This window comes from Pleurodeles waltl, chromosome 8 (assembly GCF_031143425.1).
Source record: "Pleurodeles waltl isolate 20211129_DDA chromosome 8, aPleWal1.hap1.20221129, whole genome shotgun sequence".
Lineage (NCBI taxonomy): Eukaryota > Metazoa > Chordata > Amphibia > Caudata > Salamandridae > Pleurodeles > Pleurodeles waltl.
The window spans coordinates 347230946-347303034 of record NC_090447.1 but is presented as its reverse complement, the minus strand read 5'-3'; the positions used below and the strand labels follow the sequence as shown (position 1 = coordinate 347303034).

The following is a 72089-nucleotide window of genomic DNA, read 5'->3' as shown; positions in this document are numbered from 1 at the left end:
AATTCTGCACTCCCTGTATATATATATATACATACATATGTGTGTCTATATATTTATCTACCCTTGACATGTTCATAGTACATTGCATAGTTTCTATGTAAGTGCTTGATTAGATGCTTATGAGTCTCTGTTTTTATTTTATCTATCACAATAGGTAAATATTATCTTACCTATTTATCTACAAGCATTTCACTATTGAAATATTGAGGAAACATAAAATAGTGTTATAAAAGTACATAAATAAATTAGCTTCAAATACTGGAACTCTTGAAAGCCTGTATTCATACAATACAACTTTAAATCTCAATATATTACATTCCTTACACATGTATTCCCTTGATTATGTAATCATTTAACCATATATTTATTACTCTAATTCTAATGTACAAGAGGGAAAGAAAATACTTTCTCAAAAGCTCTGACTGACCATCACCCTATACCTCTTTCAATCTAACCTCTATCTCCACTCTCTGAATCATCCCAAACCCATTGTACTACTGCGATTTCCAAAATAACCCTTCCCAACTCTTCTCTCCTCTACCCTTCCTGGTTCACCCACAAACCTCAGTTTACGACTATGAACTCCTAAACAATACTATTAAATTCTCCTTCATTTATCTCTCCTTTGAATCATCCCAAACCCCATTCAACTACTATGATCTCTCTAATACCTTTCTACAGACTCTCACATCCTCCACCTCTCCTTTACTCATCCAAAACCTCATCTTACTACTATGATCTCCCAATTAACACTTCTGGATTCTTCCAGCCTCTATCCCTCCATTATTCTTTTCAAATCAACTAAAAGACTCACATGTCCTCTGCTCAAATTAACTCATGCCTCCCTGTACTAATACCAATACCGTACTCATACTTTCCTATACTATGCCGCCACTAATCCTTTTGGTGTCCTATGTAGCTTGCAACTTGCTATAAAGCAATTTGACGCCTCATCAGGGGTTGTAAGCACTGTATAAATACAATTACAATTCCAAAATGTTGATACAGCTTGAAATTTGATGGTGTCCCTTGTATCACAAAAGACATCAGAATGTGACAATATGTCTTATTTGATTTAGAGCACTAATAGTTTAAATGTAGAAAGTTGCACTGACACGTTTATGAATGTGCTGTATTATAATGCAGAGTTCGACTTAGGTGGTATTTGAATAAAATTGAATATTAGTAGGATGAAAGTGGTATCAAAATGTTATTTAGACTCTAGACTAACCGAATATATTGAAACAATAATTTCTAATGACTGAGGCAGAAAAGCACACCCACCAAACTCCTGTGATCGGGTTACTGCCTATGCGGCCGCCCTCCTGCAGCCCTATTTTGGGTTTCCAGCTGGGCCAGCGTGCAGAAACAGAGCTTCCATAACAGCCCATAACATTGACGCCGGCTCATAATCGATGCAATGTTGTGGTGAGTCGGGTGCAACAGCATCCATCGTGCTTTTCACTGCCCGATAAGCAGACAGTGAAAAGCACGACAGGGCTGTCCAGGGGGGGTCCCTGCTTGCAGCACTGCCCTGGCAGATTAGGACCGCTGGCACTGCCAGGTCATAAGCCGGCTATAAAGTGGCGGTGCCGTCAGTTCGACCCTGGGGTGTTTGCCATGGTCAAAATGTGGAGGCCAGACCGTTCATCGACGGTGGTCCAACCACGACCACAAGTCGGTTGGTTCTAGGACCGCCAGACTCATAATGAGGGCCTGAGCTTGAAATTCATGCAAAAATTAGAAAAATGCACTTAATGAAATGTGTTAACAAAGCTTTCTCATTTAAAATTAAATGTATTACTCATACTGTTGAAGCATTATTAATGTTGATTTTATAAGGCTGCATATTAGATGATCTTTATCAAAACTTATTAATTAATTTAATGTCATGGTTTTGTCTAAGTGAAGCCTGTAGATTTTGCATTCTGTGATCGGGTTAGAAATGCTGATTCATTTTCAAATGTGAATTTTCTTGTAGGTTATGTTCCCATGAGAAGCTTAGATTTTTTTGTAATAAATCCCATTGTTTAAACATAGAAAAGTTGTATTGAATCAACCTTGAAGCCAGGACAGTGTGGAACATGGCCTGAAATCGTATACAATTGTTTCAAACTTGCGTTTAGACTCATGGTTGGAAGTTGTTCTCATGGGGAGCCTGGGAAATGAAAAACGTGTTACAATTTGGAGTCGTGTGATTGTATATCATTGGATGATGCCCCTTCAAAGTGATATGAACTTTGGTGAATCAGAATGTTTAGTGAGTTTTTGATATGACTGTGCCCATTTGGACTTTGGGCAGAAGCAGCAGCAGTTGCACATGTCGATGCCAGCAGTGGCAGATGCAGATTCAATCCCCAGATGCTATGAGATGCTGCTTAGGTTCCTGACTCTGATTGCTGAAGGAGAGTCCCTGAATGCTGCGTCCCTTGGAGAGGTATCTCCCTCTCTACTTTACCCCTTTTGAAACGTCCCTTTGAGTTTTAGAAATGTTTGTCCCCCTTCAGAAGACTCTTGACAGAGAATCTGATATGCTGACGCTATACCTTTTTGCCAATCGTTTGCGTATTTTAATTAGTTACCTACATTCCAAGATTATCTTTTTCCAAATTATTTTTGTCCTTTTTGTATTTTGCCCACATGTGCTTTGCCCCATACATGCATTTCCCTGATTTGGAAAGTACAAGCTGTCCAGCCTAATTTGATAACTCTATTAAATTGAAATTACTGATGCTTGCTAACTCTGATCAACATCGGATTTCTGTATTTTAGATATTTATTTTAATGCTGTGTATTATTCTTCTTGAATGTTTAGTTTTGTTAATGTTACTTCGACTAAACTTCTTTCGTTGTCTAGAGAAATCCCTGGTGATAATGTTTATCTATAACTTAGTTTTGAGAATAGCTTATGTGACTTTGATTTTGAGTTTGAGTTTTTAATAAATATCTTAATCTTATTTTTGATTAGTTTTCCTAGTGTGGCCAAATGGGTCACCTACCTCACGCCCATCACTTTAACTCCTTCATGGGCTTGCCTTTCATAAATCACTTGTTGTAATTGGTAATTGCTTTATGATTGTCCCGCCTTGCAGACCACCCCTCTTACATGGATTATAGCACGAGTGTCGATATACTTCAGCGTGGGAGAACTATTTCTTTTGTCTCTCCCCTTAGTGCTGCATGGCGCTCACAGGGCAAACAGGCACAACAGCGTCAATTCAATCGCCAGTATTAGATCGCTGGTCATATTGTTCAGGTACCTAATCAGTCTCATTTCTTTTGGCTCTCCCCTTAAAACACTTGAAATTCATGAATGTATTACTAAAACAGAAATCCTCAAAGCAAAAGCGGAATCCAAGCACAGCGGGAGAGCCAATACTACAATATTCACTGCACTCAGGAAACTCGTCCTATAATGCTTTGCATGGATTTTTTTTTTTATGCATTTCTATGTTTGCTCAGAACTCAGCCTGTGACGGTCCTAGAACAATGGGATCACCACCAAAACGTTCAGCATGACACACTCATCTCTCTGTCCCCAACACTAGGTTAGTGGGGACCCCAAAATAATAACCCCTTCCACCATTCTTTGTCTGTTTGACCTTTCTCATGGCTAGACCTTTTGTTTTACAGCTGAGAGTAGGCTGTCCTTTAAGGCCCTGCCTTGTAATTTCATTGCTATAGGTCTGTTAGCCCTGGATATGTGTAATGTACTATGCCCTCTAGGGGCTAAATATAAGGTTGCACTGCATTACTTTCTGCAATTTGTTTGTGTGGATATGCCCTCGAGGGGATAACTAAACAGCTACAAGACATGTTTCTTACAAATGCTGTTTTCATTGTGGGGTCCTCTAGGGGCTTTTCTAAGCATTACAGTCAGATCCGATGTAGGAAGGTGGCCTGGTGTGTGTTGAGCACCTAGGCCAGGCCCAAGGATCCTCTATTAGTAAAGTATAGGCAGTGTCTAGGAAGCCAGGGCTCTCTAGAGGTAGCTGTGACTGAGGAGCCAAGATTTATCTTATGCAATACCACTATAGTCACACAGCACATACACACATGATAGAACCACACAGTGTTACAAAAATAAGAGTACTTTATTATAGTAACACAAATACTAGAATACTGAATAGCCAATCTCCCAACTGGAGGGTAAGCAAAAAAACTATTGTTTACACATTAGCAATCAGTACACAGCATAGAAAGCAATAGGCATTGGTAAAAGCTACAGCAAATAGTGAGGGCCAAACCGTATACTAAAAAAGTGGAATGTGAAAGGCAGTCTCCCACCCAAGGAAGTAGAAGGGAGCTGGAGGAACTAGGAACCCCAAGAGGTGAGTACCAGAGTGACCCCCCCCCCCCCCCCCAGAGACCAGAGGTAAGTACTTGGTTTTCCCCAAAACCAACATGAGGACTTTGGAAAAGGATTGTGCAAGCCTCAACCAAGACTGGACGAACCTAAAGGTGGATCCTGACAGAAGAGGACCTGCAAAGGAAGGAAACCAAGTCCAGTTTGAGTTGGAGTGTCCGGTTATGGCAGAAGCCACCACCAACCTTTCTGTGGATGCAAGACCAGGTCGATGGTGGATGAAGGTGTGCAGCACAAGAGCTGAAGAGGAGTCCCAGGAGTAATGCAAGTTATGTCCCACATCTGTGGTCGAGATGCAGTCGGTAAGTGATGCTGGCAAACCACCAACAAGCCTTGGCAAATGCAAGAGTCGGAGAAGAAGGTTTTGCAAGGCGGAAGAGGTCCAGGGGACTCAATCCAAGGAGGGGATCTGGGATGGACATCAGCAGCTGGGAGAGTCACAAGAAGAGGAAGCAGCCCCCACAGGCAACCCACTTGCAGCAGGCACAGGAGTCGCAGTGAGGCCCACTCAGCACACCTAAAGAGGAGTCCTACATTGCTGAGACAGCAGGCCGGAGACTGTGCTTTGCAGGAAGGAGTGCTACATGGCACCTGAAGAGCCCTTGGAGGAGGAACAAATAAGCCTTGGTAGCTGCAAGAGTCACAGTGCACAAGGGTACTGTCCTGAAAGGAGAAGCAAGGGCTTACTATCTCAAAGTTGGACAGCTGGTAGAGGGAACCACTCCAGACACCCACCTGTGATGCAGGATCCATGCAGCTCCAGAGAAGAGAAGATCCACGCAGCCGGTTGTTGTTGCAGTTTGTCCCTGCTAATATAGGGGCGTGACTCCTTCACTCCAAGGGAGATTCCTTCTTACTTCTCGTGCAGGCTAAAGGCTCATCACCCTCAGCGGATGTACAGCCGGGGAAATGTTGCAGTTGCTGGAAGGAGCCGGAAAAAGAATGTTGCTGAATGGTGGGAGGGGTTATTATTTAGGGGTCCCCACTAACCTAGTGTGGGGACTTAAAGATGATGTAGACAGAAAGGACACGTTGCTGTGAATGTTTTGGGCGGTGGTCCCATTTGTCCTAGGACCACCACAGGCAGAGTTATGAGCAAAAATGTTTTGTAATAGTAATTCCCTGCAAAGCATTATGGGACAAGTTTCCATGCCCCAAATATTTTAATATGCTGATGTAGGAAAGTACCCTCTTTTTAGAATGGGTGCCCCTCACTTTTTGTCTGCTCTCAATGTGTTTTCACTGTGTTCACTGGGATCCTGCTAACTAAGACCCCAGTGACTGTTCTCTCTCCCTTTAAATTCGGCTGCTTAGGACTTTGCACGCCCCATAATTGGCATACTGGTGCCCCCAGATAAGTCCTAAGTATATGGTACTTAGATACGAGGGCATTGGGGCACTAGGGGGTCCCCATGTGCTGCAGCATGTATTATGCCACCCATAGGAGCCCATGCAAAATGTGTCTGAAGGCCTGCCATTGGAGCCTGCATGAAAAGGTGCATGCACCCTTTCACTACAGGTCACTGTAAGTCACCCCATGGTAAGCCCTCCTAGCCCAGAGGGCAGGGTGTAGGTACCTGTGTGTGAGGGCACCCCTGCATGAGAAGAGGTCCCCTATAAACTCCAGCTCCATTACGCTGGACTTAAGTGTGGGGAAGCCATTTTACTGGTGTACGGGACACAAGTCACTCACTACCTGTGTCCAGCTACATAATGGTAACTCCAAACCTGGGCATGTTTGGTATCAAACATGTCAGAATCATACCCCAATACTGTTGCCAGTAATGGTTGTATGATTCATGCCCTCTGGAGGCTCCTTAGAGGACCCCCAGCATTGAGTCTACTAGTCTTCTGAGGCTTTCCAGGCAGCCCATGCTGCTAGCACTCCTCAGACAGGATTCTGTCCACCTGCTGCTTGACCAGCTCAGGCAGAATAAAGGATTTCTTGTGGGAGAGGGAGATAACACCCCCTCCCTTGGAAATAGATGTTACATGTCTTGGGAGGTGGAGCCTGCAAGGGGATGTCTTTGGAGTACTTTCCCTTCCCCCGCTTGCCCCCTCCAGAAGGATGGGATGCTATCAGGTGGCACACTGTCAGTGCACCTCAAGACAACTTCTTTACCTCTGCATCTATGATATGGTGCTTGCGCAGAGGCAAAGGGATTCACCGATTTGCATGGGACCACGCCCCTATGCAAACGAGGTAACACCCTCTGCTGATAGCACTGGCACTATATGTGCACCAACACTATCAGTATTACAGAAGGGGCAGCATAGCCGTCTTCATCAGCTTCTGTATTACCAAAGTGCCCCAGGGCACACAAAGTAAGTGTACATTCCATCCACCGCAATCTAAATCCCATAGGACATAGTAGGATTTAGATTTTGGCAAACAGGATAGCCATCACTGTTGTGACGGAGTAACTCGTCCACCAATGTCTACTTCAGACCCTGAGTTTTGGTGCTGTGGGTAAAGATATTAGTGGCAAGCTAGAAGTACTTTCAAGGAAAATAACGGATAATTTGCTGCCGGACTTCCCAGGTCTGCCTGGTGTTAGTACAGCAACCACACGGGACTTCCACCCTTCCAAAGCTGCACATGTCCCCTCTAACCACACGACTCCTCATGCAGCCTAAGGGGAGCATCTGCTAGTGTTGGGTTTGTCACAGAGGCTCAGATGACAGTAGTGGGACACAAACACGCTAGTTGTTTCCTCTGGTCAGTGACATCCTGCTCTCTGTGCTCCTTTTTGCAGACTCCGAATTCCAGCCATAACACCAGAGGGCTGCAACTTGCACTCTTAACATGCAGTATGTGGTCATCAACGGTATCATTTCAGATGTTGCAGTGATGTCATCAACGATGTTAAAATCTCATGAATGGTGTATTATGTGAGGTAATTAGTGCATGGCGAGGGTGTGAGTTATAGTTACTGCAGGGCACAAGTTAAAGTGACTTGGGATAACTATAATTGGTAAATTTCAATTTCAATTTCAATGGTTTTGTTAATTTAAAATAGTATGTTTTAACTGACATTTTCACCTAACCTCCCTTTAACCTTTGCTTTTTTAATGAATTTTTTTTTTTTTTTTTTAATATATATAAAGTAATATCTTTCTAATTCCTAACAATAATGTCACTTTACCCTTTGACTTTGTCAGTGAATGTTTAATACAAAAAGAAAAAAAGTAAGGTCTCAAAGGCCTACCCTCCGTCGCACAGACTTTAGCTGTGCTCAGGATGGGGTTGGGCGCAGGCCTGGCCTATGCTAAAACACGTTTCTCTAGGCAATAGGTGGTACGCTTTGCCACAGCAACTGCTGTCTTGAAGTCAAGGCATCACGCATGGGGTGACCCTGCTTCATAAATGCATTGCATTAGGTGCACTGTTTTGGGGGATTTTGTTTGGCCTGATTTTTGCTAGTTCAAATCTTTTTTTTTTGCACTGGGCCATCTTTCTCCTTAAATTTGAGGTCCAAGCATGCTTGAAGTTTGTGAATGAATGTACATGATAGATGCATGTCATATGTTGGGCTTTGTCACACTTTGAAACATGGTTGGAGATAAAGGCCGTAGTTATGTCCACTGAGAACAAGGGCAACAGATCTGTGTCTTACCCCAAGTTAAGTAAATAAAAGTGCTCACCCCTATTGCTTTCCCTCTCTCCCCACCTATACAGATACGCAAAATATGCCCCACCACTAGTTATCTTTACTGCCCTCCTAGTCTAGTCAACAACATTGGCACAAATTCCTGTCTTCTAAACTCTAAAGCAAATAACCTTTTTCAAAGAGCCATTGTAGGAAGTTGGCTCTGTATGCACTATTTCAAAGTTAGGAATAGTATGCACAGAGTCCAAGGGTTTCCCTTAGAGGTAAGATAGTGGCAAAAAGAGATAATACTAATGCTCTATTTTGTGGTAGTGTGGTTGAGCAGTAGGCTTATCAAAGGAGTAGTATTAAGCATTTGTTGTACATACACAAGCAATAAATGAGGAACACACACTCAAAGACAATTCCAGGCCAATAGGTTTTTGTATAGAAAAATATATTTTCTTAGTTTATTTTAAGAACCACAGGTTCAAATTCTACATGTAATACTTCAAATGAAAGGTATTGCAGGTAGGTACTTTAGGAACTTTGAATAATCACAATAGCATATATACTTTTCACATAAATCACATATAGCTATTTTAAAACTAGACACAGTGCATTTTCACAGTTCCTGGGGGGAGTAAGAGTTTGTTAGTTCTTGCAGGTAAGTAAACCACCTACGGGGTTCAAGTTTGGGTCCAAAGTAGCCCACCGTTGGGGGTTCAGAGCAACCCCAAAGTTACCACACCAGCAGCTCAGGGCTGGTCAGGTGCAGAGGTCAAAGTGGTACCCAAAACACAAAGGCTTCAATGGAGAAGGGGGTGCCCCGGTTCCAGTCTGCCAGCAGGTAAGCACCCGCGTCTTCGGAGGGCAGACCAGGGGGGTTTTGTAGGGCACCAGGGGGGGGGACACAAGTCAGCACAGAAAGTACACCCTCAGCAGCACAGGGGCGGCCGGGTGCAGTGTGCAAACACGCGTCGGGTTTCCAATAGAAATCAATGGGAGACCAAGGGGTCTCTTCAGTGATGCAGGCAGGCAAGGGGGGGCTCCTCAGGGTAGCCACCACCTGGGCAAGGGAGAGGGCCTCCTGGGGGGTCACTCCTGCACTGGAGTTCCGATCCTTCAGGTCCTGGGGTCTGTGGGTGCAGGGTCTTTACCAGGCATCGGGATCTGGGAGTCAGGCAGTCGCGGTCAGGGGGAGCCTCGGGATTCCCTCTGCAGGCGTCGCTGTGGGGGCTTGGGGGGCAACTCTGGCTACTCACTGTCTCGTAGTCACCGGGGAGTCCTCCCTGAAGTGTTGTTTCTCCACAAGTCGAGTCGGGGTCGCCGGGTGCAGAGTAGCAAGTCTCACGCTTCCGGCGGAAAACGCAGTTGTTTTAAAGTTGCTCCTTTGAAACAAAGTTGCAGTCTTGGATGAACAGAGCCGCTGTCCTCAGGAGTTTCTTGGTCCTTCTAGAGCAGGGCCGTCCTCTGAGGATTCAGAGGTCACTGGTCCCTGGGGAGAGCGTCGCTGGAGCAGTGTCTTTAGAAGGGAGGGAGACAGGCCGGTAGGGCTGGGGCCAAAGCAGTTGGTGTCTCCGTTTTCTCTGCAGAGTTTTTCAGCTAGCAGTCCTCTTCTTCTTAGGTTGCAGGAATCTGAGTTCCTAGGTTCTGGGGAGACCCTAAATACTGAATTTAGGGGTGTGTTTAGGTCTGGGAGGGCAGTAGCCAATGGCTACTGTCCTTTAGGGTGGCTACACCCTCTTTGTGCCTCCTCCCTGAGGGGAGGGGGGCACATCCCTATTCCTATTGGGGAAATCCTCCATCTGCAAGATGGAGAATTTCTAAAAGTCAGAGTCACCTCAGCTCAGGACACCTTAGGGGCTGTCCTGACTGGCCAGTGACTCCTCCTTGTTTTTCTCATTATCTCTCCTGGACTTGCCGCCAAAAGTGGGGGCTGTGTCCAGGGGGCGGGCATCTCCACTAGCTGGAGTGCCCTGGGGCATTGTAACACAAAGCCTGAGCCTTTGGTGCTCACTGCTAGGTGTTACAGTTCCTGCAAGGGGGGGAGGTGTGAAGCACCTCCACCCAGAGCAGTATTTTGTTTCTGTCCTCAGAGAGCACAAAGGCCCTCACCACATGGGGTCAGAAACTTGTCTCTCAGCAGCAGGCTGGCACAGACCAGTCAGTCCTGCACTGAACAATTGGGTAAAATACAGGGGGCTCTCTAAGATGCCCTCTGTGTGCATTTTTCTCCCCACCAGCACACACAAGCTGGCAAGCAGTGTGTCTGTGCTGAGTGAGGGGTCTCTATGGTGGCATAAGACATGCTGCAGCCCCTAGAGACCTTCCCTGGCATCAGGGCCCTTGGTACCAGTTACAAGGGACTTACCTGGGTGCCAGGGTTGTGCCAATTGTGGAAACAATGGTACATTTTAGGTGAAAGAACACTGGTGCTGGGGCCTGGTTAGCAAGGTCCCAGCACACTTCTCAGTCAAGTCAGTATCAGGTAAAAAGTGGGGGGTAACTGCAACAGGGAGCTATTTCCTTACAGACATTACCAAATATTTCACTATGGTCATGGCCTCCTGACACTTTCTAGCACAGCTCTCTTCTTAAAAGTCCCACACATCTGGCATGCTGCACAGTGTCGTTCTCGAGATGGTTCTGGAGCAAGTCCTGCAGGACTCACTGAAATGAAAGTGAAACAGCACTGGCTTAAATACTCAGGGTCATATTTATACTTTTTTAGCGCCGCATAAAATTTTGTAAGTTTGCGCCGTTTTTGCGTCAAAAAGCGGCGCAAATTTGGTGCTAAAAAAGTATAAATATGGGCCTCAGTTCCAGATGTGAGGCAGTATGGGCCAAAGAGAACATTACACAAGTGTTTTTATATATCTGGTAACAACACTGAGAGGAGCAGGATTATAACCGCCTACTCATGGAGAATAAAGTTATCACCTTCACTATATTACCAACACTTCCTTGCTTTCCAGACTTTTGTCAGGAGACCAGTTTTCCTTTTCTAGGGTACTGTTGGTGCTAGGTATGCCCTCACAGAGATCCTATCTGACCAGTCAGAAACCAGAGCTGTTGCTGTATTTTAATGGAGTACTTTCAACAGTGGCGTAAAATAAAATGATGGAGCCCCCGCAGAATGTAATGAGCGTCCTCCATATCTAACAGATTAATTGGCCCTAGGCTGAATGGGCCCCCTTAAATATTGAGGCCTCCTGTAAGTTGCACTGCATTACACCCCTGGATCTGAACCTAATTTAGTATCTGCCAAAAACTCTTGTCTATACTAACCTAAGACAAGCAGGTGGCCAAGTAGCGATGCCATTTCCATTCAGACTGAGTGTCTCAGTGCCCACCCCACTTTGAAAACCTGGTGGTTCAGGCCTCTGCAGCTAATCAAAGCCCTATTTGCTGTCTGGCAAAGTTAAAATAGCTGGGACAACAGCAGACATGACACATTTGTTCTCACTCCTGGTCTTTAACTTATAAGAAAGTTAAGACTCCTCCAAGAGGATGTGATCTTAAAAGCACTGAAGTGGCAGAGGTGGCGTCAATCAAGTCAAGCCTGACAGCATAGGCTTTAAGCAACTTGGTGTATAAGAATCTTATAAACATAGGGGCATATTTATGAGCCGCATGAGCGCAACCTCTTTTATTTTATTTTTTGTTTAATGGTCCAACAGCGCAGACTCATCTATGAGGCCATGCAAAGCCACTTTTCATGGCCTCATAGAGCTGGAGAAAGGCAGCGCAAGTCACTGCATTGCCTTACTCTGTGCCAGGAAGGCATTCAATGGACATTGCGTGGGTTTTCCCAAACAACCCCCATGGGTTTTGATGCATTCCCAGATTTACAAGGACTTGAACACCTGGGAATGCATCAAAACCTTATGCTTCCCTAGGGGAGATGTAACAATGATAAATATTTTTATTTCTCCTAGTTTTTTCCTCTTTATAGGGAGCTGGGTTCTAGTTCTAGCACCGCCAGTCTTACCCCTAAGGTGGACGAGCTGAAGCGGACACTTTTTAAACTTCTCCATCTTGTTTGGAAGGAATTAGGCCACTTGGGTTAGGGTTACACCCACTTCCCAGTGGAAGTGGTCATAGAAAGTGTATAAGTCACCCTAAAGGGGGAGGGGCAAGCCCATTGGCTACTCCCTGGCACTCCCTGTACCACGCCCAGATTGAGTATTTAGGAGGTACCCCCAGAGCCATAGAACTCAGATCCTGACTACCAACGAAATAAAGGACAAAGAAGAGTCGCCCCTGTAGAAGAGGACAAGTAGAGAGCAGCTGATGTGGAACCAGCCCCTCTGGCCTGCCTGCTGACCTCGACACTGCCTAAAAGAGGACTTGTTCTGCAGCTGAGCCTCCAAGAAACCCAGGACTGCCTGCCTTCTACAAAAAGACTACGGTGAGCAGCAGGAATGCTCTGCAACAAAGTTTCAAGCAAGGACTCTGCAGCGCCTGGAACAGCAAGGACCCAACACCCAAAGTGACCTCTGCATGCGACGACCCGAGGTGAAGACAACCAACGTGCCAGCACAGTTCCCCAGCTGTCTAGAGTCAGAGTTCACTCATGTTTCACTCCTCTTGGACTTCCCCAAGTTGCCTGCAGCCTCTCCACGCAGGCCCCACTCTCCTGCAGCCTTGTGGAGAGAGGAAACTAGATTTCTCCAGCACCTACTGCACCCGTCGCCCGACCCCCATTTGAGGTAGGTCACTGGTGCCAGTGGTGTCCCCTGGCTCCCCTGAGCTTGAGTCCACACCGTGCATCCGTCGCCCCTGAGAAAAGGACCAAAGGTGTACCTATGTCCCCAAGTACCCCAAGTCTACTACCTACCTGTTTGTTGCCACCGACTGGCTTCCTTAGCGAGAGCCTGCAGCCTGCTTGTGACAAGGTCCAACTACCATAAAGAACCATTAGGCACAAGATGCCCAGTACCTGGCCGCCCGGTGTGACCTCTTGCTGTGGTTCTGATCAATGTCCAGTACTTACCTTTGCTTCCTGAGCTCAACCTGTGCTTGCAGAACATTGTTTTTCCTCCACACCATAATAGAGAACTCTCAGAAATTACCACTTGGTGCAATTTTCAAACGGCAAAGTATTTATGCTTAAAGGTCTACTTACCTGATTACGAAGTTCGTGGGCTTGAAACATAAAAATATATATTTTTCTAAATTGGTCTCACATTTAGGCTTTGAGCATCTGTCATTTATTGACTCCAAGTAGAACAAATGCTTAGCACTACCCTCTGATAAGCCTAACTGCTCACACACAATACCACAAAATACAGTACTAGTTTTATCTATTTTTGCCTCTGCAAAACCAACTGTGGATCCACTGGACTCTGCGGGCTTTTTTTTTTTTTTTTTAGCGCACCATATAGAGACAGCTTCCTACACTGTGTGTGCTGAATTATACAGCACACATAGAAAGAGGAAACATCTCCATGATTGTTTCTGTGCAGGACTGTGCCACTTCTTGCACAAAAACAATTCTGCATGCAAAAGATGCACCCTTGAGACAAGGTCCTGGTTCGGTGGAAGGTCCCGGGCCTACTCATTTAATTTTGCTGGTCATCATCAAGGTCCAATTCATCGTGGAGTCCCACAAAAAAAAAGAAAATCCAAGGCAGCAAAGCATTCAACTTCACCACACCAGTCCGATTCATTGAACAGAGCACATAAACCACACCACAAGTATTGGCACAGCTCACCCCACAATCCAGTGGAGCCTGTGTCTACTCTGCACCCCCCGGACCCGAACTGAATCTGGCCAACTCAAAATGTATGTGCATCTCATACCTAGGTGTCCAAAACCCCTCAGCCTCTCCTTTAAGTCCCACATTTTCAGGAGGTACCCAGATTAGGTTTTTGCCAGCGGATTCTCTGCCAGTGCCATGTGGGCCCTCTGAATCCATACCAACTCCTGTAATTAATCCACAACCTTCGCTGGGGTTCAGTACCCTTGGCACCATTACCAGCACTGCCAACACCCTTCAACTGTGCCAAACTCATCACAATTCCTCAATCTGATACAAAGCCAGATTGGCATCGAACAAGTGCTCACCAGACCAAGACTTTTTGGGGCAGAGATTGTGCCTTTCTTTCCTGACAGGCCATGTGAAGAATATGACTGAGAGGATCTGAGGATCCATTTGGCTACCCCGCCTTGAAATGGCCGAAGATAACTGGTAAGAGAAGCTGCTGATGACAGTGGTCTGGACACTTCAGATACTAGTCTGGTCTCTCCTAGTGTGACTACTGAGGAAGCAGCCGCATTTGCTATGGTGGTATGAAGGACAGCTGAGGTACCAGACCGTATGTTGCCCTCAGTGGAGATCAAGACCAATGTCTTGACGGAGATGCTTTACCTGGGGTGTCCCACAAACCCCTTTAACCCTTCACTTATGACGTGCTCAGGGTCAAGCCCTTCACAGCTGCACCTGTGCACAGGATGATCACCCATGGCTGCCACCACATCCCAGAGGATCAAACTTTCCTAAGCCAACACCCGAACCGTAACAGCCTGGCAGTGAGGCCTCATCATCCAAAGCTCTTCCTGACGCATTCCCTACCACTCCACTGGATAGGGAATCCAAGAGGCTGGATACTTTTGATAAGAGGATTTCCTCTTCCGCCAAATGTGCACTGCTGTCAGTAAACACTGAGTTACTCTTGAGCAAAAAAAGTGACACAGTGCAGGGCTTCAACTTAGTCTTTGGACAAGGCAGGGAAACAATGCCACAAGTCTCACCACTGTTCCCACACCTCCTCTGCAGGGCCTGTGCCCCTCTGAGTTGGAGCAACCCCTGCACATCTCAGATTTACGCTCAACTGCTGCCCATGGTCTTGGAGGAGGTCAGAGTCATCCTGACCAAGGCTACTGCAGAATGCAGGGATGAAGCACGGCTCATAATACTATGTGGACTGGATACGTCAGACTCGCTGGGCAGAGCAATTGCTTCTTTAGCACACCTATCTGACATTCAGTGGCTTCTCTGGGGATGACCATGCATCACTTACTGACAACCTTCAATGGCACTAGCCTATTCGGCGACAAGGGAGATTCAGAGTTTGAGTGCTCTTTGAGTTGAGCCACGGCTTTGTTGTTGATTCACCACAGCCCCACACCAGCAACTCTTCCTCTTGCTCCTTCCGTGGATATGGTAGTGGCTTTCCACCCATCACAGTCAGAAAAAAACTCCAAGCCTTTTGTAGCTATGGACATGGCTCCCAGAAGATTTGTGGGAGCCAAGGCCAGAGATCTGCCCCCAATCCCAGCATCTTTGGTATGCCCTCACAACATGGGCATCAATTGGAAGCATGAGTAGGCACCACCAGCCCCAATGACCAACCATACCCTCGGACAGGTCGGTGCTTCAAATTGTTCAGCAGAGTTACACCCTACCATTTACAGAAACCCCATTCCCCTGCCACGGACCTCAGATAAGCCCATCATGGACCATCTCGCCCTGCTGTGTCAAGAAGTGCAGAATCTTTTGGCCAATGAAGCCATTGATTGTGCCAAACTGAACTAGGTAGTGGGCTGCTATGCCTGCTACTTCCTGGTGCCAAAAAGCAAAAAAAACAAAAAAGGCCTCCACCCTATAGTAACTCTGCACCTCCCTCAACTATTTCCTGAAAAAGGAAAAAAAAATGAAATGCTCATGTGGCTCAGGTCCTGTATTCCATGGGGACTAGATGGTTGTGTTGGAATTGCAGGACAGCTATTTTCCCCATTCCTGTTTCAATTTGTTACAAATGTTTCAAGAAGTTCAAGGTAGGCCACAACCACTTTGTTCACTGTGCTCCCCTTTGGCCTTACCAACACTCCTCAGGTATTCATGAAAATGATGGTGGCTGCAGCCCACCTGCAGGTCAGGGGTTCCAGTCTTCCCCTACCTTGATGACTGGCTGGTGAACTCGCTCCAGGCAGGCTGTGTCACGTAAGGTCTCTGGGGACCCCGCCCCCCTTCCCAATCATGAATAGCTCCGAGAGGGTGTACGGATCATGTCTACCTACCAGCAGATTCTTCTCCCAGTTTATGTTGTTGTCAAACCAACTCAACATGCTGGGGCTGGATGGCCACATAATATAAGAACAGTTCTGGGTGTCCCAGCTGCCCTCCACCCAGATGAGTTTCACAATATCCTGTTTCACTCTGCTCCACTTACCAGCCCACAACAGTGTATTCAGCTTCGCAGATGTCAGCTTCACAGATGTGCCAGGAGGGGCCAGGTACCCTCAACAATCTGGAGCTAGGACTTTACACAACAGCTTTGAAAGAGGTCTATATGAGGGCAAGCTTTTGTGAGGAGATATGTTCCCTAATAATTGCACTACCAGGCCAGGGGAGATCATACTAAAATGATAATGTAGACATAATCCAGCCACAAGTCTCCATAATTGAAGTCACGAAAAATTAGGTAACTTAGGTCTTCTGCATTACCTTTCTAAAGCCACCCAGCACTTGTACGTTTTCTGGATAGCTGCTTTTAAGATCAAGCCTGCAACACTTGCTTGCAAGATGTATGGTTTACATTAATAGGCTAGGGCCTACCTGTTGCTTACAATGAAAATGTCACTTACCCAGTGTACATCTGTTCGTGGCATCAGTCGCTGGAGATTCACATGTTCTGCATAGCTCGCCATCTGGTGTTGGGTCGGAGTGTTACAAGTTGTTTTTCTTCGAAGAAGTCTTTCGAGTCACGGGACCGAGTGACTCCTCCTTCTGTCTCCATTGCGCATGGGCGTCGACTCCATCTTCGATTGTTTTCCCCGCAGAGGGTGAGGTAGGAGTTGTGTTGTAGTAATAGTGCCCATGCAATGGAGTGACTAAGTATGTACCTATTTAAGGTTAAAATAATATATATACAAATGTACAAAGTTGAAGCTAACTTCCAAACTGCTACAGGCTCCCGGGGAGGTGGGTGGGCACATGTGAATCTCCAGCAACTGATGCCACGAACAGATGTACACTGGGTAAGTGACATTTTCAGTTCGATGGCATCTGTCGCTGTAGATACACATGTTCTGCATAGACTAGTAAGCAGTTATCTCCCCAAAAGCGGTGGCTCAGCCTGTAGGAATGGAAGTGGTTTGAAATAATGTTCTTAACACGGCTTGACCTACTGTGGCTTGCTGTGCGGATAACACGTCTACACAGTAGTGCTTGGTGAACGTGTGTGGCGTAGACCATGTGGCTGCCTTACATATTTCTTGCATTGGGATGTTTCCTAGAAAGGCCATGGTAGCACCTTTTTTTCTGGTTGAGTGTGCCCTTGGTGTAATGGGCAGTTGTCGTTTTGCTTTAAGGTAGCAGATTTGGATGCATTTAACTATCCATCTGGCTATACCTGGTTTTGATATTGGGTTTCCTGCATGAGGTTTTTGGAATGCAATAAATAGTTGTTTAGTCTTTCTGATGTTTTTCGTTCTGTCAATGTAGTACATTAATGCTCTTTTGACATCTAATGTATGTAGTGCCCTCTCAGCTACGGAATCTGGCTGTGGGAAGAACACTGGTAGTTCCACTGTTTGATTTAGGTGGAACGGTGAAATAACCTTTGGTAAAAATTTAGGATTAGTCCTTAGGACGACTTTATTTTTGTGTAGTTGTATAAAAGGTTCTTGTATTGTAAACGCCTGAATTTCGCTTACTCTTCTTAGAGATGTAATGGCGATGAGAAATGCAACCTTCCAGGTTAGGAACTGTATTTCGCAAGAGTGCATGGGTTCAAAAGGTGGACCCATGAGTCTTGTTAAGACAACATTTAAGTTCCATGAAGGAACAGGTGGTGGTATAAATCTTTTAAGGCCTTCCATGAATGCTTTAATGACTGGTATCCTATATAGGGAAGTTGAATAGGTAGTCTGCAGATATTGCCGCAAGGTGTATTTTAATGGAAGAGAAGGCTAGGTTAGATTTTTGTAAGTGAAGCAAGTAACCCACTACGTTCTTTGGAGTTGCGTGTAAAGGTTGGATCTGATTATGATGGCAGTAGCAGACAAACCTCTTCCATTTACTTGCATAGCAGTGCCTAGTGGACGGCCTTCTGGCTTGCTTTATGACGTCCATACATTCTTGGGTAAGTTGCAAGTGTCCGAATTCTAGGATTTCAGGAGCCAGATTGCTAGATTCAGCGATGCTGGATCTGGATGACTGATCTGTTGGTTGTGTTGTGTTAACAGATCCGGCCTGTTGGGCAATTTGATGTGGGGTACTACTGATAGGTCTAGCAGTGTTGTGTACCAGGGTTGCCTTGCCCAAGTTGGTGCTATTAAAATGAGTTTGAGTTTGTTTTGACTCAATTTGTTTACCAGATAAGGAAGGAGAGGGAGAGGAGGAAAAGTGTAGGCAAATATCCCTGACCAGCTCATCCATAGGGCATTGCCTTGGGACTGCCTGTGTGGGTATCTGGATGCGAAGTTTTGGCATTTTGCGTTCTCTCTTGTTGCAAACAAGTCTATTTGAGGTGTTCCCCAGAGTCTGAAGTAAGTGTTTAGAATTTGGGGGTGAATTTCCCATTCGTGGACCTGTTGGTGATCTCGAGAGAGATTGTCTGCAAGTTGATTCTGGACCCCTGGAATAAACTGCGCTATTAGGCGAATGTGGTTGTGAATTGCCCATCGCCATATCTTCTGTGCTAGAAGGCTCAACTGCGTTGAGTGTGTCCCCCCCTGTTTGTTTAGATAATACATTGTTGTCATGTTGTCTGTTTTGACAAGAATGTATTTGTGAGTTATAATTGGTTGGAAAGCCCTTAATGCTTGAAAAACTGCTAGCATTTCTAGGTGATTTATATGCAGTTTTGTTTGATGTACGTTCCATTGTCCTTGTATGCTGTGTTGATCGAGGTGTGCTCCCCACCCTGTCATGGAAGCATCTGTTATTACGCATTGTGGAACTGGGTCTTGGAATGGCCGCCCTTTGTTTAAATTTATACTGTTCCACCATAGAAGCGAGAGGTAAATTTGGCGGTCTATTAACACCAGATCTAGAAGGTGACCCTGTGCTTGTGACCATTGTGATGCTAGGCACTGTTGTAAGGGCCTCATGTGTAGTCTTGCGTTCGGGACAATGGCTATGCATGAAGACATCATGCCTAGGAGTTGTAATATCATCTTTGCTTGTATTGTTTGTGCTGGATACATGCGTTGTATGATCTTGTTGAAATTTTGAATTCTTTGTGGACTTGGAGTGGCTACTCCTTTTGTTGTGTCTATTATGGCTCCCAGGTATTGTTGTACTTTGCACGGCAAAATGTTGGATTTTGCAAAGTTGACGGTGAAACCTAGTTTGTAGAGGGTTTGTATGATTTGATTTGTGTGTTGTAAGCACTTTGTTAGTGAATTGGTTTTGATTAGCCAGTCGTCTAGATACGGGAATACATGTATTTGCTGCCTTCTGATGTGTGCAGCCACTACTGCTAGACATTTTGTAAAGACTCTTGGTGCGGTTGTTAAACCAAAAGGCAATACTTTGAATTGGTAATGTATTCCTTTGAATACGAACCGTAGGTATTTCCTGTGCGACGGATGTATTGGTATATGGAAATACGCGTCTTTGAGGTCTAAGGTTGTCATGTAGTCCTGTAGTTTTAGCAATGGTAACACTTCTTGTAGCGTGACCATGTGAAAGTGGTCTGATTTGATGTAGGTGTTTAGTATTCTGAGGTCTAGGATTGGTCTCAGTGTTTTGTCCTTTTTTGGTATTAAGAAGTACAGTGAATAGACTCCTGTGTTTGTGTGTGTTTGGTACTAATTCGATTGCATTCTTTTGCAATAGTGCTTGAACTTCTATTTCCAGAAGTTCGGAATGTTGTTTTGATAAATTCTGTGCTTTTGGTGGTATGTTTGGAGGGAATTGTAGGAATTCTATGCAATAACCATGTTGGATAATTGCTAAGACCCAAGTGTCTGTAGTTATTTCCTCCCATGCTATGTAATAATGACCTATTCTTCCCCCCACTAGTGTTGTGTGGAGGGGGTGAGTGACATCTGAGTCACTGCTTGGTTGTAGGGGTTTTGGGGTTTTGAAATTTTCCTCTATTCCTAGGGAATTGCCCTCCTCTGTATTGGCCCCAAAAGCCTCCCCTGTACTGTCCCTGGTAGCTGGACGGTGTTGCCTGCGAGGTGCTGGCTTGTGTGGCCTGACCCCGAAACCCCCCTCTAAAGGGTGTCTTGCGGAAGGTGCTGTAGGTTCCTCTGCTCTGCGGGGAGTAGAGTGCGCCCATGGCTTTAGCAGTGTCAGTGTCTTTTTTAAGTTTTTCGATTGCCGTGTCCACTTCTGGTCCGAACAGTTGTTTTTCGTTGAATGGCATATTGAGCACTGCCTGCTGTATCTCTGGTTTGAACCCAGACGTTCTTAGCCATGCGTGCCTTCTAATGGTCACAGATGTATTAATTGTTCTTGCAGCTGTCTGCTGCGTCCATAGAAGATCGTATCTGGTTATTTGATATGTTCTGTCCTTCCTCAACCACCTGCTTTGCCCTCTTTTGTAGCTCCTTGGGAAGATGCTCGATGAGGTGTTGCATCTCATCCCAATGGGCTCTGTCATAGCGCGCAAGTAGTGCTTGAGAGTTAGCGATGCGCCACTGGTTTGCAGCTTGTACTGCGACTCTTTTCCCAGCTGCATCGAACTTGCGGCTCTCTTTATCTGGGGGTGGTGCATCCCCAGATGTGTGGGAGTTGGCTCTTTTCCGAGCTGCTCCTACTACGACGGAATCTGGTGGCAGCTGTGTGGTGATGAAAACAGGGTCTGTAGGAGGTGCCTTATACTTCTTTTCCACCCTTGGCGTTATTGCCCTACTTTTGGCCGCGTCCTTGAATATTTCCTTTGCGTGCCGAAGCATACCTGGCAGCATAGGCAGGCTTTGGTAGGAGCTGTGGGTGTTGAATAAAAAGTCATCCTCGACTTGTTCTGAGTGGAGGTTTACGTTGTGGAATTGTGCTGCTCTAGCCACCACTTGAGAGTATGCTGAGCTGTCTTCTGGTGGTGAGGGCTTTGTTGGATATGCCTCCGGACTGTTGTCCGACACTGGGGCGTCATATAAGTCCCAAGCGTCTTGATCCTGGTCACCTTGGCTCATGGTGGTGTGAGCCGGGGAATGTGACGGAGTTTGCGCTGGTGAGACGTTAATTACAGGTGGAGGAGAGGGTGGCGGAGTCACCTTTTTCACCATTTTTGTTTGTGGCGCCTGGTCTGTTTGAAACTCCAGTCTCCTTTTTCTCCTAATAGGGGGAAGGGTGCTTATTCTTCCCGTTCCCTGCTGTATGAAAATACGTTTTTGCGTATGGTCCACTTCGGTGGATTGCAGCTCTTCCTCAAACCTATGCTTTCGCATCTGAGAGGACAGTGATTGTTCCTCTGTATAAGAGCCTGGACCTGGGTCGGTTACGGGTTGTTTCGGCACCGAAACCCTGCCTGTATCTCTTTTCGGCTCCGAGGTGGCTTTTTTCTTTTTTGGAGTCGAAACCTCTCGGCGTCGATCTTCGTCGGTGCCGCTGTCTCGGCGTCGAGCCGCTTCTACACCGCTATCTCGGTGTCGTTGCTTTTCTCCAGCACTTTCTCGATCCCGAGAAGGCTGCGTGCCGGTGTCTCGACCGGAGTCGGACGATCTCGGCACCGTTTTGGCCTTTTTCGGTGCTGATGGTCGGTCACCGAATTTATGGGTGGAGCCATGGCCTGGTGGCAGTGGCGTCCCCTGGGCCTTGTCACTTTTCTTCTGTGTTGTTTTCGATGTCTTACTCACGGTTCTTTGATCGTCGAAATCCTCGGAGTCCGATTCGTGGATCGAAAAGGTTTCTTCTTCCTCTTGTTCCTCGAACTCTCGGTGCGCTGTCGGCGTGGACGCCATCCGAAGTCTCCTGGCTCGACGGTCACGGAGTGTCTTTCGGGACCGGAACGCACGACAGGCCTCGCAAGTCTCTTCACTGTGCTCAGGCGACAGGCACAGGTTACAGACCAAATGTTGGTCTGTATACGGGTATTTGTTGTGGCATTTGGGACAAAAACGGAACGGGGTCCGTTCCATCGACGTTGTTCGACACGCGGTCGGGCCGACCAGGCCCCGACGGGGGATCGAAAACTACCCCGAAGGGCACCGGAGCGCGTCGATCTTCGATGCGGTGTTGACTCTAACTACGCCGATCCCGAACGCAACAATACCGACGAAAATCTTCCGATATTAACTAACTTTCCGTTCCGAAACTCGGAGCGACAGGAACACGTCCGAACCCGATGGCGGAAAGAAAACAATCGAAGATGGAGTCGACGTCCATGCGCAATGGAGACAGAAGGAGGAGTCACTCGGTCCCGTGACTCGAAAGACTTCTTCGAAGAAAAACAACTTGTAACACTCCGACCCAACACCAGATGGCGAGCTATGCAGAACATGTGTATCTACAGCGACAGATGCCATCGAACTTCGTTAGTTTCATTGTCACTCTATGCTCACTCTTAACTGGCCAATACAATGCCAAGCGTCACTTCCTTTCCTTTCTGTGAAGCATGAACAAAGCAGATTGATTTAACTCAGTTAGTGCCAGTCCACTGCCACCTTTGTGACAGAGGTATTTCTTCTCAGACTTCTGCTTTTCCCTTTGCACCCACCCCTTGGCCCTGTCTAGTGCTTCATCCCCACACCTCCCTCATTTTGCTTTCCCCATGTCCCTCTGTCCATTACTGCTGCTCTCTCATGTTGCTTTTCCTCCCATTGCTATTTCTCATCCTTTTCCCCGGCACCTCCACCATGTAACTTTGCACTTGCCGTTGTCTGTTGCTGCGCCCTTCCTCCTCCCACTGCATCTCCCTCGTGTTGCTTGTCCACCCTACCCCCCTTAAAAAATATATATATATCACAGGAGCACGAGCTGCTGTGCACATGGTGTTAAAGCGATAGGACGTGTAAACTGATCGTGTCAGCACTTTTTCTTCTACACTTTAAGCCAGGTAAAAAAAAAAAACATTGACAAAGCCAATAAATGTAGCATTGGTGAGTTTGTTAATGCCGGTTCCTCTACCAAACTTAACAATCATGTGATCACACTGCAGATGCCAGCTCAATTTGTTATATTCGAGTTCTGGTGTACTAACACTTTCATCACAGGCAATGTGGTGAATGATGCTGGTGAACTTGAGAATCTACTTTGGGAAATGCCTTTTAACCTGTAACCCTGTGGGTAGACTGTGAACCTGCATCTCTCCATATAAAAGGGCTGTTTAGTCTCCAAAATAATCATGTCTGAATGATACCTGCTGCATATTAATGTTACCAACAAACAGGTGAATGCTGTAGTTTATTAAACGCCACTGGTATGCTGCACAAAAAGGTGGTTCCCTTTGCGATGTACTATGGAGGAGCACAGCAGGCACCCAGATTTGAAAAATGTGTATCAGATGAGTGGCCAGCTGTAGCAGACGGTGGCCATCTTGGCAAGGAGTTGGAGCAGAGATCTCTATTAGTCTGTCTTTGGAATCCAGCTTGTACAAATAAGAAAATTGTCGCCTTATCACTCCCCACAGGCACCATAAGACGAGTAATAAGGCACACTTTTCAGCACAAACATTTTAAATATGCAGCTCAATGGTGAACATCTAGATTTAAATTCCTGGGACATTACTCGTTCTGGGAGGTAGAGCAATTGAGACACCACAGAGGACTGAGTAAAACATGTGCCCTAAACTTCAAATTTGATGCGCTACGTGAGATGGTACAATTATTGAAAAGGAGTTTGCACGCAGCACCAGCTGACTTCAAACATTTTTAAAAGTCTGTAAAAAGGCCTGGTGAAGGGGAGAAATCAAACTGCCAAAACGCAATTCTAAAGTCCGCTAAAACGCATGCAGGGGTAGACTCAAGCAACTATAGACAAGAACCATATGCGCATGTTTGAGGTGAGGCAATAGCTCAAATATTTCACCTGACAAGACGCTGCTTTTGAATGATGGCAATGTCTGGAAAGAATGTCACAGATGCAACCCTCTGTATCCTAAGCCTACACGAGTTCAAATTGACACGGCAACTGATTATCACAGGGACGGGGTGGGAATCCTGTGGGACCAAAGTTTTTCTTGTTGTGGCAACAAAGATAATTACAACATTCCCAATGGACAGTGCAACATTTTGCGCTGTAGATTCACATGTTCTGCTCACTCCTGCCATCTAGTGTTGGAAAATTACCTTGCACTGTTGTGACGTGAACTACAAAGTGCAAACACCGAAATTCACCAGTTATGGTCACAATGTAGCTCACGGTCGACCGCCATATTGTCAAAGGTTACTGACATTGCCAAGTATGTATTTTGTTTATGGCGATCGACTGACTAGTCCATGGAATTTCATTGTATTTTCCATTATCTCCTGCCTTCCGAACAGTTTCATAATGTTTAGCTTTGTTTGTGCTTTTTTCCCCCCCCCTCTACAGTGCTGGAAACTCAAATTGGAAGTGACTCACTAGCCAGGAACCAACATGCGTGCTGGCAAGTATCCTACGACCTGCTGAATAGTTTTTTTTTTTAAAACTCTTTATAGGCTTTGGACTGTCCACACAGCTGGCTGTGTGCGCCCGTGACCACTACCCTAGGTGTGCCACCCCTTGGGTTGGCTATTAAATGCCACCCACCCCCCAAAAAAAGCAAAAAAGGCTTACGTCATCCAATCATACAGTCTAAAAACTCAAAGTGGGATAGACTCGCAGGTTTAAAGCAGACAAAATAGTGCTAACCCTTTAAATCACATTTGCCACTATATATTTTTTTTTTTAACGCTAAAAAAAGGGGGGGGGGGGATTTATTTGTACCGCTGTAACAAGTTTGGTAGAAATCTGTTTAAACGACTGAGCAGAGCGCAAAATTTCCTATGGAACTAAAACACTCATTTTTTCGCCCTTCCCTTTTTTCTCCACGGACGGCTCTACCTGAAATTTCAGGTCCAGCCTAGGTCTTGATGCATTCTGGGTTTTGGTGGTGACTCACAAGTCACCTTAAAACCAGATCTTATTCTGAAGAACAAACATCTGCAAGTTTGGGGGAATGGAATGGGGTGAGTTCCGAGGGAGTGTTGCTCCCACCCTCTTTTTATCCGGGAAAGCACTCTCTCCAATCTTTCACCCACTTGTTTACCCTAATGTCTATGCCCACCCTATTTAAATTTTCTTTAAACTTAAAATTATTTGAAACCTAAAGCCAATTTTTTTTATTATTATAAATTAATGAATGAACACTAATCCTATAGATGACATTCCATCCGCCAGCAACTTTTGAGAAGAGCTCACCACACTAGCACGAGGTGGTGAACTGCATAAAGGGATTCTTGTCTAACCAATTTGAAGTGCGGCAGTACTAGAGCACTAGTAGCGTGGTTCTGGGACAATAGTGGTAGAGAAAAGAAAAAAAACCTTACAGGATAATGCAAGAAAAGGACCACAATTTGAAATAATTGACCAGGTGAACTTCATCTTAAAGGGATTGTTGTTTAAGCAGATGTGGTATGAAACATATTCAAGAGACGGCATTCTTTCAAATGGTTTATTTTTTTGCATAACAAATTGTAGCTCAGTTCTCCTTTTCCTGCACTGTCTTTGTACCACGCAGTCTGCCAGTACGACGGGCAGCAATAAGACCGACTTTGCGTCCAGCTGGGGCATCTCTCCTGATGGTTGAAGGCTTACCGATATGTTGATGGTTACCACCACCAAAGGGATGTTCAACAGGCTGGGGGGAAATGTAAAATGATCAGTGAGCACAAATCATTAAGATACTTAAAGTGAAAATGAATGGTAATTCATGCGGTACTTCACTATATACAATATTTAAGTTTCGTGCATGGATTTTCTGTCTATATTGAGGAGCAGCACTCCTGAGGACAATCCTCCCCCGGGCATACGAGGTGACTGACTGCTAGTATCCGGACATCTGTACAAAACTGAAACCACAATTCCTCACAGTCTTTATGCCATACAGTTACTGCTAAGTAATGGATATAGAGGGGAATGTGTTATGCAACTTTTACTTGCACATTTCCCTATCTGCCAAATTGATCCCAAAAGGTTTCAAGTTACCAACCCACAACAAGCATTGTATGGTTTCAGGCACACTCACATTCCTAATGACGAGCAGTCGTATACTCTAATTATTATAAGGACAAACTTGAGGATAAATTACAAACTTTTTTTATCAAGTGGAAATGGGGCTGGATACGTAACCTTGTCAAACAGGTTAAAACAAAACTTACGTTCATAGCCACACCACGGACACGTGGCCAGCAGTTTCGCTTCGCCTTGTATTTATGGTAAGCACGACCCGCCTTTAGGATTGGTTTGTCAATTCGACCACCACCAGCAACAACACCTGAAAAAGAAAACAGACCCAATTTGTGGAAATGGGAATTACCACGGTAATGAACTGAATCATTTAGAGCTTGAAGGTAAAACTTGCACCATTTGGTATTTTTAAATAGGACAGTTCGAGTGCGGCGTGGATAACCCCATCACTTTCGAAATCAAGTTTGGTAGGCGTACATCAAAACCATTTAAATGCGGACATTGAAAGTTGGGAGTACGATTCCCGAATGAGGCCGTACTCCAAACGGGAAATTAACTTTAACCAGAGGGGAATACTAAGTAGCTAGCAGCACACACAAGAACACAATGCAGCAGTATTTGAATAAACTTAACCCAAACTGTTCAGTAACCTCACCGTTTAAGACGGGAGGGACCCTTCACACCTAAGAAATGAACGGAAGAAGAAAATGGTCTTGCAGTGTGAAATTAATAGTGGCAAATGGTGAAATAGCATTACGGTCTTAAGAGCAGATTTATATCCTGCACAATGCCGGAACGTGGAAGCTTCGAGGAGTCTCATACGAATCATGTCGAATCATGCTCAAGCATTGACTGCAGTGTTGCATCAAGAAATAACAGTGAATGATATCAGTGAAATTTCAAAGTATGAAAAGTTAAAAAAATTGATTCAACTTCAGACTTCTGAGCAGTTGCAGTACATGTAGCTGCAAATATGGCAGCAGGTATCCAACCACAAGTAATATTAAGGTCCTGTTCCACTGGGCCACATAATTCCAAAGCTTTTTCCAATGTCTTCTATCTACTGTAGAGGGCATAAGTTTGTTACAATACCAGATCAGGGGAAGCAGACTGAATTCTTAACAGAAGCACGATAATGAAAGCCCCAGTTTATCTGTGCTGCACGTCGACAAAGGTTTTACAATATTAATATTGAACACGGCTTTAAATCCTGCAATGGTATGTGGGTATGAAGTAAGCCATCCTTAAGTTTAGACTAAGCTGGTTACACTAGTGTCAGCTTGTCACTGCAAATGGGGCAAAGGTGAGTACCCCGACTTGCCTTGAGGGTTCACCAGATACCAGCACTCGGCGCCCCATTCATTTTAGTGTATGGTGCCACTGAGGTATTGCAAAACTATACGGTGTCATTTGCAGCATTATGCGGTGAACAGGTTTTAGGCTACTATGGTTTAAACTGAAATTTGCATGGACAAGACAGACATATGGATCCACTCAGCAGCTTAACTCTACTCTAAAGACTGCCATTCTCCATAAAACCGTCAGCAACAGAAGTCTATTTATGACTTTTGGAGCTCCTAAAAAACCCTCCAGGAAGGTAAAGGATTTGATTCAACGGAAAGTACAAGTAATTCAGAGGTAAAACGTCTGCTACATATTAACCGAAAGCATCCATTAAAAAGGGTGCACCAGAAAGCATGTAGTAAGTGCACTGTACACAGACTTGATGCAGACTTTTGTAAATCACGTTCAGAACATTTTATTCCTCGAGTTCTGAAGCTAGTAAAGACAGCAAATTGTTTAAAAAAGTGGATAGTTTTAAAATCGATTAAACTACATTTTCCCATTTTAGCAGAAGACTACATTGTCATCCTTTGAACAATCCATCTCTTAGCTTCAGCGTGATAATCACTGGGCTATGCCTTAACCTTGATCTGACCAAGTTAGACGTTATTGTAGTCACAGATGGATATGGTTTGAAAGAAGGAAATTCCAATCAATGGACAAGGTTGCTAAAGATGTGTAAGGAGAGCTGCAGCAGTTACATGTAGGTAATACCTACCAAAACTAGTAATATAAAGAGGGCGACCTGTTTGGCAGTCTGATTAAAGCATGCCTTTCAGATTCATAATGGTTTCGAAACTGCAGATATACCTTGGATAAATCTAGAAAACTATCAACATAGTAAAGATAGGATTGTTGCATCTATCTAGTTGAAGGCCACTTCTGAATTAAGGATACGGTTAGCAATTACTCAAATCATAAGCTTGGTGATCGAAAGTTATTTCTTTGCCATGGTTACCTACCAACAATAGCTCTGTTGGCAGAGGAGACAACCTTCTTAGAACCCGAAGGAAGCTTAACTCGTGTTTTCTTAGTTTCAGGATTGTGAGAGATAACTGTAGCATAGTTTCCAGAAGCACGGGCCAGCTTGCCACGGTCACCTGGCTTCTCTTCAACACAGCATATGATGGTTCCTTCGGGCATGGTTCCAACAGGGAGGACATTGCCAATATTCAACTGGGCTGGAGCAGAGAAACACAACATAGGTTAGTTTTACAAATATATACATGGAAACATGATCTTCCAAAGTCTCATTCTCAACTTTGTGTCTAATTGTCGCTCCAAGTGGGAGGAAAATTGTGAGTGGGAATGCAGGATCAAATCTCATTTTATCCTCTTCTTTATTAGGCAAAAATTCAGTTCAGGACCCTCGAGACAAACTCAATGGCTTAACATTACTTAGTGAAAACTTAATTCTGATGCATTAGTAAACTGATTCGTAAATGAGTCTGGGAGCAAGGTACAGCGTTGATCAAACACCCATACTCCTGGGAAAGCTGATGTAGGATTTTTTTTTTTTTTTTTTAAGGTTCACTCTTTAAACGATGGAAAGTTCTAAGAACCCTTTAAAACTACTTTAAGACTAATTGAACTGACACACAGGGCCAGGCACATCTGGAGGGGGTTTCACCCCATATGCCACCTGTCCAACACGATAACAATACTGAATATGGGAGGCAGCAGGAAATTAATTACTAACGTGTATACAGCACTTGTACAGGATAAAGGAGAAAACATACACCAAGTGTGGGACCGATGAAAAAACAAGACTGCCCTGAATCATTAACAGACGAACTAGAACATAGCCTGCAAGAATGTAAAAGAAATTTCAACCAATTCTAGATTTAAACTGATTAAATTGAACTACGTCCACAAAACATAAAAACCACAAGGGCAGGACTGGACCCAACAAAATCTTCAAATTCCTACAGGCACTGTAAACTTGTGGCCACTTTTCTACATATGGATTGAGAACGTCCCGCAAATTTTAAGTTTTGGGACACTGTACTAGCAGGAATTTATACGTCCCACTGTAATAGCATGAATTTATAAAGCAACAAGGACCAGACCTGAAAAACCCATTCAAGAATTTGTGTTTAAAACATAAAGCGCTTTACCATACGCTGGGTGAAGTCATCAGAACGAAGGTACAAACTGTAGGAAAGTGCCTCTTTTGACATGCCCTCCTGGCTTCTGGTATAATTTCGACTGAAAGAGCACTGGTATGCTGCCAACAAGGTCCCCTGTGCCAGATCTCTTTTCCCCAAAACTGCAATAGATTTTTCCAACTGGCACAACCTTCAACACCCAACTTAAGTCCCTAGTAAATGGTACCCCTGGTACCTAGAGCACTAAGGAGGGTCCCTCAGGGCTGCAGCACAAATTGTGACACCCCAAGGGACCCTTCACCAAGCATCTGACAGGCTGCCATAGGAGTCTGCATGTCTTAATGCAGACAAAAGCGAAGAAAACACAACATGGCACGCAGCCTGTGTGCCATGTCCTCTAAACACTGCATGCAATATATGCAAGTCACCCATTCATCAGGTCTTTTAGCCCTAAGGCAGGATGTATTATATTACATGTGAGGGCATACCTGCACAAGCAGATGTGCCCCTACTATGTCTTAGTCGATTCTGAGACATAGTAAGTGAACAGTGAAGCCATTTTAAATGCATGTGCTATGCATTGGTCAGTACAAGTTTCCCAGTTACATGATGGCTTCTCTGAATATAGGGATATTTGGTATCAAACATCTCAGATTAATAAACCCTCACTGATGCCTGTGAGGGATTTATTAATAACTGCACCCAGCGTGCCCCCTGAGAACCTACCAGATACTAGTGTGATGACAGACTGGGCCTGACCAGTTCAGCCACCTTAGATGTGTTTCCCCCCCCACCCCCCCCCCCCTGTGCCCTCCCAAGATGAGAGCCAGAGACAAAAGCCTACACTGGGTGGGGGTGTTGGCGCCTCAACTAGGGAGGATGGACATTTCAGGGCTGGAAGCTTCAAACGCCTAGCCACCTTTGTAATGCGACCCAGGTCTTGCCAGAAAGCGAAGATGACCGATTCCCCCGTCCTGAATTCAATTTTGGCAGCCGCACAGGTGGGAAAAATAAGCAGATTAGGAGATGTGCCCACTTTATGCTAATCCCGCCCCTAAGGTGGACGTCCTGAAGTGGACACCACTTTTCAAATGCCCCCATCTTGTTTGGATGGAGTTAGGTCGCCAGGGTTGCAGAAGTGTCTTACAGAGGAGACGTGCAGACAGATCTTGAAGTCTTGCAGACAAATCTAGGGCCCCACCCTCAGGGAGCCCTTAACTAATCCAGGAAGGGGTTGGACACTTTCTGCAGGGATGTCACCAAGCTTGACTAACCAGTCAAAGGCTCCCAGGTGCCTCTGCTCATCATACTTCCAAGATGGCAGAATGAATTGGCCACCTTGCAGAGCACTGTGCACCTCCTTAGAAAAGGAGCTGGACAGGTAGGTGGTCACTTCTTTGTTCTTTGTGTAGTTTTGTGCCAGAGTGGGAGGCTCCTGCATTGGAGTAAACCGGCCTATGCTAGAAGGGCACCTTAAGTACCCTTCCAATCAGTCTAGTGGTGCTCTGAGGCACCCCTACCCCGGCTGCACTTATTTCTATGGGACAGGTGGTCACACCTCTCCTCTACAGGAAATCCTTTTTTCTGCTTCCCCTAAAAGAGTTGGACTCAGCAGCAGGAGGGCAGAACAGTGTCTGTGGTTGGCAGCAGCATGGGCTGGCTTTCAGATCCTGCAAAGCTGTACAGGCAGACATGGGTGATCCCCTAGGTAACCCCCATAGTACATGGTATCATGCAACTAGCACTGTAATCAGTGCAGTTAAATTATTCCAACATGTTTGATACCAAACATGCCCAGGTTCCAGTGAAACCATTATGTAGTTGACATCTTGTGTTGGCCAGTGTCTACTACATACCTTAAGATGGCTTCCAGACAGACACTTACAAAATCCAGGAAATTGAGTCTGGGGTTTGTAGGGGCACCTCTGCTCAGTGCCCTCACACTGAGAACCATGCACCCTGCCCTTGGGCTGAAGGGCCAACCGTAGCAGTGGCTTATAGGGTCTGAGTGCATTGACTGATATAAGGTAAACCTTATAGCAGGGGTGAAAGGTGCATGCACCCTTTCACTAAGGCTGAAATGGCAGGCCTGTAGTCACAGTTTTCATGGGCTCCCATGGGTGGCACAATACATGCTGCAGCCCATGGGGAACCCCTGGTGTACAATGCCCTGGGAACCCAAGTACCATATACTAGGGACTTACATGGGTGCACCAGTATGCCAATTGTGAGTTGTAAAATGTACTTACCAACTAAATTTAGGGAGAGAACACAGACACTGGACTGGGGTCCTGGTTAGCAGGATCCCAGTGTACTACAGTATAAACATACTGACACCAGGCTAAGATTGGGGGTAATTGTCAGATAGGTGCTACTTTCCTACATTAACAAGGCTTGGAGTTCACAAATCAGGCTTGCAAATAAAAGTGTATCTTAATACCTGCACATTCATCTTTTATCCCACGTCTGCCACAGCAAATGCACTGGAATTCTGCTCTAAAACCACAATGAACCACAAAGCCAGTATTCAAGCCTCACGTTCATTTGATTGTTTAGGTCATCCTTTCACATTCACTGGGGCGCATGAGGGACTATGCCATATCCGAGGATGTACAGTCAATTCTCATATGTTGTCACACACAATTACGCTTGTTTCATTCACAAAAAAACATTTTTTCACCACACCATCTTTGTGTTTTTTTTTAGCGCTCGAGGGTCAGCCTGACCTAAAGATGATCAATCCACTGACAAGATGTAAACAATGGATGAAGTCTCAGATCAGCAGCAAAAGGTTTAATTTTGTGATACTGCAGGCATGCAACACTTTTGGGTCAAGTCACCCAACTGCTCCTTTTTACCATGCCATCTACAACCCCGGTGACAATGCATCCTGCTGATAAGACGCTAAGAACCATTGGTATTGTTATGTCAGGCTTATAATGCAACATGCAACCCACCGACAACAGCTTTACCAAAATCTGTTCTTTGGGGTAGAGGTTACCTGGTGCACTCCGAAAAACAGTTGGGCAATACATTTTATGTACTGCATCCAGTTTTTCCTTAAATCCAGTCTTTACCCTAAGCTTTTCCACTCAGCAACTAACATTTTCTGGAAAACAAGCCCATACACTGATTTTTAATATTACTCTTTGGAATCAAAGTACACACTAACATGTCATGAGGAAAAGAGCTGCATGGTTGAGCGAGAATTTTCAGGTGCAATGAATGTCTTTATTATAGCACCCAAGCCAGATTGGTAGCCATGGCTCTCTTCATCCCAAAGCATTAAGTTTAAATACCTTGCACTGTGTTTTCAGGCATCACAGCATCAACAACAAAGCATTAAGTCCGCTCATTAGACCTTGCACTGCATCAGGCAGATGACCAGGCTGTCAATGTTTAGGAAGCATTAAACTTCCATTCTCAGTGAGGGACGCTTCAATAGTACAGAAATTCACTTTCAGCGATTACCATATTAAAGCCGGGTGGGAGAGAAAAATGAAATGCCTTTGAAAACGACCCCCTCAGAACATTACCCTATCAGAAGAGGTTTAGCAAATAAGACGTTTACCTCAGCCTGCCCTGGGAATGGTGCACAAGATCTGTTCAGATTTCAAGGATTTGGATGGCCAGTAAGTATCCCAGTAAACTCTCTGATATGGACAAAGGAATCTGTATGAGGCAGTTTAGTTTGAAGACTGGCATCACACTTCACACACCTCTTTGGATAACCTAGTTAAAGGAATCTGGTCAGACACCACCACCATATCCAATCCCATCTTGAAATTAAAATTTGGGAGCAGGGAAACTGTGTGACATCAGACTGATTGCAAAAAGTAAATTACATCTGTCTGCGGAGCTAGTGTATGTCAAACCGGACGTCAAAGTAGCACAGTGCAATCAAAAAGGTTCCCAAAATTAAATGTGCTCAAGGATGAACATTTCCAACAGCACATGTTCTGCAACACCTAACCAATAAACTTAATTCTTAAATACAATGAGATTTAAGTATTGTAATTCACAAGAGACTGACGGCTTCAGAGATTACAAAATCAGCCAATGTCTAAACCTGTAAAAGTAAGAACTCCGACGACTCTCCCTACAAGTGCTCCTGGTAACATACATCCGAGTAAAGTTGATTAAACGCAATACCTCATGCCTCTGAAACAGTAAATTCTTTGCTATTACATTCTTTGTTTTACACCTGCCTCGTTCAGCAAGGTTTACTTTAGGGAACCCCTCAACTACAGGCTGAGGTGCAGTGCTATTGTACAATAGCAAACTGAACGAGATGCTAAAGCTCGGTGGTTGGAGGCACTTCCTGTGTATCTGCAGTCAATGAGTAGTTGCAAACAAACTGCTGTACTGGAGACTGCCACTCGGAAAGATGGGTCATGGGCAGAGCGGTGACTTCTCCCCAGAAGTTGAACAGTTTTAAATGTAATTTCAATGCCATGACTTTGGCTCACAGTGCTCCCTCACATTGTCGTGTATACTGGTCTATCTAAATCGAAGCACAGTGCAAGTCACGTAGGTTAACTTTATCATGTGCTACCAGCAGAAAGCCTTGTAGAACTAGTTATCCAAAGTGCAGTCGCCTACGCACGAAAGGATATATGAGAGAGAGAGAGAGAGAGAGAGAGAGAGAGAGAGAGAGAGAGAGAGAGAGAGAGAGAGAGAGAGAGAGAGAGAGAGAGAAAACAATCTGCCACTTCAAAAACAAATAATAAAATGAATATATATATATTTTTTGAAAGCAACTGGAAGAAAAAACAAGCATCGGCAAATCCATTAGTGCTTGCCTATGCAAGAGCAAATGGCTTGGCAATGTATTTTTGCAATGTGGCGCACCAGTGCAGCTCCCATTCAGCATGGCTAAATGTTTGTGGCGTGGATTTGTCACAGAGTATCATGCAGCAGAGTGGATTTGTAGCAGTGTCATGTCGCAGAGTGGAGCAGGCAGGGGTAGACTGAGGTAGTCTGTTGGATTGGAGTGGACAGGCTGAACTAAGGTGGATTTAAATGGGGGTGAGGTGGATTGGACTGAGGTAGGTTAGACTGGATTGCAATGGGTGGGGAAAATTGCAAAGGGGTGGAGTGGCCTGGAGGAGTGGAGTGGTCTGTATGTATGGAGTAGGAGTAGGGTAGATTGCAGTAAATTGGAGTGCAGTGGACTGCATTGCAGTGGGGCGGATTGCAATGCAGTGATAAAATGAAATAAAATACATAGCAATTTCCATGTGTAAAATTAAAAATTTAAAAGCAAACAAAACATATATACCTTTCTTGCCACAGTAGACAAACTGTCCAGTATGAATACCCTCAGCAGCAATAAACAGTTCGGTTCTTTTCTTGAAGCGGTAAGGATCTCGGAATGCCACCTTTGCAAGAGGGGCGCCACGACCAGGATCATGCACAATATCCTGTTAACAGAACGAGAAGCAACATTAGGAAACTACTTAGCTACAGAATGAACTTTGTCTTCCTCTTGCTTAATGGCAAATGGAATCCAGAATTACAGCACAAGGAGAGAAGATTACAAAAAAGGGATCAATAGACACCATGTAAAGTCTGCATTTGTGTCAGAAGTAGAAATATGTCAGATAAGATGGGCCTTACTGCTTTGCTCTTCTATCAAAAACATACTTATCTACTTAGGAAATGTCAGTGTATAACCATTAGATAATTGGTTGATGTTCCTCACGCTTTTAAGCCAAGGCAACAGATGTCACCTGGGCACTTATGAACACACAGAAACTATGAAAGGTTGGGTCACAAGCGATGATTACTTTCCAAGACCCTGAAGTACCAAATCATACAAAAGACTTCTAATCCCCTACCCCTTTCCGTATTATGCTCAGAAATTAATACTGCTGTCATGTCTCGTCAACTGCAGTCAATACAGGAAATAAATACAGTTGCATCTCTTCCTGTTTAAATGATCGTTTTAAGAGGACTGGGTCCAAGCACAACAAAAAACATCTGTTTGGACTAGGTGCTCTATATCTTCTGTACCCGGTGATTACCCACAGTTGCAGAACAAAAACTCTTAAAAGCTTCAAGCTAGAGGGCCAGCTTAGTGAATTTGAAGAGCTAGAAATGCCAGATCATTAGCACTTCCCCGTATATGAGAACTACATTTAATAATTGAACATTACGGTTATTGACCAAGTTTTAAATCAAGATATACAGCGACAGACTATACAACAAACCTACATGGTTTTAGTTAAGACAACATTTCCCATTCGTGGACTAGAAAGTTAGATGAGCCATTAAGTGCTTCCAAAACCTTTTAGAACCACGATCCAACTGTTAGAAAGACAAACTTTCACGACCCACCTAGTTTTAAGGGACACCAGGCAGTCGACTGTTCTCAAATGAAACGTAAGTATTGTGCGGTAGCGCACTGGCATTTACACACAGCACATTTTCCATTTAGTTTACCGCTCAATTTGCGCAAACAGTTTTTAATCAAAACTACACTGCACACAAATGTGTAGAAATCGGATATAATGAATAAATCGTATGTGCATCACCAAATACAATTCTATTTGTTTTGATCGTATGAAAATCTATGAATTAATCACTTAGAATAAAAAAAAGAAAATTACAAAAAAACCTGCATAATTTTTTTGCTTTCCCAACCACCGAAAATGTACAGTTCATTAACTAGTATTTGTATTTTGTTATTGTTTGTTACACGTTACAAAACATGACATACTACAGCTCTTCCTTTTACACAGTGTACCCCAGCAAGGTTGTCACACAATTCACTATACTTTCTCCAACTGCAAAGTGAGAGGTCTGTAAAGACAAATACCATATTAAAAATATAACCAGCAATTTATCAGAAACCTAAGCCTTATATTTGACCTGTCTTTGAAGAGCAGCAGATGTGGGATCAAATAGAAAAAATTAAGCCATCTTTATTCTTTGCTTGGACTTCTGCAACCCACCAAAATCAGCTAGCGGGCCACGACGCATTGTTTGGAAAATGCAGTAAATAATTCAGTACAGAAGCAGTAAAATAGAGAAAGTCAAACAAGGATTTCTGCATTTATAAATGTTTTTTAACGTGAGAATCTTTAGAGGACACCATCAGACTTCGGTTTTGCATTCTAAAACAAGTACAGTATGGAAATAAATCGAGCTTAAGCCGTAGCGATTCTTAACTAGATCCATAAACCTGCTGGACTAATTTAGTGAGAAAGGAAAACTACCTGCAGCAAAGAGGTTGTCCGTCAATCAGATGAAACCAGATGTAGGAAGCTGGTTTTCGACACAGTGCACTAAAATGAAGAACACTGCAGAGTCCAGTGGATCCCCAAAGGTTTGCAGAGGCAGAAATAAATGGTTCTAGTACTCTTTTTGTGGTGGTGTGGGCAAACAGTTGGGCTTATCATGGAGCCATTTTAAGCGTCTCACAGAGGCAATAACGGACGCACAAAAATAAATCTGAAACCAATTTTAGAAATAACAGTTGCTCTTATATATGCTTTGAACAAAAGAACTTCATTATAAAGTAAGCAGTTTTTATATTAAAAATATTTTGCTGTTTCAAAAATAGACAAAGCAATTTTCAGTCTTCAAGGTTGGGAGGAAAACAAGAATGCAGTTTCTCAGGTTAAGTAAATGACTTACAATCCCAGTATTCAGGGTTTTAGTCTAGCAGCAGGCAAGGTTCAGGTTGGTACCACAAGGTAGCACCAAACTAGGACCCGCAGGGGCACAGGGATGGCCAGGTATAGAGTATATACAGGGAGTGCAGAATTATTAGGCAAATGAGTATTTTGACCACATCATCCTCTTTATGCATGTTGTCTTACTCCAAGCTGTATAGGCTCGAAAGCCTACTACCAATTAAGCATATTAGGTGATGTGCATCTCTGTAATGAGAAGGGGTGTGGTCTAATGACATCAACACCCTATATCAGGTGTGCATAATTAGTAGGCAACTTCCTTTCCTTTGGCAAAATGGGTCAAAAGAAGGACTTGACAGGCTCAGAAAAGTCAAAAATAGTGAGATATCTTGCAGAGGGATGCAGCACTCTTAAAATTGCAAAGCTTCTGAAGCGTGATCATCGAACAATCAAGCGTTTCATTCAAAATAGTCAACAGGGTCGCAAGAAGCGTGTGGAAAAACCAAGGCGCAAAATAACTGCCCATGAACTGAGAAAAGTCAAGCGTGCAGCTGCCACGATGCCACTTGCCACCAGTTTGGCCATATTTCAGAGCTGCAACATCACTGGAGTGCCCAAAAGCACAAGGTGTGCAATACTCAGAGACATGGCCAAGGTAAGAAAGGCTGAAAGACGACCACCACTAAACAAGACACACAAGCTGAAACGTCAAGACTGGGCCAATAAATATCTCAAGACTGATTTTTCTAAGGTTTTATGGACTGATGAAATGAGAGTGAGTCTTGATGGGCCAGATGGATGGGCCCGTGGCTGGATTGGTAAAGGGCAGAGAGCTCCAGTCCGACTCAGACGCCAGCAAGGTGGAGGTGGAGTACTGGTTTGGGCTGGTATCATCAAAGATGAGCTTGTGGGGCCTTTTCGGGTTGAGGATGGAGTCAAGCTCAACTCCCAGTCCTACTGCCAGTTCCTGGAAGACACCTTCTTCAAGCAGTGGTACAGGAAGAAGTCTGCATCCTTCAAGAAAAACATGATTTTCATGCAGGACAATGCTCCATCACACGCGTCCAAGTACTCCACAGCGTGGCTGGCAAGTAAGGGTATAAAAGAAGGAAATCTAATGACATGGCCTCCTTGTTCACCTGATCTGAACCCCATTGAGAACCTGTGGCCCATCATCAAATGTGAGATTTACAAGGAGGGAAAACAGTACACCTCTCTGAACAGTGTCTGGGAGGCTGTGGTTGCTGCTGCACGCAATGTTGATGGTGAACAGATCAAAACACTGACAGAATCCATGGATGGCAGGCTTTTGAGTGTCCTTGCAAAGAAAGGTGGCTATATTGGTCACTGATTTGTTTTTGTTTTGGAATGTCAGAAATGTATATTTGTGAATGTTGAGATGTTATATTGGTTTCACTGGTAATAATAAATAATTGAAATGGGTATATATATTTTTTTTGTTAAGTTGCCTAATAATTATGCACAGTAATAGTCACCTGCACACACAGATATCCCCCTAACATAGCTAAAACTAAAAACAAACTAAAAACTACTTCCAAAAATATTCAGCTTTGATATTAATGAGTTTTTTGGGTTCATTGAGAACATGGTTGTTGTTCAATAATAAAATAATCCTCAAAAATACAACTTGCCTAATAATTCTGCACTCCCTGTACATAAAGTGCTGCCAATGGAGACGGGGAATCTTCTGAAGTGTTGCTTACAGGTGAGCAAAGAGGTCACCGGTCGATCTCCTATAGTTGAGGTAAGTACAAAAGGGGTCAGAAGGCAGCATCAAACTTACACCCTCAGCAGCACAGGGGCAGCCAGGTGCAGGGTGCCAATACTATTCAATGAAGATGACGACTTTCAGAATCAGACTTCAGTGTCTGGTCAGGAGAGGTCAACCCACAGCTGCCCATGTAAGCAGAGATGCCAGGGGTCACAGGGACACAGATGGTCCAGCTCGCCAAGGCCCAGGGACTCCGGGCGCAGGGGTGTCTTATGGAGGTAGGCTGCTTCTTATTTAGAGATGGTTTCTTCTGGTCAGGTCCACTCTCTACTGATGTGCTTGTTCTTTATTGAAGACAGGAAGTCCTCCCAAGCCTTTGGAGGTCGCTGGGCCGCAGGACAAGCCATCCTCTTATACAGGTTTTTTGAAGGCTGCAGACAGGCAGGTAGGGCTGGGGCCAAGTCAGTGGGTGTCTTCAGTCTTCTCTGCTGCGACTTCGTGGTATCTGGATCTTCCTGGGTTGACAGGAATCTGAGTCTATGGTTCAGGGGTGCCACCTAAAGAAGGGGGGGGAAATGTGTCAGAACTCTGAATTAAGGTGGCTGTACTGGTTTTGACCAGTCATTGCCCACGCTAGGAATTGGTAGGCTTTTCAGGGGGTGCCTCTAAGGTGCCATCAGAGTGCATGTATTAATAAATCAATCACAGTATTCAGTGAGGGTTTAATATGAGATGATTGATACCAAAAATACCTACTGTCTGTGAAGCCATCATGTAGCTGGGGAACTCGTTACGACCAGTGTCCAGCACGTACTTAAATTGGCTTCACTGACAATGTCTGAGATTTGACAAAGATTTCTGCTCATGCAGGTTTGCCTGCACATCTAATATAATGTAGCCTGCTCTTAAGAGCTGGAAGGCCTGCTAGAGGGGTGACTTACATATATTGCACGCAGTGCAAAGGGGACAGGGCATACAGGCTGTGAGCCATGTGTTTTCATTTTAGTTCTGCACCAAGACGTGAAATCTGCAAAAGCAGCACTGTATGCACTTAGTGAAGGGGACCAGGAAGGTGGCATAATTTGTGATGCAACCCTCAGGGGCCTTCCTTTAGTACCCCATACTCTAGGTACCATGGGTCCTATTTACTAGGTACTTACAGAGGTAGATAAAGGTTCTCATTTGGAACGACTGCAGTTTTAGGGAAAGAGATTTGTAGCTGGGGACCGGTTTAGCAGGGACACAGGCAAAAAGTAGGGGGGGATGACTGACAAAGAGGCAATGTCCTACACCAGACCAAATAAAGCCCGGCTTAAAAGAAAATCTCTTATGGTCAATAGGGGCTACCAGATATGAATTCAAAGTATGTACCATTACCACAAACATATGAAACAAAGAGGATACATCCAGAAGCAGAACACTCACTACTTCCTAAACTCTCATGTCAGTCAAGGCACCAAACATTTCTTGTATTAGAGCTACATTCACAGGGGGCAAGGTTCTGCAACACCCTCTCCCTTATTAAAAGGGGAGTGTAGGAAAATGGCTCCTTGTTGCAGTTATGCCCAACTTTTTGCCCGATACGGATGCTGACTTGACAGTGTGTGCTGGGACCCTGCTAACCAGGCCCCAGCACCAGTGTTCCTTCACTAAAAATGTACCATTGTTTCCACAATTGGCACACCCCTGGCACACAGATAAGTCCCTTGTAAAAGGTACCCGTGGCACCAAAGGCCCTGTAACTAGGGAAGGTCCCTAAGGGCTGCAGCATGTGCTGTGCCACCCTAAGGGCCCCCCTCATGCACACTGCCATTGCAGATTGTGTGTGTTGGTGGGGAGGAAAAAAAAAGGGGGGGGGGGGCAAAAATCGACATGGCATCCCCCTCAGGATGCCATGCACACAAAATACTGCCTATGGGATAGGTAAGTCACCCCTCTAGCAGGCCTTATAGCCCTAAGGCAGGCTGCACTATACCACAGGTGAGGGCATAGCTGCATGAGCAATATGCCCCTACAGTGTCTAAGTCCATTCTTAGACATTGCAAGTACAGTGTGGCCATATTAAGTATATGGTCTGGGAGTTTGTAATTACGAACTCCACAGTTCCATAATGACTACACTGAACACTGGGAAGTTTGGTATCAAACTTCAGAATAATAAACCCACACTAATGACCGTGTTGGATTTATTTTAAAAAATGCACACAGAGGGCATCTTAGAGATGCCCCCTGTATTTTACCCAATCCTTTGCTGCAGGACTGACTGGTCTGTGCCAGCCTGCCAATGAGAAGAGTTTCTGATCACCTGGGGTGAGAGCCTTTGTGCTCCGAGGCCAGAAGCAAAGCCTGCACTGGGTGGAGATGCTTCACGCCCCCCCCCCCCACACACCTTTTGCAGGAACTGCAACACCTAGCAGTGAGCCTCAAAGGCTCAGGCTTAGTGTTCAAATGCCCCAGGGCACTCCAGCTAGTGGAGATGCCATTAGTCCAGTGGACAGCAGCCCTCCCTAAAGAAGAACAGAAGAAGAGTCCTCCAACGCCGCAGAGAGGACCCCCAGGCGACACCAACGACGTGTCCTTCCTGAGCCGACCTCCCTGCACCCCCACGACGACGCCTGCAGAGGGAATCCAGAAGCCACCCAGTGACTGCAACTGCCCGGTAAACAAGAAACCCAATGCCTGGAAGAAGCACTGCACCCGCAGCCCCCAGGCCAGTGAAGAACCAACCACTGGTGCAGGAGTGACCAGCAGGCGGCCCTCTCCCTTGCTCAATCAGTGGCTGGCCCCCCTGTGCCCTGTCTGCATCATCTGAGTGACTCACGGGTTCCTTCATGGATTCCTAAACAAAACCAGACATCTTGTTTGCACACTGCACCCGGATGCCCCTGTGCTGCTGAGGGTGTATTGTGTGTGTCTACAAAACCCCCCCAGGTCTGCTCCCTGAGGACGCAGGTGCTTACCTGCTAGCAGACTGGAACCGGAGCACCCCTAGTCTCCATAAGCACCTATGTTATTTGGGCCCCTCTGACCTCTGCAACTGACCGGCCCTGTGTTGCTGGGTGTTTGGGGTTGACTTGAACTCCCAACGGCGGGCTGCCTATGCCCCAGAGACTGAACTTCTAAGTGCTTTACTTACCTCAAAAACTAACCTGTACTTACATCCCCTAGGAACTGTTGAATTTTGCTCTGTGTTCGCTTTTAAAGTAGCTTATTGCCATTTTATGCCAAACTGTGTACATTACCGTTTTAAGTCAAAGTCCAATCTTTACCCTTGCAAAGAACCTTACATTTAATGTACTTACCTGCAATTTGAATCTTGTGGTTCTAAAATAAAGAAAACAATATTTTTCTATATAAAAACCTATTGGCCTGGAGTTAAAAGTCATTGAGTGTGTGTTCTCATTTATTGCTTGTGTGTGTACAACAAATGCTGAACATTACCCTTTGATAAGCCTAACTGCTCGACCACAAATAGAGCATTAGTATTATCTATTATTGCCTCGGTCAAGCATCTTGGGGAACCCCTGGACTCTGTATACTATCTCTCATTTTGAGATAGTATATAGAGCCAGCTTCCTACATATACTATATATGTGTGTAGATCCTTTTAAGTTTTCCTACAGAAAGTAAAAAATAAAATAATAATAAAAAAAAAAAAAAGGCATTTCTGTCCACATTTTTTTCTATACCTTGTTTCCAGCTATGGCAGATTTTTGAAGGCGATATACTGTTACGTCTGCTGGACTCTTCTGGTTACGGGGATATACAGGGCTTGTACGTTCATCAAGAACCCTAGGTATCCAGGGCCAATAAATGAGCTGCACCTTGCAATGGTTTTTCATTGTATACCAGGTATACAGCAATTAATTTGGTGAAATATAAAGAGTGAAAAATAGGTATCAAGAAAGCCTTTGTATTTCCAGAATGGGCACAAGATTAGGTGTTGAGAAGCAGAGGTTATTTGCACATCTCTGAATTCCGGGGTTCCTAAACTAGCATGTGAATAACACAGTCTTATCTTTGGAAGGAAAAAATGTAGAGAAAGACAAGGGGCACTTGTTCTTCTATGCTGTGTTCCCCCAAGTTTCCCGATAAAGATGGCACCTCACTTGTGTGGTTAGGCCTAGTGCCGGCGACAGGAAATGCAATATGGCCACATCACATTTTTACATTGAAATCTGATGTGTTTTTTGGAAAGTCCTTAGCTGTGAATTTTGGCCTCTAGCTCAGCCGGCACCTAGGGAAACCTACCAGGCCTATGCATTTTGGAGAACTAGACACCTTGGGGAATCCAGGATGGAGTGACTTGTGGGGCTCTCACCAGGTTGTACCCAGAATCCTTTGCAAACCTCAAAATTTAACACCCCCTCCCCCCCCAAAACACAAAAAAACATAATAAACACTCCTCACTCACATTTCGGTGCTGCAGAGTTCTGGAATCTGAGAGGAGCCACAAACTTCCTTCCACCCAGCATTCCCCCAAGTCTCCAGATAACAATGGTACCTCACTTGTGTGGGTAGGCCTAGTGCCAGCAACAGGAAATGCTCCAAAACACAATACGTGTACAATAAGTTATCAATTACAAAATTAACCGTATGTGTGGTTGGGGTGGTGTAACTTGCCCGGATGCCAAGTGTTTTCTTACCCAGAATTCCCAGCAAACCTCAATTTTAGCTTTAAAAAAAACACATTTCCCCACATTTCTGTGTAGGATCACCGCACCAGCACAAATTTCCTTCCACCCAACGTTCCTCTCAGTCTCCCAATAAAAACGATACCTTACTTGTGTAGATGGGCCAAGTGCCTGTGACAGGGAAGAACCAAAAACATGTCGACATTGAGGGGAACCAAATTAGATCCAAAAGGGCAGTTAAAAGAAGAAATAAAAAGCGGTTTTAGGCTGACAAGTGGGGCACAATTTTTATATATATATATATATATATATATATATATATATATATATATATATATATATAAAAAAAAAAAATCTGTAGAGGTGCGATTCAACCATGCTGAGTGGTAGGAATTTTGTGAATTCCTGCAGATTCCGGAAGGTTCCATCACAAAAATACAGGTAAAACGTGCGATTTCAAGCAAAGTTGGACGTTTGCAGGGCATTGTGGGTAAGAAATGGTACAGGGTGCATGTGAAGCACACCCCTCTGGACTCACCCAGATGTTTAGTTTTCAGATAGGTCTAGGTCTTGTAGATTTTTCTAGATAGCTGCGTCTTAAAGCCCAAAGAGTGCAGCCCTGACCATTCCAAGTGGGACGATTGGGAGTTAGCCAAGCTGTCATGGCACAAATGTAAAATAAACACCCAAAATAATCAAATGTCCACTTGCTTGCTTTTGGGGTGGGGGCATAACCATGTCCATACTGGTTGGTAGCCACCACCCCACTATATATTTTTTTTGTAATTCCCTGGCATCTAGTAGGCTCTCCCCCAGCCTTATCACGAGGGGATCACAGGTAATTGCTCCATCGCTGGGCAGAACAAGTTTGCCGCATTTATTTGGTGTGGGAGGCATGGCCATATTCTCACCCTCAAAAAAAAAAAAAAAAATTTAAAAAAAAAATCCCTTATGTCTAGTGGCCTTTCTATCCCTTGGGGGAAGATGGGCCTTACCAAAATATGCGAATCGGGGTAGAAATGACCTACAATAAAATGGACCCCCACCCCCACAAGGTTGTCAGGGTGGAAAGGGAAGCACTCTCCCCATGGGTCTGTGCCAGGACATAATGGTTACGTCTGTGACACTGCAACACTGGGCGCAACCATTTCATCAGTGGCACCGAAGGGGTTAAGCTGGACATTTGTTACAGAATTGTCGTTTTAGACTGATTACAATTTTGAAAGTCTATGATGAGTTTTTTTTAAAGATATACAATAGAACATACTTTGAGCTACACTCTGGCCAGGTTTAGTTGACAATGAAATGTGCTGCCCCCACAACCTGAATCTCACCCCATATCTGCCATCAACCTTCTAGCCAAGCACACCTACCAGAACTCTGCAGTAGTATTGGCAAACTACACACCTGCCTCAAATTGGTCATCTTCGCACTGTCTCAGACTAGTAGGTGTGTGTTTCAGTTAATCTAGTCTAGAATAACTGTTACAAAATAGCTCCTCTTCCATGCGCCACTTTAAGCAAATTATGCATTTAGAAGGCATGAAGTAAACAAAAACGGACTGGTAATTACTTAGGCCACATCACAGTGCATCTTTTTTTTGCCCATAAAGCCACCTCAGATTAGGATGATTTGCACAGGGCTAGGTCCAAACTGAGGTGTCATGCCAGCCTCTGACTGATGAGCCCCAATGAGGGCGAAACCGGTCTTTGGTTGTCTGTTCTGCTTCAGCGAAGACCTGACCTGTCAGTGCTGACAGTACTGTTCCTATTGGAGCAGGGCCAAAACTGATTCACACATGGCTGGGGCCAAAACTGAGATGGGCAGGGTGGGCAAAAGAATGATGGGTTGTAATGCTACTTCGAGCGATTGCCAGTTAAGACATATTCCAAGCATTCTCCCATCAAGTTTGTGTGCTTAGATGGTTTGGGGCACCTAGAATTGGAAGAAAAAGGGGTGGGTAGATGTTTTGCCTGCATTTTTCTGGAAGGCATGTGTAATGTGGAGAAATTGTGCAGCGTTCAGACAGATCTGGAGGAACAGGGACCTTGCCACATCACATATACACTGCATTAGGTGCACGTGTTTTGTTAAGCAGTAGCTTAAAAGCTTACGTAAAAAAAATAAAAAAAAATAAAAAAAACACCACACAATTTAAGGTACATGGCGACTACTGAACAGATAAGCAAGATACAAATGAGTATATCACGGCGCTCTGAAGAACCGAAAAGGCAGCAGACCAAAACGCTAAGTCAAATATTTCACTTGAGGACTTCAAGCACCACTCTGTATCGGGTGTATTCAGGGACCATTCACCATTTACGGGTTTCTTGGCTTAAAGCTACAAATCAAACATGCAAGAAGATTCTCTGTCTGTCAAATAAACACTGCCCATTATCGACAAATGAAGTTTTTTAGGTCATCCAAATGTGATCCAAGATAAATTAGGTACTGATAATATGATAAGAGATATACTAGTTACTGTCTCTGTGTGCAGTGATTGTACCACAGGAGACGTCAGCGAAACGGAGAAAGAAGAGTTTGCATCGCTGTCACCCATAAGCCTTCATGGTTCTGCACCCTAAGCAAGCAATACTTTACTCCATGGAGCTACCACATACCATTTCTCACCATCTACAAATCAGACCGACACTTTCCATCTCACCTACAGGCCTCCCCGTAAATATAGAGACTTCAGAATTCATCAACAATGTCCTCGCCACATTGTTCATCTGACAAGCCCACACAAGCTTCTTGTGTAACTTCCACCTTCAAGACAAGCTCAAACCGAACATTGAGAAAGCTGATAGTTCACACCTTTGAGACCCACCGCTAGGTGTTGGCAATGGAGCAGTGGGAAAATACAAATAAATAGGAAATGCTCCAGAGAAGGGTAAAAGCAAGTCATCAATAAGCTGCAAGCAAATTATTAACAAAATAATGGTAACCAAGAGGTGGAATAAAGTTCCACTATGTCCTTAGCAAACTAACAATAGGTCTTTCTCAACCAAAGCTTTGCTTTCTGGTAGGCTCAGTAAGAAGCTGGCCCGGTGTGTGGTGAACACCTATTGCGTTATCACCTTATATCAGGTCAAGGTATCCCCTATTAGTGAGGTGTAGGCAGTGTCTAGGAAATCAGGGCTCTCCAGAGGTAGCTGTGGATGAGCAGCCAAGACTTATCTAGGAGACATGCAAAGCTTATGCAATACTACTAGTCACACAGCCCTTACACACATGAAAGAACCACACAGTATTACAAAAATAAAGGTACTTTATTATAGTAACACAAATACGAAAATACTGAATAGGCAATACTCCAATCAATAGAAGGTAAGTAAATACTCTATTATGTACACATTTAAAGTCCGTGATTAGCATAGAAAGCAACAGCAAATAGTAGAAACAGCAGGAAATAGTGGAGGCCCTGGGGGAGACCAAACCAAATAAGTGGAATGCGAAAGTCAGTCCCCCACCCAAGGAAGTGGAATCGGTGGAGGGGAGATGGATGAACTAGGAAACCCAAAAAGGTAAGTACCAAGGTGTTCCCCAGTGACCAGAAGAGGTAAGTAACTGGTTTTTCCATCAAACCAACAGGTGAACTGTGGGAAATGAGTGTGCAAGACCCAGACAAGACAGGAAGAAACCAAAGGTGGATCCTGACAGAAGAGAATCGCAAAAGAATGAGACCAAGTCAAGTTAGAGTTGGGAGTGTCCAGCTGCGACAGGAGAAACTACCCACCCTTCTGGGGATGCAGACCAGAGTCAGCTGTGCAGCACCGGAGCAGGAGAGGAGTTCCTGAAGTGATGCCCCACGACAGAAGAACAGTTGCAGTCAGTGTTGTTGGAAAACTACCATCAAGCCTTGGCAAAAGCTAAAGTTGCAGATGAAGAGTTGCAGCGCTCTCAGGAACCATCAAGGTCCGGGGTGCTCAACCCACAGAGAGAAGTCCCAGGTGACCCCCAGCAGTGAGGAGAGTCAAAAGACAAGGATGCAGCCCCCAAGCAGTTGGTGCCTGCGGGTGCAAGGGAGTGACTCCTTCACTCCAAGGGAGATTCCTTCTTGTGCAGGGTGAAGACTCGGCTCCCTCAGAGGATGCACAGCCAGGGAAATGCTGCAGTTGCTGGAAGGAGCCGGAGAAACAATGTTGCAGAGCAGAGTCTTCGTTGAAGTTGCAGATTATCGGTTCCTGGAGGGTCCAGGTGCAGTCCTGTGGCCAGAAGATGAAGTAAACGATGCAGAGGAATCCTGATGGAATCTTGCACGTTGAATCAGAGGATGCACCCAAGAGGGAGACCCTAAATAGCCCAGTCAGTAGTCAGGGTGACCACCTATCAGGAAGGACCTGTGAAGTCACCTGCCTGACCTGGCCACTCAGATGCTCTCAGGGTCCTCTGCCCAGCTTGGCTTCAAGATGGCAGAATAAAGTGGCCACCTTGAGGAGCTCTGGGTACCACCCCTGGGTGGTGTTGGACAGGGGAGTGGTCACTTCCCATCCCATTGTCCGCTAGAGGTCCCTGAACTGGCACAAACTGGTTTATGCATGGAGGGCACCAAGTGTGCCCTTCAAAGCATACCAGTGGCTTGGGGAGGCTAGTCACACCTATTTCCAATAGAGGGTTTTACCTCCCTCTTCCACGGTAAATCCTTTGTTCCGCTTTCCTCTGTCTGGGCTGGACAAGCAGCAGGGGGACAAATGTTTGAGGGGTGGCAGCAGCGGAGGCTGCCTAGCAAACCCCATAAGACTAGGAGGAGCAATGCTGTGGGTCCACTAAGGAGCCTCAAGAGTATGGAATCAAACAACCAATACAGTTAACAGTATTGAGTTATGATTCTGAGATGTTAGATACCAAACATGTCCAGTACATGGGTAAAATGGCTTACCTGCACTTACGAAGTCCAGGGTAATGGAGCTGGAGTTTGTAGGGGCACCTCTGATCATACAGGGGTGCCCTCACACACCGGTACCTGCACCCTGTCCTCTGGGCTAGGAGGGTCTACTACAGGGATGGCTTACAATGACCTGGTGCAGTGACCTGTAGTGAAGGGATGCATGCACCTTTTCACGCAAGCTGCAATGGCAGGCCTACAGACACATTTTGCATGGGCTCCCATGGGTGGCACAATACATATGGCAGCCCATGGGGAACCCCATGGTGCCCCACTGCCCTGGGTACCCAAGTACCATTTACTAGGAACTAATACGGGGAGCACCAGTAAGCCAACTGCAGGGTGGGGAAAGTCCCAAGCAACCAAATTACGAGGGAGAGCGCACAATCATTGGGGTCCTGGTTAGCAGGATCCCAGTGAACACAGTCAACGGGCGAAAGATGGGGGTAACCTTTCCAAAAAAGGGTACTTTCCTACAAGCGCCACCCAAAAAAAAAAGTGAATGAAAGAAAAGAAAAACACCCTCCTAAACCCCATTAACACTCAACATAGTACAGCATGCCACACACAACCAACAGAATACAACAGCCACATCTTCAACCTTGTCTTCTTAACACGAACTAAACAATGCAAACCACCCATACTTCTGGTCTGGATATAACACTATCTCCTTGCTCAGCATCCTACCAACAATCTGAGGCCTACTACAAATGAAACACCAAACCTTCAGAACCTTTTTCATAGACAACTCAAAGCTTGAGCTCATATCCCACCCCATCAAGTCGATGTCAGAAATCAACATTGTTCTAAACAGCTTTAGCACATTTCTGGAAAACTATGAAGATTCACATCCTGCTTAAAACATTCAAGTCAAAGTCACCAGCACCATGCTACACTTGCTGACAAACAATCAATTTGAAAAAAGGAAAAAACATGAAGGAAAAACTCATGAAGACCCATGATACCAATACACACAGCTCATCACATCAGCCAAAGCACATTACTATACCAACAGCATCAAAGAATCCACCCATAGAAGCAGAACACTTCAAGCACTGCCTAACACCCCTAACCCACCCAGTTATTTCTCACTGCACAGAATACTACAATACCATCAACCTCCTTTTCTGTGGAAAAAAAAAGACAAAATTTGCTTTCTCTCTTATGCCTACCTCTTCCTGTAGAATGCTGCCATGGTCATCTTTTAAAGCCCCATCTCTTCTAGATCTCAACAACAAACTCATATCCCTCAATGCCACCTCATATGAAGATGGTCTTACCATTACCCTTTATCAAAGGTATCTGGCCTATTACTTACCCATCACTCACCTACCATTCATTAGTAAGATCACTGAACAAGCATTGACGAATCCAAAAAAGTTACTGGCTTTGCCACTGTGTTTTAAAGAATTCTACAACTGATGCTGATGACCTTGCCAACCACTCACCCACCATTCGTACGCAAGAAAAACTGAACAGGCATAGTCAATGCCAAAAAGTCTTGCCTGTGCAAGAGCTATAGGGTTTTCCAATGTGTTTTAGCCATGTTGTACAGCTAAGGTGGGCAGAGGACCCTGGAAGCATCTGAGTGTTTTAGCCATGTTGTACAGCAGTGTGGCTGCTGTTCAGCATGGCTAAAAGTTAGTAGCATAGAGGAGAGAGGCATGGAGTGTCGTAGAGTGGAAGTGCTGTTAAGTGGAGTAGCACAGTGTGAAGTTGCGTAGAGTGGCATACACTTAAATGATGTAGAGTGGACTGATGTAAAGCACATTGTCAGTGCTGCAGAGTATACGCAGTGGCATTGAATTCCGAAGCGTACAATGCAGAGGCATGGATTAGAGTGGTGCATAATAGAGTGATGCGGTGCAGAGCAACCTAGGCTGATGCAGAGGGCAGTGGTGCAGAGTAGTTGAGTAGCATAGTGCAGTGATGTAGCGTGCAGACGCTTGTCAGAGTGCAGTTGTGCATAATGGTGAAGAGTAGCAGTGTTGCAGAGCAGAGTACCGCAAAGTACAGTGGCACAGAATGAAGTAGCACGGAGTAGTGCATTGTAGAGTGGCATAGAATGCAGTGTTGCAGTGGAGTAGAGTGGCATAGACTACAGTGATGCACAGTAGAGTGCAATGATGAAGGGCAGCTGTGGAGAGCGCAGTGGCAAAGAGTACAATGGCAGAGAGTAGACTGAAGTGGCAGAAAGTGGTGCAGGGTAGAGTGCAGTTGCATAGAGTATAATGACAGTAAAGTGGTGTAGAGTGCAGTTTAGAACAGCGGACTGACTCAGAGTGCAGGGGCACAGAGTTGAGTATTATAGAGTAAAGTGCATTAGTGTAGAGTGTACCAGCATAGAGTGCAGTGTCGTACAGTACAGCAACACAGAGTTAAGTTGTGCAGAGTAGATTGGTGTGGACTGGAATGCTGTAGAGTGGCGCACAGTACATTGGCGTAGAGTCGTACAGAGTAGCAAGGGGTATCGTGATGTGTCATACAGCGCAGTGGCATGGACTGGTGTCAAGTGGAGTGCTGAGGCATTGAGTATTCATGGTGTAGTAGCATACTACCTTTATAGACAAATTTTCAATTAAATGATCTTTACATGTGCAGACATACAATTGTACTAATAAATCTAAACAGTGCATAGATGAAAATGCATGGAAATTGCATCACCCAGGGCAAGATTTGTCTTGAACATAAAGTATTTCTTTCCAACACACTTCAGAAATAAAGAATGTGCTTCATTGTGTTTCTAATTCTGAAATACATACAGTTAATTTAAATGTTGTGCCATGCTATTTAAAAAAAAAAAAACAATTACCAAGCCAAGATTGTAACATTTGCTCAGTTTAAAGTCAGTGAAAAAAATGTAAACAAGCACCCTCGGATGACGGCGCCTGACATTTGACCTTGATCTTTGAATGCACAGCAAATGTGAAGAGGTCAGAAAAAGATTTATAGGTCTCTTTACAGAAAGGGAGCAGTAGGAAGGATAATGCAAATATGGTTTTGGCAAGGGAAGGACTGAACATACGCTGGACAGCCTAAAACAAAGCCAGCAAATGGAAACCAAGAACATGTGAGTTAAAAACCACAAAGCCAATGGCAAGCAACGGGCAGAAAGCATTTCTAGGTCAACTTTCTGAATGTTCCACGATGTCTTTAGCAGCTATCTGGTAGGCTGCGACCTAAAAAGAAGTCTATGTTCAACTTCAAGATCATATTAATGCTAACTTCATGACTACAAGTATGGCTTCATATCACTATGCAGCGTAGAAACCGCAAACTCTATTGACTAAGATGAGCCCTGCATCACAATGTTGCTAGACCTCTTTATTGCCTTTGCCACCATCCCACCCTCGAATCTCAAATTGGATTCACCAGTAATGTCCTTCAATGGTTCTCCCCCTACCTTCTGACACCAGTTTGTTCACATGGGATCTTTGATCCCAAAATATCCCTTCATCTGCAGAGTCCACCCTTGATTCCATACTGCCCCACGTCATGTTTAACCTCTACATTGAGCCACTTGAACTTTACTCAAAGAAAATAGCATCAAGATTCACCAATATGCTGTTGATACACAAATCTAATTTAAGTTCTGTGACTCAGACACCTGATACTTAAAACACTACCTGCATTCATTCAAATTTGGATGCTAAGCCCAAACAAGTTAGATCTCTACTTAGCTATGCACCGCGGCTCTGAAACAACTTTATGTAACAATCAGGACTGGCACAATGCTGCTCCAAACTAGGAATGAGTTGAAAACACACATCTTAAGACCCTACAACACAATACACGAAGTGTAAATTAACTTTGCCCCATCCCTCGCATGAGGGATGATCTGCTCAAACACGTCTCTCTCCCCCCCCCCCAGCCCACCTGATTTATTGTCTTCCCCACACCCCCAATGGATATGTACCGGGGTGGGAGGGCGATACATATGCGCTGGTTAGCTGCGGCCCCTTTCGTTAGCTGCTGAGGTTTTCCACGATTGATGCAATGACAGGTAACTTCCTCACACCACAAAGTGGCTGCGGACCCACGTATCGTGTCATAACATACGTTTGGGAATTCCTTCGGTGCTACCCGCTGTATAGAGCCATGGCCTCAACCGTTAGCTTACTGCAAGGCGGGTTCACATTTTACGACTGGCTATGTTGGAATGCAAAGGCTGCATGTACTCCATCGTGTCACACTGCATACTGAATAATTCCTCAATAAAAAAAAAAAGGTTAGAAAAAAAACTAGCTCACTTTATCACACTCACTGGCCACGCTTCTCTTTAACCCTGCACAGGTCACCATTGCCTTTTGGCTAGGTTTGCGCTATACAAATAACGCATACATACACTAGTTTGGTCCTTCTCACTGGAAGAAGTGCATGTATGTACCATTAAAATGGCAGAAGACACCAATCATGTCTCCGTGTTACTATTAGAACCTTTGTCATTGACTCAATACTGATGAGCCATATACTGGAAACAGCGCGCGAGTCGTATACCAATTTTTAAAAAAAACTTAATAAAGTATGCACCGCAGAACAGCCACTTACACCTGTCACATCGTGAGTGACTGCCAAACTCCGCATTCCACGTGATTACCTTACCTTTACAATGCCCTTGATGTAACCATGTCTCTCCGCGTAATCCACAGCCCTGAGCTTGGCTGGGCCCTTCCTGTGCTTCACGTGAGCCTTGAAGACGGACCCTGCTCCTTTTCGCTGACCTCTGATCACTCGCCCCATGGTGTTCTGTAGACAAATAAAGCGTGATCAGTCAGGGAGAAATATGCACACCCACGAACCAGTTTTCAAATACCGCTTGTATCGTTATTTATGTAGCCACGTCTTCAACGCGTTAGTCAAGACCACTAAACTCAAGTAGTGTCCCTCCTTTCTGGTCTAACACACAAAATGAATCCAGACCCTGCCTCCGTCGTCTAAGACACAGTCCCATTTGTTCCGTGTCCTTACACGAGGATATTGCAGGTAGGTCAGATTTCTAACTTCCCGCCACCACTTTACTCCCCGCTTTATGATATAGAAAATGGGGTCAGACAGAAAAGGCATCGCTACGGCCAAATAACTGCTCCGTTCGACCCCAAACGGGAGCTTCGCCTACTTTAAAACTGTCCCAGCTCTTCGTACAGAACGGACACCCACAGATGGCTGCTACAAACAAGAGATTCAAGACAGATTTCGCAGCAACCAAATCCGCCATACACCTACCCAAGCCGGGCTAGCCAAAGAAAGGAAGTAGCAGACACCAGTACCCAAACTTCTTCCGGAGCAATAGACATAGAGGAAGTACAAACATCAAAAGTGCAATCCAGGTGGCCATATTGAAAAAGCATACTTGAAGGCGGAGGAAGATTCAGTGTCTAAAAACATTCTAAGTAAACACAATTCAGATTTTTAGTAATAATCCGCTGAAGTCTGACAGTATGACGGAAGTAATTTATTACTGAGAACACTTATGTTTTGGAAATATTGATATGATACTAGGTGATGAATCATTCTAAAACGTCGAGGGTACTTTACTAAAAATATTTTTTCTCGGTATTTCAAAGTTTGATTGTGAAATGTTAGCGCGGAAAAGGACAAAGTTAAAGATGGCAGCTGTTGTGCTGGTATTCTTTCCTGGAGGGTGTGGGTGGAGATGGGCTCCATCGATTTCACCTCAAGCCCACGAACTCCCTGCGTAATCGTTAGCTTCAGTACCTGCACCACAGGCAGGTTTATTTGGGGTCTTCTTTGGATTCAAACAGTTGTAATGCTCTTGTAACACGGATGTTTATTCTGTCGTACTAATAAACTTTAGATAACAGTTTTACATTCTTTTGTGGGTTTCATATTCCTGCGCTTCAGCGGTCGAAGTACATTAAACAAGCATTTACAAGGCAAGGTGTCTCGCTTTCCCCATTAGCGTTGTAAATTCATAACTAGACTTTTCTTGCCACATAAATTGAAAATGAAAAGTAAAACAGTTGACATAAGCAAGCCAATTCAAAGGGCCACGGACGCCTTGAGCGCGGGAAGACATAAAATAGAAAGTTCGCTCGCAGTCAAACATATCGACAAACATGCAATCATCCATTTAACAGGGTCGATGGCCTAGGCTGTAACAAAACTCCCCCAAGGAGGGACAAACGTAAAGCATTTACCAATGGCGATAAAGGATTTTTGAAAGGCAAGCCCATGAACGAGCCAAAGATAGATTACAACACATCAGAGTGCTTGAGCGCCCGACCTAAAAAACAGTGATGGGGAACATCAACTGTCACTAGGTAAGGCTCAACAGATGGACACATTTTCAGCAAATTTTATGACAAGACCGGACGCTCCTATTATGCGTTTCTTTTCTCGCTTTAATAAATACAGCAGCAGTCAAGAAGAAACTACAAATCCCAAAAGGCTTAACACAGACAGCCTATGGGATTAAAAACATAGTACAACATATATGAACCAATGGAAATACTGCCATGCCATTGTGATGTCACTTGACTGCAAGCAGCCCTCTTTTCTTGCTGCTGCAGTCAAGATAAGTTGCCTTTTTCATTTCTGTCATGTCTTTGGCTTTCGTTATTACTGACTGAACGTTATTTTCATTGCATGTTAATTCTATTGTGCTGCGCATAATTTCCATGATGTTGGCAAGTTGCCGCAATTTGTTTCAATAACTTGTTTGTAGTTAGTTTTGTTCGGTCTCAGACACCAGCGGTCGCGCTGTTCCTGAGCCGAACATTTTTTCTACATTCCAGCGCGCTTTGCGCGCGCGGCGGCGTTCCTGGATTTTTTTTGCCTCAGGCAGCAACCGTCATTCGGGTTGCTCCTGAGGCGAGGACATTCCTCGAGAAGTGCGCGCACGCTTTTTCAGCCACTCTCACCTTCAAATTGATCCTCCTTCGTCTTACGCTGGCAAGTCCCCGTCTGACAACAACGCTCGTTGTGCCAACGGCTCCTCTATCGACTCAAACTCCGCCCAGGGGAGGGATTTTTGGCCTTTTCAATTCCCTTTCTTTATATTAACCCCTGCTTGCCTGACAAGTTTTTCTTTGCAGAAACATTATTAAAGCCTTAATTTTCTTCATTTTTTCTGCGTTTTTTCTTGGTTTGGCTTAGCTCCAGAAGTTATTTATTTTTCCTATCATGGAGCCTGACATTTCCACAATAGAACAGGGTGTTTCTACTGAATTAGAAGACATTAGACATGAACTCTGTAATTTTATTAGGCGTTCTGTCCATCAGGCAGTTTCGTCCTCTATACAAAAATTGTCAAAAAATTTAGAAACCAATTTTTCTAATTTGTTATCCAAATCTTCGGCCCAAACTGCAGGGGAATGCAGTCAGCGTCCACCAACAAAGCCAGGTGTTGTGACGCAAAAGGAGAGTGAGTCTATCTCACACATGTCAGAGGACGCAGTTTCCCACAAGGCTCCTGCCAAGGAGTATAACAATATGGTTTCAAAACCTTCTTTAAAACGTAAACCCAAAGAACGTAATGTTGTTCTTCCTGTTCCTACTACCGCCATCCAGGATACGGATGAGGACATGCCTGATGTGGATTCAGATTGTTATATGTCTGACAAGGATGATGATGATTCTTTTTCTGTTCCTCCTCCAAAGAAACCAAAAGTGGCCTCAGCTGTTCCCTCTCTTTTGGATTCAGAAGGTTTTCCCATGTTTGATCCCACTCATATTCATCACCATAACTCTACTGAATGGTTTCCAGCTAACCATGTGGGTCGTTATGTGGCTCAAAAATTATTTTCACCTCTAGACAAACAAACTAGAACCAAGCTGAAGTCGGAATGCCCTCGTCCTGTCCTTCCGAACAAGGCTATCATTACCCCTTCTATTGGCCAGCAGATGTTGACCTTCTTTACTAAGCTGGGTAAGGACCCTCGTAAAGGAGTGGACAAAGGGTGGTCCTCCTGTCATGACAAGCTTTTGGACGTTATTGGTCCACTTACTAGGATTTTTGATCTGGTTGAGTCGGCCAGGTTAGAAGGTACTTTTTTAGACCCAGAAGAGTTATCGTTGTGGGTTCAGCGCTGCTTCTGTCTACTGGGAAACGCAAATTCCTCTCTTCTTCATGAGCGATGCAAGGGCCTACTTATCAAACTGGATCCCAAATTAATTAACTTGGCGACCGTGCAGCCTCACATTCAAACAGATGGACAACTTTTTGGGGAATTTTTCATAAAAGACCTCAGTAAATACGTGGCTACATTTACTTCATTGGACAAGGCTCAACAGTCCATGAGGAAAATGTTTCCTCAATGTGTTTTTGCCAGGGCTGGTAGAGGCAGGGGTCACTTTACCGGCCGCGGATTCGCTAATCAAGGCTCCAGAGGTTACCACAGTTCCTATCAGTAGGATTTCAGACCACAATTCTACCTCCAGCGTGGCAGAGGTTACCGCTCCAGGTCCTTCAGACATTCCAGAGCCTCCAACCCAACAGGTAAGCCCTCATGTTGGTTTCTTTCCGACAGGGGGTCGTATCTTCCATTTTCTATCAAATTAGGTAACAATTACCGCAGATGTGTGGGTTCTAGACATGGTGCAAGGTTACAAAATAGAGCTTTATTCTACTCCAGTGCAAACTTTTTCCCACCCTCCTCCCCATTTTTCCGCAGAAATGGTCCATCTGATATCTCTTGAGGTAAACACTCTGTTACAAAAACAAGCGGTTTCAATCACTCGTTCTCATCCGTTGGGTTTTACCAGCCCAATTTTTCTATTTAAAAAGAAGAACAAAAAGATGCGTCCAGTCATCAATCTAAAACATTTCAACCGGTTTGTGGTATACCGACATTTCAAAATGGAGACAATTCTCCACCTCAGAGATATACTTCTTCAAAACAACTGGATGGTCAGACTGGATCTACAGGATGCTTATCTAGTGGTTCCTGTACATCCGGAGTTCAGAAAATTCCTTCAGTTCCAATGGCTGGGTCAAACGTATCATTTTACCTCTCTGCCCTTCGGTCTATCGTCTGCCCCTTGGGGCTTCACCAAGCTCATGAAGCCCGTAGTTGCTTTTCTAAGAGCTCAGGGGATAAGGCTATTAATTTACTTAGACGATATCCTCATTTTAAGTCAGTCTCCTCAAACTCTTCTAGGCCACTTACAAACGGCTTGCTCTCTTTTAGAAGACTTAGGTTTCATAATAAACAGAGAAAAATCTCTCCTAACACCCTCTCAAATCATAGAACTCTTGGGATTCCAGATCAATTCCCTTTCGGCTACCCTTCTTCTGCCTACAACAAAAATAAAATCCATAAAGTCAGAAATTCTACAAATTCTTTGCAGTTCTCTCATTTCTCTCAGAACATTAGCTCGAATAGTAGGCCTCCTCTCCTCTTCTATCCAGGCAATCTTTCCAGGTCCCCTTCATTACCGCTCACTTCAAAGACTGAAGATTCAACACTTGAGGAAAGGGCTATCGTATTCCGACCTTGTTCCTTTAGACGTAGAGTCACACACAGAGCTGCAATGGTGGATAGACCATTTAGATGCTTGGAACAGGAAAAGTATTTTTCCATCAGCCCCAGATCTTGTGTTAGAATCCGATGCAAGTCGTCTAGGTTGGGGGGCCCGGTGTGGTCCCATTTCGACTGACGGTACATGGTCAACCGAGGAGTCCAAATTGCACATCAATTGTTTAGAGATGCTTGCCGGCTCCTTTGCAATCAGAAGCCTGGCAAAACACAAAGTGCATTGTGCAATCCTTCTCAGGATGGACAATATCTCTGCAGTCAGATACATAAATCATCTCGGGGGTACAAAATCCAAACCTCTGGTGGATTTAGCCAAGAGTTTTTGGGGAGTTCTGCCTTTCAAACCATCTTTCGGTTCATGGAGAGTACCTTCCAGGAGTTCTCAACTCTGTGGCAGATTGGCATTCTCGTCATCTTCGAGACTCCGGCGATTGGAGACTTCATCCTTCAGTTTTCCACAAGATACAATCATTATGGGGCCCGCTCTCCATAGATCTATTCGCATCTTGACTGAACACACAGCTTCCTCAGTTTTACAGCTGGCGACCAGATCCCTTAGCCTTGGCATCAGATGCTTTCTCACAAGATTGGTCTCATTTCCTCAACTACGCCTTTCCCCCTTTTATCATGATCAACAGGGTCCTAGCACACGCCAGACGTCAGCATGCCTCTCTCATTCTCAAAGTCCTGTTTTGGCAATCCCAGGTTTGGTTTCCTACCCTGTTGGAACTCTCTGTAGATTTTCCCTTACTAATTCCGATCATCTCGTCCATGGCACAGGAGAACTTGGGGGCGCGCTAGCGCGCCCCCCGTGCACCCCCCTTCCCCCCCCAAGTCGGGGATGGAAGGGGAAGACCTTCCCCTTCCACCCCCGACCCCCCCCACCCCCCCTGTGACGTCAGCGCGCGCGCGCGTGCTGATGTGTCACAGGGGCCTCCCTCGTCGCGATGGAAGCTCTGCTTCCAGCGCGATTGAAAAAGAAATGCAAAAGCATTTCTTTTTCAATCACTTGGGAGGCCCGGAGGGGCTTCAAAGGGAAGGAAAAGTATTTCCTTCCCTTTCAAGTCCCTCCGAGGGTTTCAAAAGCCGGATTGCTTGCAATCCGGCTTTTGAAACCCCACTAGACACCAGGGATTTTTTTTTTTTTCTTTGAAATTGACAAAAGGGAGCGACCCCTTGGGCAAGGGTCGCTCCCAGGGAGGGCATTTTTTTGAAAAGGCCTTTTCTGCCCCCAGGGGGGGCAGAAACCTCTAGGCACCAGGGACCATTTTTTTTTTTTTTTTCTTTTTTTTTGTTTCATTTTTTTTTATTGAGGTGGGGAGCGACCCCTTAGGCAAGGGTCGCTCCCCTTGGGGGAAAATTATATTTTGGCCATTTCTGCCCCCCTTGGGGGCAGATTGGCCTATTTTGATGAGGCCAATCTGCCCCCAAGGGGGGTAGAAACCACTAGACACCAGGGATTTTTTTTATTTTTTATTGTTATTGACAAAAGGGAGCGACCCCTTGGGCAAGGGTCGCTCCCAGGGGGGGCATATTTTCGGGAAGGCCTTTTCTGCCCCCCCTGGGGACAGATCGACCTACTATTAGGCCGATCTGCCCCCAGGGGGGGCAGAAACCTCTAGGCACCAGGGACCATTTTTTTTTTTTTTCTTTCATTTTTTTTTTTTTTGGTGGGGAGCGACCCCTTAGGCAAGGGTCGCTCCCCTTGGGGGAAAATTATATTTTGGCCATTTCTGCCCCCCTTGGGGGCAGATTGGCCTATTTTGATGAGGCCAATCTGCCCCCAAGGGGGGTGGAAACCACTAGACACCAGGGAGTTTTTTCTTTGCGTGAATTTCACGCAAAGGGAGCGACCCCTTAGGCAAGGGTCGCTCCCTGGGGGGGAGGGCAATTTATTTTAGGCCGATCTGCCCCCAGGGGGGGCAGAAACCTCTAGGCGCCAGGTCAAATTTTTTTTTTGTTCTTTCTTTTTTTTAGAGATGGGGAGCGACCCATCAGGCAAGGGTCGCTCCCCTGGGGGGCAAATTGTATTTAGACCATTTCTGCCCCCCTGGGGGCAGATTGGCCGATTTTAGGTCAATCTGCCCCCAAGGGGGCAGAAACCACTAGGCACCGGGGATTTGTTTTTTGGCGCCAATGTCACGCAGGGGGAGCGACCCCATAGGCAAGGGTCGCTCCCGGGGGGGGGGGGGGGGTTGGGGGGGGCAAATTTATTTTAGGCCATTTCTGCCCCCCCGGGGGACAGATCGGCCTATTATTAGGCCAAACTGCCCCCGGGGGGGGGCAGAACACTCTAGGCGCCAGGGCAATTTTTTTTTGGTGTTTTTTTTTGTTGTTGTTTCTTTTTTTAGAGATGGGGAGCGACCCATCAGGCAAGGGTCGCTCCCCTGGGGGGGGGCAAATTGTATTTAGACCATTTCTGCCCCCCCTGGGGGCAGATTGGCCAATTTTAGGTCAATCTGCCCCCAAGGGGGCAGAAACCACTAGGCACCGGGGATTTGTTTTTTGGCACCAATGTCACGCAGGGGGAGCGACCCCGTAGGCAAGGGTCGCTCCCGGGGGGGGTGGGTGTTGGGGGGGCAAATTTATTTTAGGCCATTTCTGCCCCCCCGGGGGACAGATCGGCCTATTATTAGGCCGAACTGCCCCCCAGGGGGGGGGGGGCAGAACACTCTAGGCGCCAGGGCAATTTTTTTTTTTGTGTGTTTTTTTTTTGTTGTTTCTTTTTTTAGAGATGGGGAGCGACCCATCAGGCAAGGGTCGCTCCCCTGGGGGGGCAAATTGTATTTAGACCATTTCTGCCCCCCTGGGGGCAGATTGGCCAATTTTAGGTCAATCTGCCCCCAAGGGGGCAGAAACCACTAGGCACCGGGGATTTGTTTTTTGGCGCCAATGTCACGCAGGGGGAGCGACCCCGTAGGCAAGGGTCGCTCCGGGGGGGGGGGGGGGGGGGTTGGGGGGGCAAATTTATTTTAGGCCATTTCTGCCCCCCCGGGGGACAGATCGGCCTATTATTAGGCCGAACTGCCCCCGGGGGGGGGCAGAACACTCTAGGCACCAGGGCAATTTTTTTTTTGTGTTTTTTTTTTTTGTTGTTTCTTTTTTTAGAGATGGGGAGCGACCCATCAGGCAAGGGTCGCTCCCCAGGGGGGGCAAATTGTATTTAGACCATTTCTGCCCCCCTGGGGGCAGATTGGCCAATTTTAGGTCAATCTGCCCCCAAGGGGGCAGAAACCACTAGGCACCGGGGATTCGTTTTTTGGCACCAATGTCACGCAGGGGGAGCGACCCCGTAGGCAAGGGTCGCTCCCGGGGGGGGGGGGGGTTGGGGGGGCAAATTTATTTTAGGCCATTTCTGCCCCCCCGGGGGACAGATCGGCCTATTATTAGGCCGAACTGCCCCCGGGGGGGGGGGCAGAACACTCTAGGCGCCAGGGCAATTTTTTTTTGTGTTTTGTTTTTTTGTTGTTTCTTTTTTTAGAGATGGGGAGCGACCCATCAGGCAAGGGTCGCTCCCCTGGAGGGGGCAAATTGTATTTAGACCATTTCTGCCCCCCTGGGGGCAGATTGGCCAATTTTAGGTCAATCTGCCCCCAAGGGGGCAGAAACCACTAGGCACCGGGGATTTGTTTTTTGGCGCCAATGTCACGCAGGGGGAGCGACCCCGTAGGCAAGGGTCGCTCCCGGGGGGGGGGTGGGGGTTGGGGGGGCAAATTTATTTTAGGCCATTTCTGCCCCCCCGGGGGACAGATCGGCCTATTATTAGGCCGAACTGCCCCCGGGGGGGGGGCAGAACACTCTAGGCACCAGGGCAATTTTTTTTTTGTGTTTTTTTTTTTTGTTGTTTCTTTTTTTAGAGATGGGGAGCGACCCATCAGGCAAGGGTCGCTCCCCTGGGGGGGCAAATTGTATTTAGACCATTTCTGCCCCCCTAGGGGCAGATTGGCCAATTTTAGGTCAATCTGCCCCCAAGGGGGCAGAAACCACTAGGCACCGGGGATTTGTTTTTTGGCGCCAATGTCGGCAAATTTATTTTAGGGCATTTCTGCCCCCCCCCCCCTGGGGCCGGCTGAGCTACAGGCCAAACACCACAGGTAGGCACCTTGCAAAAAACACCTCTGTTTTCTGTGAAAAAATATGTTGTGTCCACGTTGTGTTTTGGGCCATTTCCTTTTGTGGGCGCTAGGCCTACCCACAGAAGTGATGTACCATTTTTATCGAGAGACTTAGGGGAACGCTGGGTGGAAGGAAATTTGTGGCTCCTCACAGATTCCAGAACTTTCTGTCACCGAAATGAGAGGAAAAAGTGTTTTTTGGGCCAAATTTTGATGTTTGCAAAGGATTCTGGGTAACATAACCTGGTCAGAGCCCCGCAAGTCACCCCATCTTGGATTCCCCTGGGTTTCTAGTTTTCAAAAATGCACTGGTTTGCTAGGCTTCCTCAGGTGTCGGCTGAGCTACAGGCCAAAATCCACAGGTAGGCACTGCTTTTTATAAAAAAATGTGATGTGTCCACGTTGTGTTTTGGGCCCTTTCCTTTCGTGGGCGCTAGTCCTACCCACACAAGTGAGGTATCATTTTTATCGGGAGACTTGGGGGAACGCTGGGTAGAAGGGAATTTGTGGCTCCTCTCAGATTCCAGAACTTTCTGCCACAGAAATGTGAGTAACATGTGTATTTTTAGCCAAATTTTGAGGTTTGCAAAGGATTCTGGGTAACAGAACCTGGTCCGAGCCCCGCAAGTCACCCCTCCTTGGATTCCCCTAGGTCTCTAGTTTTCAGAAATGCACAGGTTTGGTAGGTTTCCCTAGGTGCCGGCTGAGCTAGAGGCCAAAATCTACAGGTAGGCACTTCGCAAAAAACACCTCTGTTTTTTTCCAAAATTTAGGATGTGTCCACGTTGCGCTTTGGGGTGTTTCCTGTCGCCGGCGCTAGGCCTACCCACGCAAGTGAGGTATCATTTTTATCGGGAGACTTGGGGGAACGCTGGGTGGAAGGAAATTTGTAGCTCCTCTCAGATTCCAGAACTTTCTGCCACAGAAATGTGAGGGACATGTGTTTTTTTAGCCAAATTATGAGGTTTGCAAAGGATTCTGGGTAACAGAACCTGGTCCGAGCCCCGCAAGTCACCCCTCCTTGGATTCCCCTAGGTCTCTAGTTTTCAGAAATGCACAGGTTTGGTAAGTTTCCCTAGGTGACGGCTGAGCTAGAGGCCAAAATCTACAGGTAGGCACTTCGCAAAAAACACCTCTGTTTTTTTCTAAAATTTAGGATGTGTCCACGTTGCGCTTTGGGGTGTTTCCTGTCGCCGGCGCTAGGCCTACCCACGCAAGTGAGGTATCATTTTTATCGGGAGACTTGGGGGAACGCTGGGTGGAAGGAAATTTGTAGCTCCTCTCAGATTCCAGAACTTTCTGCCACAGAAATGTGAGGGACATGTGTTTTTTTAGCCAAATTTTGAGGTTTGCAAAGGATTCTGGGTAACAGAACCTGGTCCGAGCCCCGCAAGTCACCCCTCCTTGGATTCCCCTAGGTCTCTAGTTTTAAGAAATGCACAGGTTTGGTAGGTTTCCCTAGGTGCCGGCTGAGCTAGAGGCCAAAATCTACAGGTAGGCACTTCGCAAAAAACACCTCTGTTTTTTTCTAAAATTTAGGATGTGTCCACGTTGCGCTTTGGGGTGTTTCCTGTCGCCGGCGCTAGGCCTACCCACGCAAGTGAGGTATCATTTTTATCGGGAGACTTGGGGGAACGCTGGGTGGAAGGAAATTTGTAGCTCCTCTCAGATTCCAGAACTTTCTGCCACAGAAATGTGAGGGACATGTGTTTTTTTAGCCAAATTTTGAGGTTTGCAAAGGATTCTGGGTAACAGAACCTGGTCCGAGCCCCGCAAGTCACCCCTCCTTGGATTCCCCTAGGTCTCTAGTTTTCAGAAATGCACAGGTTTGGTAGGTTTCCCTAGGTGCCGGCTGAGCTAGAGGCCAAAATCTACAGGTAGGCACTTCGCAAAAAACACCTCTGTTTTTTTCCAAAATTTAGGATGTGTCCACGTTGCGCTTTGGGGTGTTTCCTGTCGCCGGCGCTAGGCCTACCCACGCAAGTGAGGTATCATTTTTATCGGGAGACTTGGGGGAACGCTGGGTGGAAGGAAATTTGTAGCTCCTCTCAGATTCCAGAACTTTCTGCCACAGAAATGTGAGGGACATGTGTTTTTTTAGCCAAATTTTGAGGTTTGCAAAGGATTCTGGGTAACAGAACCTGGTCCGAGCCCCGCAAGTCACCCCTCCTTGGATTCCCCTAGGTTTCTAGTTTTCAGAAATGCACAGGTTTGGTAGGTTTCCCTAGGTGGCGGCTGAGCTAGAGGCCAAAATCTACAGGTAGTCACTTTGCTAAAAACAGCTCTGTTTTCTGTGATATGTCCACGTTGTGTTTTGGGGCATATCCTGTCGCGGGCGCTAGGCCTACCCACACAAGTGAGGTATCATTTTTATCGGGAGACGTGGGGGAACGCTGGGTGGAAGGAAATTTGTGGCTCCTCTCAGATTCCAGAACTTTCTGCCACAGAAATGTGAGGAACATGTGTTTTTTGAGCCAAATTTTGAGGTTTGCAAAGGATTCTGGGTAACAAAACCTGGTCCGAGCCACACAAGTCACCCCTCCTTGGATTCCCCTAGGTCTCTAGTTTTCAGAAATGCATAGGTTTGGTAGGTTTCCCTAGGTGGCGGCTGAGCTAGAGGCCAAAATCTACAGGTAGTCACTTTGCTAAAAACAGCTCTGTTTTCTGTGATATGTCCACGTTGTGTTTTGGGGCATATCCTGTCGCGGGCGCTAGGCCTACCCACACAAGTGAGGTATCATTTTTATCGGGAGACGTGGGGGAACGCTGGGTGGAAGGACATTTGTGGCTCCTCTCAGATTCCAGAACTTTCTGCCACAGAAATGTGAGGAACATGTGTTTTTTTTAGCCAAATTTTGAGGTTTGCAAAGGATTCTGGGTAACAGAACCTGGTCCGAGCCCCACAAGTCACCCCTCCTTGGATCCCCCTAGGTCTCTAGTTTTCAGAAATGCACAGGTTTGGTAGGTTTCCCTAGGTGGCGGCTGAGCTAGAGGCCAAAATCTACAGGTAGTCACTTTGCTAAAAACAGCTCTGTTTTCTGTGATATGTCCACGTTGTGTTTTGGGGCATATCCTGTCGCGGGCGCTAGGCCTACCCACACAAGTGAGGTATCATTTTTATCGGGAGACGTGGGGGAACGCTAGGTGGAAGGAAATTTGTGGCTCCTCTCAGATTCCAGAACTTTCTGCCACAGAAATGTGAGGAACATGTGTTTTTTTAGCCAAATTTTGAGGTTTGCAAAGGATTCTGGGTAACCGAACCTGGTCCGAGCCACACAAGTCACCCCTCCTTGGATTCCCCTAGGTCTCTAGTTTTCAGAAATGCACAGGTTTGGTAGGTTTCCCTAGGTGGCGGCTGAGCTAGAGGCCAAAATCTACAGGTAGTCACTTTGCTAAAAACAGCTCTGTTTTCTGTGATGTGTCCAGGTTGTGTTTTGGGGCATATCCTGTCGCGGGCGCTAGGCCTACCCACACAAGTGAGGTATCATTTTTATCGGGAGACGTGGGGGAATGCTGGGTGGTGGAAATTTGTCGCTCCTCTCAGATTCCAGAACTTTCTGCCACAGAAATGTAAGGAACATGTGTTTTTTTAGCCAAATTTTGAGGTTTGCAAAGGATTCTGGGTAACAGAACCTGGTCCGAGCCACACAAGTCACCCCTCCTTGGATTCCCCTAGGTCTCTAGTTTTCAGAAATGCACAGGTTTGGTAGGTTTCCCTAGGTGGCGGCTGAGCTAGAGGCCAAAATCTACAGGTAGTCACTTTGCTAAAAACAGCTCTGTTTTCTGTGATGTGTCCACGTTGTGTTTTGGGGCATATCCTGTCGCGGGCGCTAGGCCTACCCAAACAAGTGAGGTATCATTTTTATCGGGAGACTTGGGGGAACATAGAATAGCAAAACAAGTGTTATTGCCCCTTGTCTTTCTCTACATTTATTCCTTCCAAATATAGGGGTGTGTGTAAAAAAGACATCTATTTGAGAAATTCCATGTAATTCACGTGCTACTATGGTCACCCCGGAATTCAGAGATGTGCAAATAACCACTGCTCCTCAACACCTTATCTTGTGCCCTTTTTGGAAATGCAAAGGTTTTCTTGATAGCTATTTTTTACTCCTTATATTTCAGCAAATGAATTACTGTATACCCGGTATAGAATGAAAACGCACTGCAGGGTGCAGCTCATTTATTGGCTCTGGGTTCCTCGGGTTCTTGATGAACCTACAAACCCTATATATCCCCGCAACCAGAGGAGTCCAGCAGACGTAACGGTATATTGCTTTCGATAATCTGACATTGCAGGGAAAAGTTACAGAGTAAAAAGTAGAGAAAAATTGATGTTTTTTTCACCTCAATTTCAATATTTTTCTTTTTCAGCTGTTATTTTCTGTAGGAAACCCTTGTAGGATCTACACAAATGACCCCTTGCTGAATTCAGAATTTTGTCTACTTTTCAGAAATGTTTAGGTTTCTGGGATCCAGCATTGGTTTCATGACCATTCCTGTCACTGACTGGAAGGAGGCTGAAAGCACAAAAAATTGCACAAATGGGGTATGCCCCAGTAAAATGCCAAAATTGTGTTGAAAAATTGGGTTTTCGGATTCAAGTCTGCCTGTTCCTGAAAGCTGGGAAGCTGCTGAGTTTAGCACCGCAAACCCTTTGTTGATGCCATTTTCAGGGGAAAAACCACAAGCCTTCTTCTGCAGCCCCTTTTTCCAATTTTTTTGAAAAAAACGAAATTTTCACTGTATTTTGGCCAATTTCTTGGCCTCCTTCAGGGGAACCCACAAAGTCTGGGTACCTTTAGAATCCCTAGGATGTTGGAAAAAAAGGACGCAAATTTGGCTTGGTTAGCTTATGTGGACAAAAAGTTATGAGGGCCTAAGCGCGAACTGCCCCAAATAGGCAAAAAAAGGCCTGGCACAGGAGGGGGAAAAGGCCTGGCAGCGAAGGGGTTAAATATGTTATCTGCTAAATTAACAATGTTGTTATGTTTGGTTCCCATTAAACGTTTATCAGATGTTAAAGCATTGGACGTCTCCAACCGTCAATTCACTCCTTCGGTTACACGACGTACCAAGACCAACTTATCGTCAGTTTTTTATCCTTATTTCCCGCAACATCTGAAATTATGTGTAGGCCAGTGTCTCAAGGTTTATGAGCAAAGGAGTGCAGATTTGAGAACATCCTCCTCCCAACTTCTTATCTCTTTCAGGAAACCCTATAACCCGATTTCGTCTGCTACGTTGGCTCGTTGGGTGAGATGGATTATGTCCTTAGCGGGTATTGACATTTCCAGATTTGGAGCTCATTCTTCCAGAGGGGCTATGGCTTCCAAATCCTTCTGCGCAGGCTCTCGTTTAGAGGATATTCTGAAATCTGCAGACTGGTCTAATGATAATACTTTTAGAGTTTTTTATTGCAAACCTGTTGATAATGTTTCATTCAATGTAATTAATATGCTTTAAACCCGCATAATAGGAGCCTCTGCTCTTGTCATAAAATGTAGATTTTCCTAGTTTATGACGGAAAGTCTTAATTTTATTAAAGACACGGAGGCGAGTATTATCCCACCTCTGATATAACATTGTTTTCTCCCTCCCTTTCTTCCAGCGCCAGTTCCGGCCACTCAACCAGCGTCCTAGTTGGACCTCCTCACATCAATTGAATTCTTTTACAACTTCACTGAGGGTTTGGTAAGCTCCCTTCCCTCTCTTTCTGCCATCATTTAAGAGAGAAATAAACTCTTTATACCCGGGAATTTCCTTTTCCTCAGAATTATACAATTCTTGAATATCTCAGGACTGCCCACTTTATCCGTAACATTCTTGATGTAGCTGAGCCAGGGGATGCGGAGAGCACCCTCAAGTGACCTACAATCGTTAATTAGTGACTGATTAAGTGCAAGGGCAGGATTAAACCATATATAATCTCATTACAAGGGCCAATGCTATGAGGTCTGAAAGGCACCCTATGTCCAGTTCTTCATGTACTACATAGGACGGTGTACCTGGGGGGGGACATCCAGGAGTGTTCTCAAAACATATTTGCTATCGTTTGCAGGTCCCTGGCATCCTTATTACCCCAGACGTCGCCTGTACCGGCTTAGCCCCCAATCTGTTAACAAAATCAAACGCTGCTCTTAGTAATGTATTTTAATTTGCTTTCTTTTGGGGTACCCAGGGCCTGCCATCATCAAAAAGGATGCCCATGTAAGGGAAAGTAGAAACTCTAGTCAGTTCAATGCCATTACCGAATAATTTGTTCCTGGCTATGTTCCTTTGACCAATCACCATGGTATGTGATCTAGAGAAAGTCGTGGAGAGGTCCAATGGATCCATGAAACCACTGACGGCGCTGAGCAAGTGTTGGAGGCCCACAGGAGTCCTGGCTATCAGGACCTACATACAGAGCATGGGGATTAGTTTGTGTCCTGCCCTGGATATATCCTTGCAGAGAGCAGTAAGTGACAAGTCCAGTTGGTTAATGTAAAGGGTAAATAAAAAAAGGGCGCCAACACAACTCTGTTTGACACCCCTTTCGACTTCCAGAGAGGCGAGCAGACTGCCATCCATGTTATATCTTACTAGGAGATTGTTTAGAAAGGCCACTAAATCATACTCCACGCCAAGCTTAATGAACAAAGGCCAGAGCTTAGATCTATTTACCCGGTCAAAGGTCGAGGTAAGATTCATAAATGCCGAATAAAGACTACCCCTTTTGGCTATGGTGTATTTACCAACACTCAGTACCAACCAACAATACCACACCTCATACTAACACTAGCATCCCCAGTCCTTTTGTGCTACCTCAGACTGAAACATTGTCACCCTCACAATACAACCACCAGCACTTAAACCCACTATCACCTTCCACAACCATACTTTCATTGTGGTTCTTCAGTCACAGCACTGCAAGACCGATTAATAGCCCCCACACTAGCATTCAAAAGGTTTTGCTCTGAACTACTAAATGTTTATGTTTTGCACACACGCATAAAACATTTTATTAATCATACAAACAATACGGCAACCTATTGGAACTGGCCCTGCTTGTTATTTTAGACATTCATTATGGCAAGAGAGGTGAGCCATAGCAAATTTCAAGGGGAAGGCGGGCGGGGGTGTGGATGGGGACGGAGGAAATTTACAAAAAAAAAATTTTGTTTTTAAAACGATCGTACTGTTTAAAACCCAGTGAGATCACGCTGTGTAGGAAATAAAAAGTCAAAGTAGTCCATAAACCATGCTGAAAACATGGAGCCTCGTATGTTTTCAGTAGTTGGCTGGTGCGCTCAAGGAGGGATAAACACTGTAAAAGGCATGACGGATGCATGCCTTCCTCAAATGAAATCAAGCAAATTTTAAAAGGCAAGCCCAGGAACCAATGAAAGTGACGGCGTGGTTAAAAGCCCACAGAGAGATTACAACAGACGCCAGAACACTTGCATGCTCGACCCTAAAAACAGTATGGGAACTGTGATGCTACATGCAGTCGGTGCGGAGTCAAAGGTGTGGTTAAGAAAATAATAACAAGCATTGGCATAGCCAATAGGTCTCCCCTTTGGGACCTTATAAGTATTTATCCATGCAGTACATTACATTGGCAGATGGAACATACCATAGCTGACATTGTGCAACCACTGGTGACCCCCTAGAAAGGTCACCCAAACATATGAAGTGTTCAAACAGTCATTTTGTAATAAGGATGGTAAGTTGGCATGAATCATGGTCATAATTGTAATAAGGAGAGATTACTAAAGCATATACAATCATTATGTAAACCCAATAAAAAGCTTTATCAGAAATAAACTTTGTGTTTGTGTATTCCTTCCTTCCTTGGATTGTCTATTTAGGGCAGCCCTTCTATGCAATTCAGTGTCCTTTTAACGATTGTTGCAGACCTGGCATGTTTTCAGACTCCTCGTTCGGAACAACTCTGAATTTTGACTATTTTCTACTAATTCAAGACTGCAGTCTGCCAAACAATATTGAATTACATACATATTGGGGCCAAAACATCCTTAAAATCACACTTGGCACAGAAAGATAGAGTCAGAGATAGAGGTAGACAAGGAGAAGTAATGACAGACAAATTGACATTGATAGAGTACATGAAAGGTAATTTTACCAGGGGGTCTTTCAAAAGGTGTGGACACAGTACAATTTGCTCCTTTGCCCATGGCTTAAAACTTTCCTCATGCCATGCCGGTCAACACTGGATTTGCACAAAGGCTTTCGCCACAGTGGAGCTAGCAATAAAATGTGTCCCCCAATCTCTAAACGAATCTAGCGACCCAACAAGATGGAAGGTGTTAAATCTGTCAACTTTTGTCAAAGCCCGGATGCCTCACTCCTCTAAACGAGGTCCTATGAATTTTTGCAGATGCTGCCGTTAATTCTATATGAACACAACTGGGTTGTTTCTTTTTATTAAGTAGGGCAAGTAACTTGTTTTCCAAACTAAACATGCTGCCTTCTTATTAGAAAGCAAAAACAGTTGATCTTGCTATAGTTCGCATAAACAATGTATCTTCACCATATCTAATCAATGCAATGTATGTTTCTTTTGTTTATTTTGCCAGCATTTATCTTTCACAGGCAGTAATTTGTTTAACTGCCACATGAGGGGGGCTAGCATACTGTTAAAGGCAATACATATTAAGCTAGCTTGTCACCAATGCATTAACCAATCAGACAGCCACAGAATGAAATCTTGGTTGTTGCAGTGGAGCATAGTGACTTGTGTATTTTTAATGCTACAAGGTCACAGCCTGTGAAAGAAAGCACTGTGACTATATGTCATTAATTTAAACTTGCATTACACACAGTATATGATAGACTGCTACAAAATGTGCAAAAAGGTTTAAGATAAAACAGTGCTTCCAAAATATAGATTTTGGAACTGTATGCAATGAAATTATTTTTACATAACTGTCCCTTCAACACCTCACCAGGGTAGTGTGCGCTATATAAATACAATTATAATAAAAGCACACCCTTCATGGCCCAGTTGTTACTCTTTCCACGACCAGTCAAAAAGAATAAATCTATGTCATTGCAAAGCTTCCAGTCATTCCGTCAATCAGAGCCAGTCCCAGCTCCCAAGCATTGTTTACATTTGCACATTACCTTTTACATTTGCAGATTAACTGGTTGCACACATTTGCATTTCTTTCAGGCAAGCAGGCACCCTGGCAGGTAGATTTGTTTAGCTGCATGTCTGGCTTTGGTTTAACAGCACAGGGGGCTTACTAAATTACACTTCAGTTGAAGCATTTGAACCAGGAGTCTCCAAACTTTTCAGTATGAGGGCCACATCGTATATTTTACAAATATTTGTGACAGTTTTATATATGAATGAATACAATTGAAATTAATAAATAAGGTTGACTCAGATCTTTTTGTGATCAGCATGCTATGACCCAGAACAAAATATAAATGTGACAATTACAAAGAAACAATGCGGTTCTTAAACTGAGGAATGATGTATAATGAGTACAAATCTCAAACTTTAGCAAATGCTCTGACAATATAATCAATTACTTAACTGTGCATAAGAAAGCAGACTATTCATTTTTTAATTAATTTTAAGTACTGAAAATGTACAAATGTACATGAAATGAGAATTTGTCCAATGTTGTAGCACACAATAAGAAAAATAAATACACTCCAAGAAACAACTTCAGTAAAACAAAGCAAAGAAATTCAAAATAAACTCGAGCCATTAATAAAGGTAGAAAAAAAATAACTTCAGTCTGCAAATTTTTACACAATTCTGCCAATTGGAGTTTTCTGCAGCATGGATTATCTGGACTAAACAAACATCTGACATACACAACATTGCTGGTCCAAAATTTACAAAAGAGAATATTCAAGAGGCTCAGCTGCAACACGCTGCAACCTGCAGGCTGCCAAAGGAATTGGCTATATATTTCCCTTTGACAATCGGAATCCAAGGCTTTGGAAAACAAAAGAAGGCCAGATAAAATCTTATGGAGAATTGGATGTTGCAGCGGGCCATAGTTTGGAGACCCCTGATTTAAACTACCAGAATTAACTGTCCCGGGACGATTGTCTTTTTACAAAAAGTGGGGGAACATTTTTTCATAAATCAAAAAAGTGT

At 45.0% G+C, this 72089-nt stretch overlaps 1 protein-coding gene across 1 annotated transcript; it reads right to left on the bottom strand.

Moving 5' to 3' along the window:
• Positions 1-25480: 25480 nt before the first annotated feature.
• Positions 25481-53599, bottom strand: RPL8 (ribosomal protein L8). The gene is made up of 6 exons (XM_069204211.1): positions 53578-53599; positions 52957-53100; positions 34743-34884; positions 28316-28534; positions 26201-26316; positions 25481-25680 (listed from the first exon to the last, which is right to left on the bottom strand). Exons 2-6 carry the CDS (start codon positions 53092-53094, stop codon positions 25522-25524), a joined length of 774 nt encoding a protein of 257 aa, XP_069060312.1. The 5' UTR covers positions 53095-53100; positions 53578-53599; the 3' UTR covers positions 25481-25521.
• Positions 53600-72089: the final 18490 nt, after the last annotated feature.

Bases quoted from the DNA above. Each gene is read 5' to 3' on its own strand.
- RPL8 (XM_069204211.1), bottom strand. From the start codon at position 53,094: ATGGGGCGAGTGATCAGAGGTCAGCGAAAAGGAGCAGGGTCCGTCTTC. The intron at 26,317-28,315 runs GTAGGTAACCAT...TTTCTTTTTCAG, and splicing joins TGCCAACAGAGCTATTGTTG to GTGTTGTTGCTGGTGGTGGT. The intron at 25,681-26,200 runs GTAAGTTTTGTT...ATTTCCCCCCAG, and splicing joins TCCGTGGTGTGGCTATGAAC to CCTGTTGAACATCCCTTTGG.